Raw genomic sequence first — 71,681 nt, forward strand, 5'->3', positions numbered from 1 at the left:
CCCAAAAGGAACTAACTGTAAAGTATAGGTATGGGGTATAAATGTCCCACCGATCTGTAACTTGGGGCATGACACAGCTGCCATGTCAATAGGAAGAAATAACAATATTAGCCCAGATATTGGTAACATGGATTGTCATTGGGCCTATTAGGGGTAACAATACTAGTTATGAGTAGTCAAGCGCTATAATACAAAATAGCTAAATTTCCTACATGTGATATATTAAGCAAGATAGATTGGTTTCTTTATTGTAATGCTTGTTGCTTACACAGGTGTATGTTATACGGACTGAGTGTAGCAGATCAGTCTTACAGTATAGAAATGGCTCATACGTCCTCATAAATCCTCCCCATGAACATCAATAGTTGTAGTAGTACACTGTCTTATACGCTGGCGTATATACTGCCATGGAGTAATTACAACCTCATACGAGTACGTTTTTAAGGGTAACTATTTTTATGTCAATTGACATAAAATACAAAAACGGAAAACAAATTAGACAAGAACATTTGGCCTTCCTATACTTATGTATATGGAAGTGTATCTGGACAAATGGGGGTATTTATTTATTTATTTATTTATTCATTCATTTGACATCGTAGTTATTTAGTTATTTTTTACTTTATTTTCTTCCTTCACAGTTCAATGCATTTGACATCCGACTTCGCGAAATGAGCCTTCAATGCACCACATCTATGCCGCGTCACATGGGGCGCTAGTTCCTCGATTTATTTTCGCTACATTTGTACCCAGTTAGCTAGAGCAGCGGAAAGAAGCGTGCAGCTAGCTGGGAGACCCAGTACCGAGCTAAATTACTGTACATTCGTAGCAAGGAAGCTGGCTAGCAAATATTCTAACAACGGATGTCCTGCTCTGAATCTGAACTGCTAGAAAAGAGCGTTAGAACAAGAAATACATTGGCATTGTTAGCTAGCTAGGTAATCGCTGCGTTTGCGGTATCAAGCTGTCCTTTCAGAAGTACGGGAGACGTAGCAAAAGGATTACGATAGGATTTATTTCACGGGTTATTTTTGTGTATTTTGAAAGTCATTTTGAAAAACCATTTTTATTATAATGATCTAGTCTACACCTAACTACAGTTAGTTAGCTGAAACTCATTAAGAACGATTACGAACTATAGCTTGCTAGTAAGCAAGCGACAAAACAATCCTATCAGGCTATAGCTTGCTAGCGATGCACGTTATAGTGAGTTAGCATACATAGCTAGCCATACAGTATGTATTCACTTTAGGAGGGGTAACTTGCTACATGAAGAAAGGATTGAACCTACTCCTCGCTTGCCTTAGCTTGACTGATAAAGATTGAATAAACAAAACGGGGAAGAAATCTTGACTCACAGCGATCGGGGGTAGCTGAACAGCTACGAAACAAAAGAAGAAATTCATTTTTAGAAATAAGACCTAAACGGCACTCGTTCTAGTCTGGAAAGAAATACATTAAATGAGAAATTGACATGATGTTTCCACAATCCAGACACTCAGTAAGTGTATCTTTATTTGTAACCTGCTATCTTGTGTTTTTTTTTTTAGCTAGCTAGCATGTTTGTGGTAGTTTGTCCGTTTTTCTCATCGGAGTTTGTCTTTACGTCTTCTGTTTGTTTACATTCTTGGTTTTCGTCTGGTTGTGTAGCTTGCTAACATCAATGTATGGAAGACCAGAACCCGTTTTAAAATAGTCGCTATCTTGCTTGCCGGTTAGCTTTCATCATTAGCGTATATGTGCATCTTGCATATTGAATAACGATCAAGAGCTAGTTAAACGCGTTTATAATTATCGCTGGCGAATGATTGTAACCACGAATTGTGCACAATAATGCCTCTAGTATACGTGCGTAGCCAGCTAGCCAGGGCCACCTGAAACTGGTGATTCTAGTGATAGGTAGCTAGCTAACCCGCTGTAGGCTAGCTGTCCTTGTAGGTTTTGGCTAGCTTGGTGCTACTGCTAGCTGGAGACAGTCAAGTGAGTTGTTTTTAAGGTATCGTGCGAGGTAGAGCTATTCCTAAATACGCTGCGTAGCTACCTTTGCTAGCTAGCTGTCAAACTTTTCAATTGGTAGTTATATAGTTAGCTAGACCAGCCAGTTATTCGAGTAATCCAAGCGTTGATGTAGCTTGGACATTTTGGAGCATCGAAGAAACTGACTTCTGTAGCAATTCCACGAATAGCTAGCTAACAAAATGGCTGTATTTGAATTATGCTGACTAGATTGCTAGCCAGCTCAATCGTTGTCCCTGTTGATACTTTTAATGTGGCTAGTAACACAGCCAGAGCGCGCGTTTATGAAATATGGAAATTCGACATTAGTTTTTTATCAAAGATTGATAGCTGTATTAAAAACCTCAGATTAGGGTCGCCCTAACATTAACACTAGCTAACTGAATGCATAGCTATCTAGATAGGAACACACTGTCATCGCTGTGCGCTTTGCCTTTGTTATAAAATCATTTTTGTTAGCTAGGGAGCTAGCTAGCCAGCTAGTCCCCTGCGGTGTTCCCGCATCCGCATATTATCCATTTGTACCAGCCCAGTAATAAATTTGTCATTTCTTAATGGAAATAGTAGTCTAATATTTTAAAGTAGTAGGCCTACGGTTTAAGTGGTTTGTTCTCACATCTTTAACCGCGACTAGCTAACTAACTATCCCGTGTAGCCATCTGAACAAGCCTATGATTGCAATTAATGTTACCTCTTAGGTTGGAGAGTGTTTGGTGTGGACTGTAATTGAGATGCGAAATAAATGAGTTCGTTAGTTACGTGTCAACAAGAGCTGTTGCGCCGCAAATTCCGTGGGGAAATCAAATCTCTGCGTTTTACAACAGAACAATGGCATCGGGTAGATTTTAAATTATTAAATAATGTTCATGGGAACACTCTTCACATGGAAAGATAGCTATTGTTTTTTTTTCTTCTGGGCATGTGTAGAAAAGTAAAGGTAAGGAAATACAATTAAAACAGTGATGAAGTGTCCCAGTGCCTCACAGTTAGGATGAAAACGTGATTACACGACTCTGATTTTTGTTGCTACTAAGTGAAAATGTATAATTTGGCTCTGCTTTGCTGTGCTTTAGAAAGAATCAGGCTAATGTCCAGAAGCTATTACATAATATAGATTGTACTCTACTGAACATAGTAATATGTGTGATCTGTAGACCCAAGAGCGCTTGCATACCAATTATAAATTGTTAATTATTAGCACCCTATGTTTATTTTAAAAAATCCCTTGCACTGGCAACCCTACCCATTATTGTAATTACACGGCTGCAGATGTGACTGTCAGCCTGTGATCACAGCTGTTTAAATGTGCATTGTGTGTGTGTGTGTGTGTGGCACCTCCCTAAATAGTGCAGCACATATCTGTGCTTCACATCTAATTATCAAAGCTGAAATCTGATGGGGGTATTTCCCACTGTATACAAAGCAGGTAAGGACTTGGTCTGCCATTGGTCAAATTGTAGCATGGCAGCGGTGGCTTGGACATGAGATAACATGGAGTGTCAGCCAAGATCTTGGAACTCAGGATATAAGAACATCAGCACTTAATGTAGTCATACCAGTTTTAGGTAAATATATGATCCTCAGACTGTAGCGCACAAGGTAGATATTTTCTGATGTTATGCCAATTCGTCACATTTACTCATGCTGCTGAAAGTAAATGATAAAAAATCTGTGACTGATGGAATGACAGAAGTGGAAAAAGACAAACAGTGTACCCTCAGGTTTATGTCAGCATGCGCTATAACAAAGTAAAATGTGGTAACAAAGCAGAATTCTGATGTCTTTGGAATCAAGCCCATTATCTCTGTCTAAAATATGATTTCCATGTTAGAGGTTGTTTCTTTGTATGTATGCATGTAGGTGGAATTTTTAGTGATGGAAAGCATTTCAAGAGGTGGTGCAGGTGGGCAGTGCTATAATTGGCTTTTGCAGTGTTTGGAGAGTTTTTTTTTTTTTGTGGAAGTGGTTGCAGAATGACAGTGGTGTCCCTTGTTTGATTAGGTTGAATAGACAACTCAAATGGACAAGACGATGCACAGTACATCAGGTATTACACAACATAGTCCCCCATTTCCTCTGTGTTCCCTCTCCAGGACTGATGTGGCAATAGAGACAGTAATGATCAAACCACTCCACTGCATGTACTGTAACTGAGTAAGGGGCTTCAAATGGTGTTTAATTGAGTCTTGACACGTTTAGTTGAAGGCTTTATGGGGGCGTAGCTGTACTGTGCATGAAGATGGTTAGCTTTGTTTACAGTAAGGGATTGCTATGTCTTTAGGACTTACAAAGCTTGTTTGTCATTAATTGGAATTAAATGGATTTACAGCAGATGAAATGATTTGAATACACTGAAAATCAGATTTCCTCATCAAAGCCTTATCACTGTAAGGAGATGTTCTGTTGGAAGCCTATAGTACTAGTTTGCTAGACTGTCCGTGTGGGTAGTCATCTAACTTGTTGGTGTTTGTTATCTAGCTGCCCAACGCACAGTGCACATACTGTATTGCAGTGAAGGTGTGTCAGCAGAAATGCTGTCTGACTTTCCTTCATGGGATAGTGAATGAAATATGCATCTGTAAAAGCTCAGACCCTTCTTTTTTGTTGAATGCAAATCCCACTTGCTGTAGTTCGTAGCAATTAAATACCTTTGAAAATGTCCATATTTATTGGGAATTTATTATTGGGGAAGATAGCAGGCCGTCTGGTATTTACAGCTTGCATCAGTGGCCAGACTAGCTGGAGTTTTAGGCTAGTAACCTTTCTATTGGCAATTGATTTTCACTGGGAATGCTAGGTGAATTGACTTCCTATCCAAGTAGTGACTTCATTTACAAGGTGAGGTGCTTGGAGCCAGACTGCCATGGAGGTGTTAAAGACTACATGTGACCATCCCATTCTTAAATGGAATACCCATTAAAGTGTTAAAGTGTTAAAACTACTGTATAACAAGAATACTGTGACATATAAATGGCATTTAGATGGTTCTTTTATATTTTTTTCATTCAAATAGAAAAATTTTACATCACATTGTGTGTGCCAGTGGAATGGGGTTCTCTAGGTAAATCAGTTCCTTGTGAGCATTCATTACATTAACAAAATGAAGGCAAACGCAACCAATAAAGAAATTGCCTGCATATGCTCACACAGTAATTTATATTGTGTGTATAGTATTTTTTACTCATTTAATTAAACACAGAAATGAAAGGGTCACCATATCTGAAATTATTTTAATGGGTGTCAACTTGTCGACATAATCATGTTACTAATGACTCATCATCAAAGTAAGACATTTTTATGAGTCAGCTGTGCCTTTGGATGGAATTTCTGAAAAATCAAAATGGTGCAGAGTGGAAACTTGAATGACAAAGGCGATTTAGTCACTATATCGTCGCCTGGCAGCGCCGCAACCGCAACATTGTTATGGAACCTCTGTGTTTGCTCAGGATGTAGTCTGAACGTCTTCAGCTTGTTATTGACATGCAGCTTCAGCCCTTTGGCTTCACTTGCCTGAAAGTGGTGTGCAATCTCTGGGCTAGGATTGATTTTCCTGCCACTTCACACCTCATCACAAAGCACCGTAGGAGGAAGCCGCTCCTAATTGTGTGACAGATCCAACTGTTCCTACTTGTCTCGAAAGCCCCCTCAGCCCTGATACTGAGACGGTGGCCCTGCAGTATGCCTGTTCCTCCCTAACCCGCTGATTGCACCCACAGCTGTGGAGCTTCATGGTGGGTGCTGATGGGGTTGGAGTTGCCCACACGGTCTCTGCCGTGACGCTGTTTACTGCCTTTTTATCAAGGTGTGCCTCTGCAAAATCCTGCCTCACTGCACCCTAATCCAATTAAGTGCCCTTATGCTACTTGATTGGAGTAATAAGACCCGCACACAGGATTAAAAACGGGGATTATGGATTTAGCACAACGCTTTTTCGAGAGCCACAGTAGTTTGCTCACCCTGTAAGTGTAAGCAGCTCTTGTCCGGCTCCCTATCCCCCCCTTTCTGTACAGTCCCCCGTTAAACAGTGCTCTGAGGGGATGAGAGTAGTTAAGGGCAGTTGGAAAGATGTGGTAGTCAGAGATAGGCATGTTGAAGATTATGGACTCCGGATTGGAGGGCCTGGGGAAAAATAACATTTTAACAGGTTTCTTCAGCACCTTCAAGTTTTTTTCTTATCCCTTATGGGTAGGCCTATTTCTTAAACTGTTATGCTTAAATGCCATGGAAGTATTTTCCACCTTACTCTTTGTCTTTTTTTTCATGAGCATTTCAATCATGTTGGTAAGATTTTACATCCAGATTAGGTTGCTGCTTCTCAGAATCAAAGATGGAATGTATCCGTCCCAGGCCATGCAGTCAACCCCATGTTAATGCTGCACAGTTCATCCTGATATCTTTTGGATACATTTGCATACATTCAGTTGTGGATGATGGTTAGATAGTTGAAGTCTTCAACCGTTTATATAAAACATACTAAAGATTTTTTTCTTGGTCTCGATGTGATAAATGAGTAGGGATGAATCCCTTGATGTAAGAATTTACCAGTTGGTTAGCATGATGTGAGCCCATTTGCCAAGGTGATGAGCTTTCCTAACTCTGATTTGCGACCTGGGCATATGCGCACCACTCAAGTGCGGACTTGTTCTTCATTTGACTTCAGCCTCTCCTTGGCTGGCTCAGAATGTTTTGGCAGTAAGGTGTTGTCTGGGTCACAAGTCAGCCGCTTTAATTTATTCTCTTTGTCTTGATAACCACTGTTCCTCTGCCACATGCACACACAGACATAAACACACACAAAAAGGCCCACCCGATTATATCTCACAGGTCAGTTGGTGATCATTACTATAGAAGTAATCACCTATTGGAATGAGGTCCAAGCAGTATTTGACATGTTTTGCAACCCAAAACTAAACTGCATTCCTCAGACAGTGTGTTTTACCCATAATGTTTGACAATGCCATGACCAGACAAAATGACTGTTCTGTTTCAGTTTGTCTTTTATGTACTGTTCTGTATTCGTCTGTAAAATCTACTGTGTTATTGAAATTTTTGTGCATGAACGTGGGCATTTGTAATTCTTCGTTTTGTCCGTGAGCACATTTTAGAGCTGGGGCGGGGGGGGGAGAGCATAACCTCTATGGCTGTGTGCTTGATGTTTCCCTCTTTGGCACAAGGCCACACACACGGGGCCTGTCTCCCTCTTTTCGTTCCTTCCTCCTAGATCTAATGTAGGGGAGAGAGGGTTGGAGGGCAGGGGGTGTGGAGGCATTATTAAGCCCACTTGAATTAACAGCACAGCCCCCAGCCTTTTTTCAAAAGCCTCCAGCTGGGGAAAGGTTAATCCCTCCCGGTCCCTCGTCTCTCCCACTAAACAAACTCTCCCTCCCACCCCTCGCCCTCCCTTCCTTCCTCGCACACTTACATTGAGTAGTATTCCGGGCACTACTCCCATGGATGTCTCGTCTATCTTGAGATGCATGCACTGAGCACCCTCTTCTCTGTATGCAAATGTTTACTCATGGGCACGCGCACATGCACACACACACACACACACACACACACACACACACACACACACACACACACACACACACACACACACGCACACACACAAAATTACACACATCCAGCCGCTCCTCTGCTTTCTTTCAGTCCTACCGCCACACTTCATTGCAGTAATAATAAGGCACATGCTCACGATTCATTGTAATCATGAAATTGTCACGTGTACAGCTTTAGTAATAATGGTTCACACAGACACACTTTTCTGCTGCGGTTCTACAGACTTATGTGTGCACGCACACACACGCATATATATCCTTGGCCTCCTGGGTCTTATCCGCTTTTTGTTTCTGGGGAACAAATTGAATCCGGGGCTTGACACACACAGCACAGCAGATGTCTGTGTCATTAAGGGCAGAGCTGCTCATTTGCATCACAATCAGTCCACTCTGTAAACTCGCCGCTCCGCAGGGGGGCAGCTGTAGGAGGGGTCTGTGTACAGGTCACAGGTGATATTGATTTTTGTAGCGGGTCGCTCAAATTGATTTCTAACAGTGGGAGGCCAAGGATTGTGAGACACTCCCACCCTCCATGACAGATGCCGTTTCTCAGTGTCGTGTATGCGCACACAAACTCTCTCTCTCTCCAAAAATTCACAGATTACAACTGGTCTACACAGGGACACAGCTAACATCCACAGATTAATATGGGCGTACTATAAATCCAGGAAAACATGGAGAGAATTATTGGCAGTATTGTCCACGTAGATTTCGAAGGAGAAGATGTAGGGGGAGAGAAGGGTGGTATTAACCAGACCACAAGAGAATTGGACTTTGAGTCCTTACTAACTGCCACACTACCAAGGATGTGCATGACAGGGCTGTTGAGTCCTCACACTGTGCATGTATGTGGCATGAGATGAGGGACACTTCATGTGTCTAGGTTTTTTTTTTTTTTTTTTTTTAAATGATCATTTTCTGTAAATGAAAGCGTCTTTTAGCAGAGCAGTGAAAATGTTTCATTTTTGCCCTGGTCCAATAACAGGGCTGTTAACAGAAAGTGAAGAAAATACTAACTGTTCATTAGAAGATTCTTGCCTGCAATGTTTCAAATGAATGATGTTCCAGCTGCAAGGTTACTCTCGCAAATGGAGTAAGATGTTTTACTGTTTTTTTTTTTTTAAGGTAAAAAAAAAATCATTTCTGACTACAGTATGTGTACATTCTGAAGAGCTTCTCATTTTTTCATATCAGTTGCATTTAATCAGTTGATTAGTTGCATTTTTGCAGTTGTATTGTCACAATGCAATGGAGGGAGTATTTTTTTTCATCATGGCTAAGGGCCCTGTTTTTCAGTTTTAATGAACTGTGACAAAAGGAAAAAGCAATTTTGAATTATAAGATATGGAATGGAGAAATCAGCAGCAGTAAAATGACAGAAGTCACCTAGATTGATTGTATTAACAACACAGAGTTATGCAGGATAGGCCCAAATATTTAAATATGCAGACATATCAAAGTATAAAACCACTGAATATTGTTTTACGCGTACCCTCACATACAAGTAAAATAATGTAATGTTTGTTTTGTCCAGCTAAGTGTAGAAGGATGCTGGCAAATGTTTAATATAGTAGCAGCAGTGAAGTGTGGTGCAGGTGGCCAAAACCCCCTGGGAACAACACCCAGGATATCCACAATGAATCAGCGAGAGGCAACAGTGGTGTGCAAAAACTCTTCAGAGGTGAAAGGACCCAAGAGACTGAAGGGACAACTGAAACTCTGCACATTATTTAACAGAAGCTATCTGAACTTCTTTATGCTCTATGACAGATGTCATTTTTTGAGTTTGAGTAGTTGGGTTTAATTTTCAATTTATGAGTTTGTAAATTTTGTTCACTAGAAACTGGCCACATTTCCGTTATGGCAGGAAGTATTCAGCACCTGTTTCAGTTCAGATTTTTCCTTGCGGGCCACAAACCATTTTGGTGTTGCTGGTTATAAATAAACTGCTAAATTGGCTCAGGCATATGCTCTTTAAAGAACTGGATAAAATAACATTGGCACACAAAATTGATTCTCAAAACCAAAATTGTTTGTTCGAAGACAAATTAAAAAATGTCATTACACATGACAACTGAAAGTGAATGATGCTTTTCGAGCTGTTGCACATACAACATACAGCTATTTACATTATAGGACAGTAGCATAATTAGTGTGTTATTGGCAGATATTAGCCAATTGGTTAATTGCATGTGCTTCAGATAAACTTTCACTGATCAACATGTAGACCATGTTTCCTTATGGGGTGGCGCTATGAAAAAATGCATTGTATTGGCCTGGAATCATTTTGCATTCTCTTGTAAAACAGATCTAGTTTATTCCGTTTAGACCTGTCTAGAAAATTCCGCGCCTGATGGTCAATTCTGTGATTCTGGGATCACGGAACACAAGCTGGTCTTGGCAATGCAGATGGTAAAACAACACTGAAAATCCATTTGGAAGCATAATGTAACATTCTCATTAAATAGAAATGGTTTAGTGTGATTATCAGATAGTGGACTTCATTCTTGACTAAATTCACTTCATCTCCAGTGTGGTGTTTACTAAGATTGACATTTTAGCTGGATTTAACTGCAGCATTTATAGTAATATTAGTAATAGTATATAGTACATAAATATAGTGTATAGAATGTAGTACATATAGAAATATAGAATGACATTTTATGAAGACGGTGAATCTGTCCCTTTATGACAAACAGTTAAATTGAGAGCAAAATTGATTATATTGAATTTTTTCTTCATTCTTGTCTTGCAGTGAAGAATTTTGGCACCATTCAAAGAGATCCATGCTGCAGTATTGCAAGCAGTGCTCTGTGAATGTGCCTTTGTATTGTGTCTCTGTGCAGCAAACCCTTTGCTATGCGTGGGTGTAGTTTGTGTGCACTTCTCTTTGATTTGCTGTAATGCAATGTTTGAATGCATGTCTGTATGTACGCTTTGTCTTTGTATGTGGACCATTTGTGTGCAAATGTGTATGTGTGTGTATGAGTGGGTATGCGCAATTGTGTGTGTGTGTGTACATTTGAGTATATTTGTGTGTGTGTGTGTATGTGTATGTGTGTTTGCATACGTTTGTGTGTGCACCCATCTGTGTGTGTGTGTGTGTGTGTGCGCGTGCGCGCGCGCGTGTGTGTGTGTGTGTGTGTGTGTGTGTGTGTGTGTGTGTGTGTGTGTGTGTGTGTGTGTGTGTTTGTGTGGCCATGTGTATGTGTGTGCATATATGCTTGTGAGTGTGCAGGTGCGTGTGTGTGTGCACGCGTGTATGAATTTTTATGTATGTACGTGCGTGCATGTGTGTGAGAGCTGTGTGTGGGTGTGGGCAGCATCAGTATTCAGGAGCGCTGGTGTTTGCCGGGGAAACCGTGCCCCTGAGCAAAGCGCTGGGCTGGAACAAAGCGGCGCAGTGGGGGGGCGCTTGATTCGTAAGCCCCAGGGTTGGCCTCAGACCTGGCAGAATGCACTGCCGAGATCAGACAAGAGAATTGCTCCTCTGCCGTGCTGGGAACCAGCAGAAATCATCCTGAACCAGAAAACATCTCATTAGAGAAATCATTTAAAATCTGAATCCTGCACACTAAGACCTCCCCGCCGTGGTGAATTTCTTGATGATGAACGAACCTTTTTAAGGAAATTGAGGTTTTAAAACAGCCTCTCAGACAGCTAGCAGAATTCTGGCCACATACGTTTTACCTTCTGTGTTTGACTTGTTTAGTTATTTGTTTCAGGATCAGGAAGTAATCATCTCTCTCTTTTTGCCGCTTGTGAGTAATCACCTCAGTTTTAACAACACTCGATCAATCATTCTCACAATCACCTCAACTGAGCTGTTTTTAATCTCGGTCATGATTGTACGTCCCACCACCCCACCCCCTCGCCCCTCCCGGGTCTGATTAACTCTTTTTTTCCCCCCCTGCGCCTCTGTGCCCAGTGGTCTTTGCTCCCCCGTGGGCTAGTGTGTAACGGCCTGGTCTCTGGTGGCTCTGCTCAGTTGTGTGTGTGTGTGTGTGTGTGTGTGTGTGTGTGTGTTTGGCCAGCCCTGTGAGGGGAGGAGAAAAAACTCTGTTTGTGAGTGCACTTCACTAAGAGTGATCAAAGTGGAATAATCCCCTTTAAAGCGTCTTAACAAGGTCAAATCAGCTCTGTGCTGGAACTGGGATAACGCTGTGTTGCAATTGCGGGCCAGAGTCAGGGGTAAGCTGTGGTCGGTCCATGGAGATAATAATCAGAATCAACTTCCCGCCCCAAACTGGATTAGTATTATAAACCCCAGTCCAATGCTGAAGACACAAGCCCTCACAGTCCATGGCATTCCAATGCCTCCCAACTCATTTTACTCTTGTCTTCACTTACTTCTTTATAGACTTTTCACTGAAGCATTTTTTGATTGCAGGTCATTTGACTGGCATGCGCTTGATTTACTGTTGAGGATCTAGCCCTGGGTAATAATGCTTTCCAATTAGCTTTGGTATTGGTGTCTAGCACTGCCACTCATTGCATGGGGATCCCTGTACACAGACCTGTTGTCACACTGAAGGAATAATGGGTCTTGGGTAAGTGAGGTTAGCTTCCCTGATAATGCTGTAGCTGCTTGCTCCTCACAGATCACCTTAGCACTTAAAAAGCATTTATCTTTTCAGTTTCAAAACTGCAAACTAGCCTGAATCAAGTGGCCTAGCAAGTGCAGGTGCATTTTTCATTCATTCCTGTAGAAATGTGTGATGATAAACAATAACATCCCTTTGTCAGTGGAATTTGCATCAGAGACTCAGTGTTGTAATAGTGCCATGCAACGTGCTTGACAGATTGTTTTGCTCCTGAGGGGTATGCCCTCACTCTCGTGTACTGTGTGAAGCCCAGTTTTTTGTATGTGACTGAGGAGAGGCCAGGACTCCTATCCTGAACTGGCTGTTCAGAGCAATCCAGTGCTGGAAATCAAACCAAAACTACCATTTAAAGAACTTAACTTGTTTGGGGTTTTGTGGGAAGAAGCAAGTTTAGACTTAAGTTTCGGGATTAAGAGAACAGATAGTAGTCGCTTTATAGACACGCAGAATGAAAACTGAGAGAAGATATTCTTTCAGGTGTATTTAGTAGTGTCAGGACTGCATGTAATGCTAAAAAGATGTGAATAATGATTTGTGCATTGTGAGGTAACAGATGTATAGTTGTGTTAATGTAAATACATGCACTTTGTATTTTTTGCAGGCGGAGGCATAAGCAGTGTTTTTCTTTCATATCATTAAGATCACTGTTTTATTAAAGAAATAAAGGACAGAGAGGGATAGAAAACGGATTCTGAAATGGAATCCTGATACAGTACAGTAGCTCAATGGCTATTTTTTCAGTCAAATTCAATCCTTACCTTGTACAAAGTCTTTTCCAAAGGTGTGAATATAGAGCAACATTACAAAATGCAGGATTATAGGACACTACTGCTTCTTGGCAAGATTTAAGGGAGGGAGTGTTCTCTGATGATACCCTTTGGCCTCCATTGATGTATACAAGAAAGAGATTTGGTGTTCAATCCAACCTTTCTCAGATGAATCTCCTCCTCTTGCCTTCTGCCATCCCAGCTTTGCAGAAAAGCCTGCGTGTTTCTCTGTTTGTAATCCATATTTAAGATAAAGACATTATGGTTTCAAGAGGAATTGACTTGGACTGTAAATTATGATTATTTTTCCGGGGGGTGTAATTTACTGAAATGATGAATCCCATTTAGCCACTGAAGACTCTCTCAATCGGCCCACCAGCACACAAAGCTTTTTAATGCTTTAATTGCATCTCAAAGGAGTGGAGCCGAATTGAATTAGGGTTGTCCTACATTTTGGAAGAGGCTATGTCTGATGTGTGTGTGTGTGTTTGTGTGTGTGTTTGTGTGTGTGTGTGTGTGTTTGTGTGTGTGTTTGTGTGTGTGTTTGTGTGTGTGTTTGTGTGTGTGTTTGTGTGTGTGTGTGTGTGTTTGTGTGTGTGGTTGCCTGCATGTGCGCTTTGTGTGTGTGTATGCGCATGTTAGTGTGTGTGTGTCTTTGTGCATGTGTGGACATACGGTTGTTTGTGAGGCAGAGGAACGTGATGTGTATGTGTCTGTGTGTGCGCTTGTGTGTGCGCATGTGAGGCAGCATGTGAAGTGCGAGCTTGTGTGGGTGGGTGAGCACACGGCTGTGTGTTAGTACGTGTGTATGCATGCATGCGCCTGATGCATACCCATGCCTCAGAGCAGAGCTCTGTAAGTCTGACACCTCTGAGGCAGCTGATCTCCCTGCATGAGGAGGTGCTGACAGCAGCCTGCCCCTGCAGCACTCCTGACAGACACCTGCTTCTGAAGGCTGCACCGCTCTGACACTCAGACCGAGCTCACATTCGACCGCTTAGACTGTTTCAAAGACTTTCTTGCTGGGAACATCCTCTGAATCACATTTGCTGTGCTTAGGAAATTTCACATCGATCAAGGATGTAGAGAACATCTATAGAAAAAAAAAACATTCATTCCCCAGGGTGAAGGGCTCAACGTTATAACCAAAAAAAAAATGTATAAAGCAAACACCCTTTTGTCTTGACAGATGACAGTGTGTGTCGTGATATCATAGCGGTGCATTAGAAATGTGAGCACCTGCATCCCTCTGTTGGGGTATAAACATTTAGCAAGGTCCTTTTAGAGTTTGAGTTTGATCTCTGCATGGTCACAGCTCAGATAGGTGTTCTTACAGCGGCACACAAATGTAATGGTGACGTTATAATCCAGAGGAACACTGCAACATCAAGCCTACTGTTGGGTCAGGGAAGCACAGCAGGCCTTTTGCTGTCGACTGCTCGACCTGAGGCTATTGATATGTAAACCCTTTGGTATTTGAAATGTTTTCATATGTGGGCATTTGGCTGTATTGAATAGATGGAATAAAGGAAGAATGTTCAGAGCTGCTCTAGTATGTAGTATGGTGTGTGTAAATGGGCTGTAGTGTGGTGGATGGCAAACCTACTCAGGACAGTGAGCGTTTTCTTTTTATCACCTTCCTTCCTTTGTTTGTAGAGGTTTTGCTTCCTCCTGCAAGTGTAACCAGCATTTAATCTGTGCTTCATCAGGCTGATGTGAGATCTCATAAAACCTGGAGCCAGCAATTTATGCGTTTCGATTTTTGTATTCATGCTCTTTGCATTTTGCTGAATTTGGGGCCATCTCTGATGAAAGTCAGTTTATTGCATTGATTGAAATCAGTCCATTGTGCTCATGACACAGACAGGGCTTTGGCTGATGCTATAGTTCTATCACAGATACTGAGTGGGTCAAGGGGGTCCTAGTGAGTCCTTTTTTTTTTTTTGAAAAAGAGCAGTTGTGTGTTGTGTATTGTGCACTCTGCTTTTGTAGAGGACAGGTGTCTTTTGTTTGCTGGGCTTATCTGCTACAGCAACACACAGACTCTGCTATTGCATATTACTGAATCACATTCAATTTACATTGATAAATAGCCTAGTAGCCATTATAGTAATATTTACTATGCACCCATTAGCATGTAGGTAATAGAAACCAGTGTCTCCCCCTCTCATTTGCCTGCATTATAGCTCACTAATTGTTTTCTGTAACCCTACTCCCACACCAGCTCTCCCAGCCCTCAATGTTAGTGATATTGTTGCATTGAAAACTAACTGCAACCTAATGAGCTGATTTCACATATAAGTGATTTTAGTCATACAATCCTGTCATCTTGGATATTGCTGCATGCATTTGGTAATCACATTATTTACCACATGTGTGTTTCCATTGTATGTCAGTCACTGCTCAAGATGGCGCCGTACTGTGGCGGCTCGCTATGAGCTGCTCTCGCCTGTTGCTGATTTCGTCCCTCAGCTGGGGTACATGTATGCATATTATGCATATTACCTTTACATATATGTCAAGCCCTTGATATTTTTGTGGTTCACTCCAAACAAAGGGGAGACTGGCAGATATCAGAAGTGGGAATTCATTCTCAGCCGTGGATTCTCGCTAAAATATCAGCAATTTGATGAATTTTATCCATCAATTCTCTTGTGGGTGGAGTGTCGCCTCAGTCACCGGAAGGCTGTGGGCTTTTCCTCCAAATAAATGACACATGTTATCAGAGTCATTGGTTCGCATAGTCTGACTGTAGACAATAACACTACAGTATTTATGTCGTTGGCACATCTCACCCAGTTTGGCCAAGGCTCATACATATCTGGCAAATTTTACAAAAGCATGTACAGAATTTACCCTGTCATCACACGTGAGGCATTATAACCGGCTGGTACAGGGCTACTGGAGAGAAGTTTTCTTGGGAAATAATTTGTTTTCCTTTACCAGCAGTGAGCAGGTTTAAACAAGAGAGGAGATTTGTAGTGGCATGAAACCCTGTGAACTACCTTCCTGACATGAATTGTCCTGGTTTTATTTCCTGTATTCGTAAGCATTAAAAGATCAACATGCAAATCCATATATTTTATGTTTGTCTTATCTGGCTTATATGTTTATGTCTTTTAAATGCCTTATCTGATGTGTGTTGAACCTGTCATTGGTGTTTTACTTTGCTGTATTTAAATGTATTTCATATGTTTACTTTTGTACAGGCTTCGTCCCAGCAGCTGAAATTTACCACATCTGACTCCTGTGATCGAATCAAGGATGAGTTTCAGTTCCTCCAAGCACAATACCACAGGTAGATCATTGTCTGTGTTTCCTTTTCTGACTGTACATGAAAGCATTGAAATGCATATGTTTTCAGGCCATATCTTATTTTTACTAGTAGAACTTAAGATTTGTGTGAACTGCAGCAATTTAATTTGTTCTTTTCTCAGTGCTTTTCCACATGAACTCTCAACAGCCATCTTAAGTACCCTTAATAACATTATAGCCAAAGTTGGCTGTTTTTGACACCACACTACTGCCTCAATGACAGCCTTTAAAAATGATGTACATAGCTTTTTTCCCCAATAATTGTTTGTTTCTGTTTGTGTCTGTGAGCTACATTCTTTTTTTTTTTTTTTTTTTACAAAGAATGCTTAAAATGTGTTTCTGTCATATTATATATCCCTGAGTTCTCCATCTCAGTCATTCAAATAAGTAACTAGCTGTGGGGTATAAATGCAGCAGCTTACCTTCGATATGAACTCAGGACTCTTGCATCCAGAGGCCAGGAATCCATCCACTACTAGTTCCAACTGTAATGGGTTCTGTTTATAAAACATTTAGGCTATACTTCCATTTCCTACCTTTCTCCTGAGAAAAGGGAAAAGTGATATTATAAAAGAATATTTTCAGGATATTGATTTTGGAGGATTACACTGATCGTCTTAAGCATTATGTTTTCGTTTATTTCTGGTAAGTTTTTTTTTCTTTCATATTTAAATGAAAAAGAAAGAAATCAATTTCCATGAAGTGCTGATATGAGTATGAGAAACAGGACATGTGTACAATATGTGATACAAAAGAGACAATTACTGGTAATTTTGTGAGCAGTGTAACAACTCTAAAGTTCTGCCCACACAATCATTCTACCTGAGAATTATTATACTTTTTTGACCAGGAATAAATAAACCAAATATTAGTATTATCTTTGCATTCATCAATATTTCAGTGAAAAGCCATACACTTTATTTTTAGCTCTGCCTAGGCTTTGCGGTAATTTGCCCTTCCATTATTGCTGAAGTGGGAGTATTAAATATTCACCATGCAATTATGAGAGAGATAAGGGTCTTGTTCTGAGGCCCAGTGAGCTGTGGAAAGGTAGGATGTGTGGGGGAGTCCTCACAACCTTTTACTCTCATACTCCAGCCTGCAGTCTTAACCCACACTAATGCCCCAAGACTGATAGTTTGATAAAATCCCAATTACATGGCCTATGATGGTTCATCATCCCTTCATGCACATATTGGTTGTGTGCGTTGTGTTCCTTGCGTTGTTCATTTTTGAGCAGACTTTTTCCCTGGTGTGCTGTTTTTGAGAACTGTTGAAATTATTGGAATTGTCATACGACATCCATTCTAAAAGGCAAGCTTTTTATTGTACCATATGTGAGGACAGTTCTGTGCGTATACTGTGATGTTGATTGTCAGATGAATGTGAGGAAAGCTCCATTCGTTTTGCAAAGAGCCACATGGTGTGATTCCTCAAAATCAAATGCAGCGGCCTCTGAAACGGGAGTACCTTGATGTGGTATCATGCTAGCCGTCGTGGAGCTTTCATCATTAAATGTGTAATTGTGTGCAACCCGCAACACCACTCGCTTGGTACAGTAGCTATCAGAGATTCGAGCAGGCTGTGCTGTGACTTTCTCATGGAGGCTTCTGCAGTTTAACCCCCTTCACAGCGAGCGTGACTCTCCCCCAAATCAAACCACAGCTGCTGCATGTGTATTCAGAGCCTGCATACACTCGGTGTTAACATCAATTGATATTTGGGGAAATTCCAGAGACAAGGCTTTGCAAAATGCTGTATTCAGCTTTTTGAAGGAAATGTTCTGCAGGCAGTCTCATGGGCATAGTACCAACCTCTGTAACAGTCTCTCCTCTTGAAATGCATAAAGAGATAAGGGAATACATAAATCAAAATAAAGATGACAACAGGAACGATTTGAAGGCAGAAGGAGAGGCACTAAAACTCCATCAAAGTGTCATTTGAGAGCGTCGCTGCACCTCCAGGCAGCTTCTAACCAATCACAGGCCTGCAGCCCCAGGCTGGTCTCAGGTATTGTGGCAGAAGGGAGGATGGTTTCCATGGAAACTCCGATGCATGCTGCCAGTATTTTGGAGGTGAGAGAGTAATTAGGCAAAGCAAAAGTGGCAGGCATTGGTAAAGAGGGAGGGTACGAGTCTGTGTGTATTCACAGGCACACACCAACTCTATTGGGACATTTAGCTGATGCGTACTATGCTTCAGAATTTTAGTAGCTGCTGTGTGTGGGTTATTATTATATTAATAACTGTATTTGTGGGATACCACAATATTAGGAAATTATATCCAGGATGACCTAATTGGGTTTTTTTTTTGTCCAATCGGTCATGTGTGGGGCATTCTCACGACACCCTTACAAAAAGTTTGGTTTTATTGGTTTAAGATGATTACTCAATATGATCGAACCATATGTGTCTACAGTCTACAGGAAAGCTATTATGAAGCACAGATAGCTCACACCGGCAATAGATTTCTTATATCTACACTCAGAGGAGTGTGGTCCCATGTCTGATCTGGAAAAATGTGTTCATCCTCATATTTAGACTGCTGCTGGCACTCGAGTGATTTGATAATGGACACTTTTTTGTTGCTGTTGCTGTTTCTTATCTCAGATGACTGTGAATCTCCAAATTTGTTTAATAATGATCTGTGATTTATTCACTGGACGTATACACATGTGTTTTAGTATGAACATGTGTTGTTTTGCTTCATCCTGCTGTTTTGTTCAGAGCAGAATTTTTATAACATAAACACAGCACTTCTTAGAGTTCACATGGACAATTTGGTTGTGGTTCATGAGGCAAAAGATCTTCCAGATAATAAAAAATAAGTTAAAATATGTTTAATGGCCCTTGTGCTGACTAATAGCTGCCTGTTTGTCTTCTTGGCAGTTTGAAGCTGGAGTGCGACAAGCTGGCCAGTGAGAAATCAGAAATGCAGCGTCACTACATCATGGTGAGTGTGAGAATTTTGCCTGGGAAGGACACTACAGAGCAAGCCTACTCATTTAGGAGCCAGGTGCAATATGCTAAAGACTGCAGACCCAGATGTCCTTAGATGGGGTGATGTACACCAGCACTTTATTTTTTTTCCTGTCTCTCTCTCCCTTGAGCAGTTTATTTATGTGCTAGTGCTCTCAGTGTTACTGTCCCTCTACCTTTCCTGATCCCCTCCCACCTCAGCGGCTCTTCTTTTCCTGTATCCTCGTGTCATTTGTCTCCCCCTCTCTACCTCCCCGCAAATCTCATTGTCGCTAGCCAGGCCCGTGTTGCTGTCTGATATTCCGTCTCTAATTGATCCGTCCACTGGCTTAATCTCATCTAATCTGTGCAGTATCACACTAGCATCCATCAACGTGCCACTCTGCCGACCCAGGCTCCCTCCTCTAATTGCCTATCGGGTTCCACACTTTGCCAGCTAAAAACGCGGGGCGCCCATTTCCCCAGCGCTGTAATTGCTTTAGGGAGGTGCAGTTTGGCCGCCCCGCTCCCCCCCGCTCCCCCCGCCACCACCACGCTGCGGCTGCGATTGTCTGTTTATTTCAGAGCCGCAGCACTCGTGGCCTCCCTCCTTGCAGGTCACCCTCAGAGACGCCGAAGGACAAGGCTAATACTGACCCGCTGTCACCCCCATTTGCACTGAACACACACAGCCGCAAATACCACTGCTTTTAGGGGCTGCGACAGGACTAGTGGGGCTGGTGGCAGTAAGAGCAATCAAAGGTGCTACGTGCTTATAGCAGAGAGTGTGCTTATGTTAAATGGGCAAACCTAGGCCTCACAGGTCCCCATCCACCTTTGTCCTTGAATTTGACTAACAGGTAAATGCAAGCATTCCATTTTTGTTTAGAAAATACAACATTCAGTGATCACTTGTATGAAAGAAATTAAACTGTCCTTGTATTCAAAGTAAATGTTGATTGAGCCGAGGCTACGGTTCTAATACGCGCATTCGTTTAGAATATTTGAATTGTAAAAAATGTCAGTAAACATTGTTTAAACATCGAATCTCACCTCTTCCCTCTTCTGCACTTCCACAGTACTATGAAATGTCCTACGGGCTGAACATTGAAATGCACAAACAGGTGAGTCATTTCACAGCACATTTGAAAGATGCCGTTCTACCACAATTAATGAAAGGTTGTGGAAAAGACTATGGTGCATTTGCTTTGATTTGAAGATCAGGAATCGCTTGTTCATGCTGAGCTGTAGTGTCTAGCTGCAGAGATGTAGAGTGGAGCAGAGCAGGTGACAGGGGCCTGGAAACCCAAGGCAGTCCTAGTCACTTAAACGGTGACTAGAGCATTCCCAGAGGAGGGTGACAGGACCCGGGGTGGGGGGGGGGTTGTCTTGATGCAGTCCTGTCAGCCTCGTGTCCCTTATCAGCAGAGAAGGCAGGATGGGCCCCACCAGAGTCCGCCTGGTCCAGAACCCCCCTCTGGGGCTCTGTAAAACCTGGCTGAGGGCTGAGAGAGCGGAGATGCCCTCCCTGCCTGCGGTACCACAAACGCTAAACTTCATGTATGAAACCAAGTCACGCACAGCTGCGCCCAGCCTCGTGTACAATTTATCATCACCCCCTCCTTTATTTGACATTTCTGAAATATTTAAAAATACAGAGGTTGGAAGAAGAGGGGGTGGGGGTGGGGGGTTGTGCAGATGAGCCCAGTACAGGGGGGTGGGGGGTGTGGGTGTGGGGGGTTGGGGGGGGATCTTGGAAATTGACGGTGATGTGTGGCATTGAATGTAGCAGGGAATTAATGTGGTTATTTTGTGTTCCCCCATGGCTCAGCTGCAGCTCTCAATCTCTGCCTCTCTCTTCCCTCCCAAGCTTTCTTGTCTTCCTCCTTTAACAGTGGAGACCTCTAATTTAGCCCTGCATTGTGCTGGGGAGATGGTGAAACAGGCTTATTGTTGTTTTCTACGTTCGAGCCTCTTTTCCCTCCCAACTGCAGCCGGCCTTTCTCCTGTATAGATGAATTGTGCCCCGCTCTCATAATGCCTGCTCCGTCTTTTCTTTCTTTTTTTCACTCATGACAGTTTCCTCGTCACATTCAGTGCGCATGTGTGTATCTGTCTGTCTGTCTGTCTGTGCCTGTTTGCGTGGGGGTGAAGACAGCGTTACACAATGCACTCTGCTCGTAAGAATCGCTTCCGTCCTGGGTGATTTGATTGGAGTTGATTCTTAAGAGCAGAGCCATAACTCATCAACTTTACCAAGAGCATTTTGTTTTTCTCTTAATTAATTGAGAAATGTAAAATGTTCTTCATAACTGGAACAAAATGTATTTTAAATGTTCTGTGTTTTTATACAGTCCTTAGGTACATAAATGTAACTACTCGTGTTAATGATTTAAATGTCGTGTACAAATTACTGGTGCCCAGTCAATGTCCTTCACTAAGTTAAAACATAAAATCATAGTTTGAGTCACAATGCAAAAATGAGATAAAATTAGATGAGTGAAAACAGTTCTCCAAATGCCACATGGGAGATTTTCAGAGATGGAGGAATGATTAAAGGAAGGAAGAAGAGTAACGTGCAGGAGGAAGCAGAACCATACTGGCTAAGAAAGAAGCGGAGTTATTTCTGCTGCTGTTTGCGTGCCGGATTTAGTATGTAGGAATTCGGCTAATGACGTGAGAGCGTGATACAGAGTGCCTGTGCACATGGGTGAGTCATGTAGGCCCGTGGTCCTCGCACTGCCAGACTAAGGGGTTTAACTGAGGTTAATGGGTGGTGTCTTTTCCTGTTGCCCTGCAGGCGGAGATTGTGAAGAGATTAAACGGGATCTGTGCCCAGGTGCTCCCTTACCTGTCACAAGAGGTATGAATGCAGATCAGCCCCCGGGCTCCCGTCCCGCCTGCCGCACCCACCTCGCTGCATGCTCCTCTGGTTCATTTGGTCTTGGCATGTTCGAGCAGAATGAGGGTTAATCACTGCAGGAAGTCATGTTCCCACTTTTAGCGCTTGTCTAGCTAGCTTCATGGTAATATGGTAGATGCATAATCAATGAGCAGAACTTTGTGAATGAATGTAGAGGGCCGGGAATTGATTTCTCTGTTCTCTCTCCTGCTCTCTGTGTCTCTGTCTCACTTTCTCTCTCTCAGCATCAGCAGCAGGTCTTGGGAGCCATAGAGAGGGCCAAGCAGGTCACCCCCCCAGAGATGAACTCCATCATCCGGGTAAGCTGCTTGTTCACTGCAGGCGTGTGTGTATGTGTGTGTGTGTGTGTGTGTGTGTGTGTGTGCGCGCGCCTATGTTTGTGTATACAGCAAGTGTGCTGTGTTTGGTGGTTTGTGCTGCTCCCATGAGTTGAGCTTTGTGTGAGTGTGAGGGAATGTGTGCGTGTGTGAATGTGTGCATGTGTGTGTGTGTGTGTGTGTGTGTGTGTGTGTGTGTGTGTGTGTGTGTGTTTGAATGTGTGTGTGTGCTTGTGCGTGTGTGTGCATGTGCGTGTGTGTGAATGTGTGCGTGTGCGTGTTTATGTGTGTGTGTGTGTGTGTGTGTGTGCATGTGTGTGCGTGTGTTTCTGTGTTTGTGTGTGTGTGTGTGTGTGTGTGTGTGTGTGCTTGTGTTTCTGTGTGTGTGTGTGTGTGTGTGTGTGTGTGTGTGTGTGTGTGTGTGTGTGTGCACGTGTGTGTGTGTGCATGTTTGTGTATGCGGTGAGCACGCTGTGCTCGGTGTAAAGTGGAGTGCCGGTCCCGCGGGTTGAGCTGTGGCTGTGTGTTGTCCGCAGCAGCAGCTCCAGGCTCATCAGCTGTCCCAGCTCCAGGGGCTGGCACTGCCCATGACCCCGCTGCCCCTGGGCCTCACCCAGCCCACCCTGCCGGCCGTCACCTCCAGCTCCGGACTCTTCTCCCTCTCCAGCATCCTGGCCTCGCAGGCTCAGCTGGCCAAGGAGGAGAAGGCGGCCCGCGAGGGAGCCGACAACCACCGCGATGAAGACGGGGACAAGTCTGACTAGCCCTCGGCCGTCGAGCCGCCAGCCCCTTTCTCCTCCTATTTAGATTGCTCTCTGTCTCTTCTGCTCCTTCATTATCCCTTGGCTTGTTCCATGTTCTCATTTAGTGAGGCTCAATGTTTTTTAATAGAATTTTTTCTTTTATATTCTGTTTTTTTTTTCCCCTGCCACTAACGTGGCTTAAATTTGTTCCTCTTTCTTTTTAACTTTGTTGCAGACCCCACCCCCTCAAACCGCATCATCGTAGACTGAATCCGGCTAATTTTGCCTCATTGTCTTTATTTTAATGGCTTTCCTTCTAGTTTCCTTCTGTCCAGCCCTGTGCCCACCATGCAGAAAGTGTAACCTCCTCTTTCAGAAGGAGTCCCAGTCGGAGTCCTGAGCAGATGAGTCACAGACATTATCTCTCACGAGGCAGTGGCAGAATACATTGCAGCTCCCCGCCCTCTGTTGTATCTATCTACTTTCCTGATTTCCGTTGTTGTAAAATGAGCATATTAGATTGTGTTGCTTTATCGTAGGCAAAGATGAGTGCTTAAACAAACGTTAGACAGACCTGCTCGCTAAGTGAAAGTGATGCATGAAACTGACCTAAATCACTTCTCACATGTGCGGTACCCTGGTACCCGCGCAGCCAGCTGATTCAAGGAGGGATTTGTTCAGAGTGTGACGCTGAGCTCTTATGTAGTAGACTCTTTAGTGCTGCTCGTAGTGGGTGACAGTAGAAAAAGGAGTTCTATTGATACACAGGCAAAATACTTTAAATATATATAATCTAAAATTATTTTAAGATAAGAAGCACCTTTTTCAAAACTATTTCTTTCCCTCTTGATGTGCTGTCATTCCACTCTTGTGTGGTGAGCTGACAGGGTAATGCTCCTAAGACAAACTGACACAGATCCCAGCTGTTTTACAATATTGCTGTGTTACCCTAGACAAATCACATTCATACAGGACCTTTGTGCAAAACAAGAGTACCCATTAGTGGAACCTATGAGTCAAGAATTTAGTGAGACTAGGCAAGCCAGAGCCGCTCAGAACGCATTGCATAAAAAAGCTCCCACCTTAATAGGGCTTTGTTTGTATGAGGGGAGGATGGGAGAGGACAGTTTGCTTCTGAAACAATAGAGGGCAGTAAGCACTTGGGAAACCAGTTTGATTTCCATATTGATGAGAAGTCCTCTTCCCTTTTCAGGAAAATTGATGACATTCCTTTCCCAGCTATTGTTGCTCAATACATTAAGTCAGTTGAAAGTTTTTATTCTCCCAGAATTAGATGTTGATGACATGTCTTCAGTGACCAGTTGTTTTAACCATAGAAATAAGTACAAGTGTCATAAAATGTATCATTATTAAGAGTTCGCTGTTCATTTAATTGCTTCATTTGCTTTGATGTAGTTTTTCAGAATTTACTGAAGTACGTCTGACAGTATGGTAGCCATTGTCTTCCATATCTCTTTTTTTCCAGTTTCCAATCGTTCATAGCTATTGGCGTTTGACAGATAAAGGTTATACAGTTGGTCATTTGGTTATGTTTTGAGAAGGTTGACTTGTCCATGAAGTGGTACCTGTGTAACCTTTCCCTGGATGTGTGTTGTATCCTACAGAGGGATTGCTGTGTATAATGTGAGTGTAGAACTGGAGGCTGACATGGATCAAGTGTGTATTGCTGGAATTATTGCAGAGGATGAGGATTTTGGATTTGTTGTATTCTCCAAACCCTTGGCTATTTAACATTTAACAATCAGATGGGGAAATGGAATGGAGTGGAGATGAGGAAAAAGTAATGGAGTATTTTTGTTGATTTTTTTAAAAATTATGCACAAATTAAAAAACAAAATTGCCACGTAATGACAAAAAATGCCCAGATTTGATTGACATTCTTTTTGAATGCAGCATCCTCAGCCCTGAGATTGTGCGTGGGGTTACACTCTATGCACATAGAAATGGTCTGGCACTGCAAAGCTGTTGATTACAGCGGTCAAGGTCATGATAAAGTGTGCAGAGAGTGTTTCTGAGTTGGCTGCTCAGACAGCCCACATGTCACTATAGGCAGCTGAAAGGCCACCTCTGTATCACCTGAATTGCAGCACATGTGAATTTCACCAGAACTGATTCATCCTCAAAGGTGATGTAGTGTTTTTTTTTTTTTTTTACCTTTGCACTCCAGATCTGATGTGCTCAATGCATTTGGTCTTAAAGCATTACCCATAAAGAATTATAAAGAAATCAAGAAATAAATTACATATTGAGATTAAGACAAATGAATGGTATGTATGTGTTTTTGTGAAGGGTCGATTTATGTACACAATTTATGTATATTAATATACATAGAATAAAAAGAACCTTGTGTGTATATGGCTGCATCTCGTGTCTGTCTTGGATGACTTTGGTGTATTGTACTACAGCACTGATGTGCCACCTGAAGAATGACAGCACTGGGGAACACTCCTCCTAGACCCCCCTGTCCTCAACCCCAACCCCAAGCATTGCCTGCCCATCTTCCTCCACAATGGTGTGATGCTTTGTAACCTGTTTGAGCTTTGTAAAGGTCATTTTTTAATTCTTATTTTGTGTTGTATGTAAAACCTTAAGTGTGTGCTTTGGCAAGAAATGTTTTGTGTTATGGAAATCAATACTATAGCTTCATTTAAAAAGGGGGGAGTTTAAAAAAATAAACATTTACTATAAATGAAAGACGTTCAGCAGTAAGGAGTATTTATGGTGCCTTACAAATAAAAAAAAAACAATGGAGGTCATATTGTGTTTGCGTGTTTATGTTTATGATATGTCTGAAGTTTTGTTGAAATGTCCTGGCAGCTGAATTGACTGGAAGATATATTTCTTGTGTTAGTCTGCAGTGGTATTGAAAAACACTGCTTGTCTTATAACCTCCGGTCCGGTTTGTGCATTTTCGCTTCATGCAGCTAATGTGCCGCCATTAGTTTCTCAGATTGTAACTGACTATTTTAGCATTAATGAAGTGAAAATTAGGGCTGTGGTCATTAATAGATTAATCAGTAAAGAATTAACAACGGGATTCGCTTTGTATTTTCTTTTACACAAGTTCAGCATTAAAAATGAACGTTTCATTGTTCACATAATTATTGAAAGCATAGATATAAAAATGGCCCTTAAAACTGTCTCAAGAAGAAGCTGCCATCAGACAAGACTGTGGGCTGTGTGGTTAGTCTTGTGGCTATGGTAACTTTCCATGGTAGTATTCCAGTAGTGTTGGAGGAGCAGTGACAGTAATGAGGCTTTTACTGTTTACTGCACAGTATTACACATGTGCTGTACAGAGTCATGGATGTAAAAGTGTTCATTTTGGGTTAAAGGTTGATTTAGCCAATTGATTGGCAATCAGCTAAGCAAATCAAACAAGCACAAATCTACAAAAAATGACCTGAAGATCCTCCAAAAACAGAAAAAAGCTAGTGATACAAACACATGCATTAATTTTAAGTGGCTCAGGTTTTTGCTGGGAAATTCAGCATCGTACCTGTTGATGAGTCTATTGTCCAAGGGTTTGAAAAGATCGAGACTGATGGCAAGTCTGAGGCTCATCTCTTCCATTAGATAAATGAATGATCAATTGGAGGGGTCAGAAATCACAGGAACGAGGCCACCCAAGCACTGCTGTACCCCTGGTCTCGTTTTCCAGTGTTATTGTAGCCTGGAGATTACTATAAAACGGGGACTGAAGAAAAAAAGGTATGCCAGAAAAGGAGCAGAGAGAGAAGCACACTGTGTGACCAGAAATGAGTAAGATGAGGTAAGCTCATAAATTCAGTGCTGGATTCAACAAACTCTAATGTTGTAAATTAAATTAACCTGAACTGACAAGGTATAGAGGCACTGAGCATTTTTATTGCTAAATGTCTGGTGTACCACATATATTGAAACCTTGATCTGCTGTGACATCATAGACAATGATAACATAGTTCCTGCAAATTTTTAAAATGAAAATGCATGTCAAAGTTATGGTATGTAAAGGTATTTATGTAATACAATGTATCTGTAGTTTATACTGTGTCCACAGGGGGGAAGTGTTGATTTAAAAACAACTTGCCTAGTAATTTCTCTATTGCCAACAGTATCGTTTTGATGGATAATATGTGCATTGCAAATCAGCCAGGGCACCAGATATTATTTGAGTGTGAGGATTTTGTGTGATGATCTTTCCCCTTCCGTAGCCTGGCATTTGAGATGCCAGGACGTGTTTCACGCGGGGTGCTTCGTCATATGTCTCAGGGTTCTGCTGTCTCACAGGATCTCTCCAAGCACACACACACACACACACACACACACATACACACAGGCATGGCACCTCTTGTTGTTCATGCACTGTCTTGAATGACAGCGTGTCCTTGCCTGAAAATGTGTCTTCTGCGCCTGTGCTGGTGAACCCGCAGAGCTCCGAGGCCCACTTCCTGCCCCCCCCCCCCCGTCTTGAACTCCCACTGGCTTTTCTTGGATCCCAGCCCAGCACTTAAGTAAATAAGAAAGTGCCCTATTTTTTGTGTTGGGATATTGGCTTTTCTGTGTGGAGAAGATGTGGTGGAGCGTTTCTTTTTCAGTAATATAGCAGATTGAATGTTTATGCTTCAGAAGCCCCGTAAATGATCTTGGATAAAGATGTCAACCACATGACACCGCAGCCACCGTAAAGAAGCTTGGGGGGGGGGGCACATGCACACATACATACTACAGAGCTACTACAGAGAGGACGCATTCTGCTTTGGGCACATTCTTTGTCCAGCCTGTCTTAGTTTGATTCTTGTGCCGTACTACATGAAATCCAAGCAAGAGAGTAAGAGGAAGAGCATGCTCCTCTTGATTAAGCATGATTGACTCCTTCAGAACCATTGCTGCCCCCCCTCTACCACCACCACCACCACTTTCTCTCTCTTTCTGGCTCCCTGTCATGGCTTGATTATAGAGACGTTCTCTCTGGCAGAGGCGATACATGCTGTGCTGTTTTATTCATGTGTCCCAGGGAGCGTGGGCTGTCAATCTCTGTCTCCCCCCCAAAACCCCCCACCCCCCGGACAACATGCGTACGCACGCACACACACACACTCTATCTCTGCCTATGCCAGTCTGTCTCTTTCTTTCCATTCTGTTTCCCTCTGTCAGTCTCACTTTCTTTTGTTTCATCAATTGCTTTAGCCTTGTGGCAGTCTTCCTTCTCTTCCACAGAGGCCTACCTCCTTATCTTAGTGTTCATCCCCTTCCCTCTCCTTCTTGCTCGCTCTACACTCACGTCCACACACTTCACTTGTTTTTTTACCCATCTGTCTTTGCCTTGGTCTCTTTCTTTCTCTCCTTTCTCTCTCTTCCTCGTCACACCTTGAACTGAAGTCAAATTTAGGTTGGTCCTATTGATATGGATTGGCCTGATACAGATGCTCAGCTTGCACACATGAACTGTGGGGACAGCCCCCTGCATCTGTTTTTCTAATTTCTTTTTTTTTTACTGCCCCTCTCTCTGTTTCACATCAGCACGTAAGGATATCTGAGAGAGGACAGCTTTGCACATCATTGAAATGCTTTGGGATTTTGTAGTAGCTTTTCCAGTAATTGCATTTGTCGGAAACTTGTGAGGAAAACTATAATGCAGATGTGTATGACTTCTCTTCCTCCTCTTTCATCGTCACTGATTCAGTCTCTCCCTTTCTCTGTCTCAGTCGTGTCCTCTTCACTTCTCTGGAAAGATAGCATAGTCCACCTGCAGCAGCGGGACAGAGAAGAGAAATTAGCCCCTGTGTGCCTGTGCCCGTGTGCCCATCCTGGCTGTACGGTAAGGTCCCCTGTGTGGTGGGCTGTTACCCAGCTGTCCGTGGGGCTGCCTGCCTGTCACTTCCACTTCCCCGCTACACCCACAGCCCTGGCATTCTACCTTGCTCCTCCCTTTCACCTAATCTCTGTCTCCCCTTTCCAGCTTAGCTGAATCTTCCCTGATTACAGCCAACCGACTTACATCTGAAAGAGCACGTCTCCCTGTAACATTTGAGGTGTCTAAAGCCCTCCCCAGTTCTCCAGCTGTCAAAGCCAGTCCCTCTCATGCGGGTTCCAGAGAGTTTTGGTCAGTGGTGTGGTGGAGTGGTCAGGGAGGGATATGGAGCGTTGAAATCCCACAGGGCTCAGTCTGACTGCTCCTGCTGTTGTTTCTGGAAAGCACTTTCATCCTGATCCTAATAATTAATTCATCTGGCCGCTACCACTACCCAACAGGGGCTTTGAAGTATGAAAACATCCCTGGCTACGAGTCCAACAGTGCCAACTTGTATCTGACAATACCCTTACAAATTCACTAATATCAATGACAGCTGAGTGAGTAGTTATAAGATGCTGTGTAATAAATCTAAAGCACATGAGTAAAAACAGTGTTAAACAGTGTCAGTGGGTTAGTAAACGGAGTGATGCTCCTTTCTTTTCTGCTCTCCTCAGCAGAGCACTGCATCTTATCTGTGCCTCCCCTGCCACACGGCTGTGGTTGCAGTGAGAGTGACGTGTGGTCAACATGTGGTCTGTCTGCACTGTCACTGCGGTTCTTGTTTTTCTCCCCCACCCTCTCCCCCACCCCACCCTCTCTCACTGTCTGTCTCTCAGGGCTGGGAAAGTGACACTTTGTTGCCTGGTGACTGACTTTTTCCTGGTGAAAAAAAAAAACATAGTTGTTCTGGCAGTACTCTGAGTGAAAACCGCCACACATTCTCAAGTGCAGCGAGGCATCTGCGACCACAGTTTCCACTGTTCCAAACTGAAGCCTTGTTCCTTGTGTTCCCATGATCAGCACCAGGATGTGCGAATGTGCCTGTTTGTTGTCCAGACCGAGGCTGGTTGAGATGACCGGGCCTTCTATTTGCATATTCTCAAACCCAGTCAATCAGGCATTTGTGATTGAATTACAGTTATGAAATTCAGCGTCATGTTGGTTGCTCTGGTAATAGCTTTACTGTGGGCAGCACAACCTGTGCATTGAGTAAATAGTGTGAATGGACCTTTGTTGGGAGAGCATTAGACGCAGTGCCTCCTATATCTGCAAAGACACGAAAAAGGTGGGCAGAAACCAGACTGTAAGAGCAGTAGCAGCAGGCACAGCCTTTGCTGTATTCTATAATAGGCTTTCAATATCACCACTGCATGTGTGGAAGCCATGCTGGCATCAGCAAGAGATTTGTGGGCAGAGGGCAGGGATACGTGCCTGCACTGAGACAGTCAGATGGGGTCATATCCAGGGTAAAAGAGAAAGGAGTGCTGGTATGTAAGGATGGCAGAGCGAGGCACTGACAGGCTAAAGGAAGAAGGACTCACAGACAGGCTAGAGGAGGGAGGAGTCACAGACGGAGGGAGAAGAATTGGAGCGAGAGGGATGTCTGGCATATGGTGATGAGGCTAAGTGGTCTGCGTCTGATGGCTGCTGCCAGGATTGTGGTGCACAGCCACTGTGGTTGTTTTCATCGGGAGACCTGTGGCCCTCCCGTAGATCCACCCTAAGGACTGAGGCAGGACAGAGAAACCCACTCTCTGTCACTGCGGCTTTCCTCTACCAATGAAGGAGGGAGCAAACAGGGGGCATTCATATTTCATATGAGACTCTTGTTTAATGTAAAGATCAGGCAATCTGTTTGTCCTCACTAGATTTGTGTTCTGTGGCCATTCTTAGTCCCCAAGTCAATTCACTTGTCCAAAGCTGTGGAGTCATTCATGCGATAATATGCCAGGTGTGCTCCGTATAAAGCAAGCCAGCTGACCTTTGCGATTAGTGTGAGATCAGATATTTCACAAAACTACAAAACCCAACAGCGCTTTGTGGGTTTTGTATTTTTAATCTCCCCATGGTGTCCCAGCTCTCCACCAGATGGTGTAATTTGGCCAGATAGTTGTGTTTTTTTCCCTGTCTCTGTCACCCCCCGCTTATGTCATTGTTTTAATCAGACTCTGTCTTACTTTAAGATTTACTTTCTCTCATGCATTCCTCCATCTTCCTCGTCTGTCTTACATGCAATGTGTAATGTATCTAGGCCTATTTCACAATACTATATATATGATATATGTATATATCATATATCGAGGCAGATAAAAATTATTATCGATGACTGTGAGAATGCGTGTCTGCATGCATGTGCCTACACATACATGTGTGTGTGTCAGTCTCAGCTCAGGGAAGGGTTAATCTTGTCAGTAACGTGCTGGATTCCCAGATGGAAGTCTTTTAGCTGCTGAACTTAATTGGCATGACATGGCCCAGGCACTGTGCCAATCAGCCAGGCCATTCCACAGCTGTGAGCAGAGGGAGACGGAAAGAGGGAAAGACAGTAACTGCTTCACCCATCCTTCCTTTCATCCAACTACCAATGTATGCAACCACCTTTCTTTATATTGACAGAAAGCATTCATACAAATGTATGGTTCTGAGGACCAAATTAAATATAGAAGTAAAATATTTCCAACCCATCTCACCGCAATGTTCTTTACCACTTCGCATTACAGTCAGAGGTTAAATCCTGTTAGACGCCAAATGAACAGAGGTGGGGTCTGGATGATGGTTATTAACTGCGGTACGTATGTGATTGAACAACTCTTTCGCTGAGAAAGGAGAGAGAAAGGTGCCTGCGACTCCAGCTTCACGCTGGCTACTCAACCACCCAACTACAGAGCTTCAGGACTGTGGAACACGGAGCACATTTATATGTCCTTTGTATTGTCCTTTCCAGCTCCGTTTCTTCTGTTTACTGGATACACTGGTCAGACGACAGAAGCGAGGTCATTTTAGTGGTGTGTGTGGCCCAGCTGGTGTGGTACTGACTGGCACACACATACTCGTGCACCCACACGCCGCCTCATTCTTGCGCTGCGCTCACTCCCATGCACCCATAGCCCAGCTGTTTTGGGCTGTCTAAACAACAGCGCTCCCCCAGGATTCTCTAAACATGCTATCATGCATTTTTCAAATGTTCCCATCCACCGTCTGCCCTTCAGCCAGAGGCGCACACACACACACACACACGCACACACACGCACACACACATACATACAAACACAAGCATACAAAAAAATGCGCATGCCCACACACACACACACACACACACACACAAACAGCAGGTGCTGAACGGCATCTGGCCACAAATTTAGTTGCCAGTACATTGTAAACTTATATAATGCAGCACACTCGGAGACTTGGGTGTAACAGCAAACAAGAACAGAGAAGAACAGGACTAGGGGGAGAGAGAAGAAGAGAGCAAGACAGAGCAAAAGGGGACTGTGAGGTTTAAACCCACTTAATACTTAATGCATGCGTTAATGTATTAAACAATACAAAAAATGGCAATTTTGCACCAGGAAGCATAACATACAGTTCATTCAAAACCACTGTTTAAATCTAAATGTTGTGTTACTACACATCATGTTGCATTCATTTGCCTAAAATTCCATTAGATCACTTTTTCCAGTATTACTACAAAATTAAGGTTTTCCTTTCAGGATACAAAGCCTTCATACCATGAGTGCACTGATCTATCAGTGCTCCACAGAGCTGGTTAGTGTAGCCAATGGTGATAGTAAATACCATATTTTGTTAATACCGCAGTGCTACCAATATATGCCCAATGTCTTTGTTCGCTGCAACTTCCCTGAATCACAATTAGCCACATAACTCTACTTATCAAAACAATCCGATCAGAACCTATACCTCACGGGAACAACAGCAGCGTTCCATGTGGCATGTGATCTCCATATGGACTTCCATGGACAGATACAGAGAGATGCATGCTCTCACACGTACATATGCAACAGTAACATGCGCACGAAGAGCTCACACAAGCGTGCACACACTCAAACGCAAGCAGCTATCTGTAGCACAGAGTGTACATGCTGCCAACGTTACGTGAGAGTGAGAGAGACACACAGATGGACAAATAAACGGAAACACAGACAGACGCGAAGACACTGAGAGTTAAATCGCATTCCATCCTGTTTCGTTTGGGGTGCTTTTCCCGTCACACGATGACAGCATCCCCCTTATATACAAACACACAGTGCACACGGCTGTGCACCCCCAACCTTCCAACCCCACAGGAAGTAAGTGGGATAAGTGTAATTAGGGATCCGCGGTGCAGTGAAGCTTTACAGAGAGTGATTTACAAAGAGACAGGAACTGAAAATTACTCGCAAACAAAAGCCTGTGTTGCTATCTTGAAGAGGACCACTCCAGATCACTTTTTGGTCACAACTCAGTCAAGTAAAATCGTATTGCAAGAATTTGGCATAAAGTCATATGTTTAAAACTCTCACGTTTGGAATAAAATAACATCTCTTATTAGCCTGATGTTCCCACAATACCTCTTTATCTGAGCTGTTTACACTGGTTCAGATATACCCTGTATATCTATACCCAGATAAGGCGCCCTTATTGCATGATGAGATGCTTGCAGACAAACCTACACAGGTAGGCGCAACGACAAGTGAGGGAAATTAAATAAGAGGAAAATAACAGCCCAGAAATGTGTCTGAAGGAAACAGGGTGAGGTGCCAGCGATCGCTGGCCACTCTGTCAGTGGGATAAGCCCAATCTATCAAAGCGATCGATACACACTGACAATGTGACTGTGTGTGTGGGCAGTTTGGTAACGCCGTCACAGACAGGCTCAGAGCTGACAGCAATGTCACACACTGGAGTGTTGTACAGAGACCAGGGCTAAGTCTCTGCTGGGGAAAAAAGTAGTGACCTTAGATCTGTGTTTGAGACAGTATGGCAGTGCTGGGGAACACAGAGAAGGCTTATCAAACGTGGCACAAGGAAATTCTTCCTACCTGTGGTGGCGGGCATTTCAGAGATGCATATAGCTCATGTGCTGCTCTGCTGTCTTCCTGACTGTACAGTGTTTTGTCTGGCTATTGCTTGATATAATATAGATTTTTGAAAAAATAACTGTCGGCGTTTAACATAGAAAAGAGGAACGATTGATTTTTTTTTTTACTTTAATACTTCAAAGGCAAAAATACAAACTAGCTACATGTGAAAGGCAATGTAGTTTCTTGTTTCGTATATATTGCTGCAAAAGATAAAGTAGAAATTAACAGCTGAATTTACCGAGCATTTATGTAGCGTGACTGACGGCGGGAGACGAAGAGGAGGGGGGGTGTATAGAATAATTGGAACTTCACTGCCCACAATCCCCACAGACATCACACTCCCTCTCCATCGCCTGCAGCCAGTTATTGGCCACCGAAGCAACGATTGGTCGGTTTGGGTTTCTGATGTCAAGACCCAACGTGGGACACGGTAGCACTTATTGGCTGTAACTCGCACGTCCATCTGACCAATCGGAAAGTGGTTGGAGACTTTTCAGCAGCTGCAAGCTTTTAAGGTGGAGCGGGAAGATGTAGTACTAGCTTAGGCTGTTGAAAGGGTAGTTGGTTATATTACAAAACATTTTTTTTTTTCTTACAAGGTGTCATTTTTTTTCTTTATTTTTTTTCTTGTTGATAATCAGAAGAGAATCATAGGTTGAATGATGTATATTATCAAGCTGACGAATTAACACATACATTTGTAAATCTAGTACGCACCTACTTGGATCCCTAGCTACATTTTCTGCATATTGTGGTTTCGGTTAGCCTTTTACACGCGGTAACTAGCCAACTTGGTGGAGTTTCATTTCTTTCCTCCGCTGACATTATGTTGGTTCAAATATCTGAGAAAGCTAACTGAATTGCACAGATTATTGTGAAGTACTGCTGTAATGAACATATGCTACGTTTTAAGTTATGTGTAAGTTAAACTGTATAAAATCCTCCTGTATACCATCGACTTTGGAAGTGTGGGTCTAGGACTGTGCGTGTGAGAGCAGTTCAGGGGATGGCAGGTGACAGGACATTTTGTACCAGGGATACAACGTTAGAATAGCGTTAACTTCTGTAGTTTCCTCACTTTCATCAAAAAGGTTTGTATCTGTCCCCCGATTAATGGCTGTAGGAGGCTGGGAGTCAGGTGCCATGTGACAGTACGGTTGTGGCCACACTAGCCTAGAGTTTGATGAATGATGGTTAACGATGAAAAAAATTCTGTCGATGCCTTAATAGACATAATTATTGTCACTGCAATATAGTCATATAAATATGTCGAACTACAAAGCATTTGACGCACATTCAGCTCACAAGTAGGCCTACAAAATATGCCCTACAATGTCTAGTAAGCACCATAATCAACCGTTTCTGAACATTACTATACAGTCCCCAATGAATAGTCTTCTGTCAAAGTAAAAGTTCTGATTAAATTGAATTGTCAGAAAGTTTAATATTCCAATGCTCGGGACAGATCACAAGTAAGGTATTGGCTGAAAATCTTTATATTTATTTAAAATACATTGTTGTTTAATTCCCTTGCAGATACTCTTATCCAGGTCATTTGCAGAGCTGGATACTCAAGTGAAGCCATTCAAGTACCTTACTGAAGGGTGTAGCAGCAATGACCACCCAGGATTTGAACTTGAACACCCTCTGATTATAATTCCAATCCTCCATCTCTCACTAAACCCCACTTCCACCCCTTACTCAGATGGGTTGGGAGAAATTCTGGAACTCTGCCATTCTATCAACAGTAAGGAGCTCATTCCACTGCTGAGGATCCCGATTTGAAAATGAGTGGGTCCTTATGATGAGGAAGGTGAAGTGAGGGACAGACTAGGGGATACTGAGAAGCAAGAGTCTTGATATGTTCAGGAGCAGTATGATTGACAGTGTGATATTCCAGGACAAGAGTTTACAAACGGATATGGGCATTGATCTGCAGCCAGGAGAGAGGTGAGGTGAGGGCAGATGTGGGAGTAGGAGGGGAGAGGAAACCACTGGATGACATGAGGGAGCTGTTTGTGCGGTAGCCTGTGCTGGAGAGTTCAGTGGCCTGAACTAGTAGCTTGGCAGATTAGGTGGTGCAGCAGACAGACAGACAGGGCTGCAGCAGTTAGACAGAATAGGCTGCAGAAGTCAGGCAGACAAGGTTGCAATAGTCAGACAGGGCTGGTTTATAGTAGGTACAGTCAAGCTACTGTAGCTCTTGTAGTATTATGTCCCATGTAAGTACTATATCTTCCATCTACATACTCTTTGGACCAATTCCATCCTTTCTATTCCCTTCTTTTGTCATACCTCACAGTGTCGGACTGAAGAAAACCCCTCCTGTGCCCTTTCATTTATCACTCATTTAGATGCTCTGAGTATTTCTGGAGCGTATACCTCAACTGCAGCAGAAAAATGCCATGCGTTCACATAGAATAAGATCCTGGGAAAAGCAAAACACAATGCGGACTGAGTGGGTCGTGCACTCTTGTTGGATTACCCCCCACTTACCAGTCTTGGTCCACAGGAGGGAGAGAGAGCAAGGGAAAATAAGAAACACCATAGAGACCTAAAAGCCTGTTTCACGGTCCTGTGCTCGTTATCATGATTAGCTGCTGAGAAGGAGTTGTGTGAATAATTACCTGCCTAATCCTTGCAATTAGATAACAATGATTAGTATGGTCCATGACCTGTGGGGACGGGAGAGAGGAAGAGCCTCTAGGAGAGGTATGAAACGAAGGGAGGGAAGTAACAGGCAGTAGAGAGGTAATGAGAGGCACAGCGATACAGCAGTGGAAAGGTCGAGGGAATGGAAGAAGGGAGAGATGAAGGAGGAGAATGGGTAGGCATTGGAGGCGTGAGATGAGAATTTGTGAGGCTGTGACAGACTACCAGGGGTTAGGGTGTGTGGCTTTGGCAGGTATGTGGAGGTACACAGCATCCAACCTTGCCTCAAAGAATCCCAGAGCCTTTTCAAAAAAGATGTAATGAATAATGAAGGATACAATCATTTGTAAAAGTTACAAGATGATGTTTGTGCCTGAAACTGCTGCGGTCTCAGGGGGAGTACTGCACTCAGTTCTAAGGTGTCTAAAAGAACGATTCACATTTTTTGGAAGGGATATAATGTTTGCGAGGCAATTCAAGCTCCATAGTGGTGAAGGGGAAGCAACAAACCTCAGAAGAGTGTGCCCCATTGTTGCTGGGGATGAGGGAGGAGGAGTAATCCAAGTACTTTGTGGTGTTGAATACATGACTGTGCAGGCAGGTTGCTGCGCTGACTGCTGAGCGATGGGTGAGGGGGTGTTGAATCTTGAGGGATTCGTTCCTGGCAGATCAAGTGCAACAGTGTAGCTGTCCTAAGTAAACATTAATCATGGGCAGGCAAACATTAGGAGCCCAGCGCTCTGGCTGTCACCGGAGGGAAGCGGAAGTAAGCGCAGAAATGAGAATCAGACTCCAGTTGTGAAGCGTTCTGAGGCGTTTCAGGTTTGACACGGTAGGGACAGCTGACTCTAGTGGTGGGTGCAGGCTGTTTCAGCCACTCAGTGCGTGTATGTTTCTGCGTCGTATGAATTTTAAAACCACTTTCCAACAGCAGATTCCCCGTCCCTTGGATATTTTAAGGAAAATCACATCTTCTGTGTGGTAACCGATCCAGAAATGTGCTTTGATCCTCTACTTGAGCAAAATAAATGAGAACAGCTTCCAAGTATTTCTCAGCAAACTGAGATGCGTTAGTGGGTTTGAGTGCTCCACTCCTGTGTGCTTTTAAGTGTATGTACATTTCACTGATGTGCTTGTTCTGCGTCCCCTCCACCTGATCACAGTTAACAGAGGTGTGCGTCTCTCCCTCTGCTCATCTCTGATGCTCCACCTTAAGTGCAGCTTTAGCAGGCTGCCGTGTTTGTGTTGAAGCCAACAGGCACAATATATTACAGTCTAGGGCTTGCTGCTGAAAAGCCTGCTGGATCTTCTAGTGACCTGCTGTTCTTTCCTGCTTTCCTGCGTTTTTTTCGGATTCAGATTAAAAACGCAGCTCTTTCTCTGGTTCTTCTTTTTCTTCATTTTCTTTTCCGACATAAAATACAAACCTCGAGCTTCACCTTTTTTTCCTCTCTCTCTCTCTCTCTCTCTCATGTGAAGGAAGAGGTGGAGGTAGAGGGAGGGGTATTGTCGGCAAATTTGGATGAAGGAGTGTGTTTATGTTTGTATCTTCCTGGGGGGGGGTGTTGGTGAAGGGACAGAGGAGGGGGGGGCGCTGAGACCTAATTCTCCAGCACACTTTGGTGCCATGTCAATGCACGGGGATTCCGACTGACAAGCAGCTGGTAGGGAAAAAGAGTGAGACTTTGGTTTCCTGAAAAGAAGCGGAGGACAGGGAGTAAAAGTCTGAGGAAGACGCTCTACCTCATTGTTCCCTCGCTGGATGCACTGATGAACTGAATTCTCCCAGCTGTGCCTCAGCGGGACCCTGCCTCGGAGAGATCCACGGGTGAACGGGAGTCCGGGCTCCAGCAAGGGGGAGGATTTTGGACTCCCTCCCTGGTGGAGGGTAGGGGTGTGGGGGGCCAGGGGGGTGACCTGGCCATCAAGCGGACCACGGGCATCTCCTCTCCTGGGACCATGTACCCACAGGGACGGCACCCGGTGAGCAGACTTTCATTATGACCAGCTCCTGGAGAGAAACACAGGGATTCATATGAGCGGAGATTGAGGTCAGACAGTGACAAAAATGAAGTTAGTCATGTCGTTTGTAAAAGATGCCACCTTCAACCCCCTCCCACCTCACTCCCCAGCATCTTCCTTCCCCTGTTAGCTTCACCCCGGTGTTCTTGAAAGCCAATTAAAAGACTAGTTGGGTGGAACAGTTCTCTACATTAGTCTTGTGTTTATTTAGGGAAAGAGAGGGGGCAAAGAGTAGTTTATTCTGCCTATGGCTATTAAGTCCTGAAGTCCCTAGTCTAGCATAATTGAAAGGAGTAACGGGTGGATGGCTTTTGTGTGTGTGTGTGTGAATGAGAGAGAGAGAAATGCAGCGTGTCTGTATGTGTGTGTGTGTATGTGTGGGGGGGTCTTTTTTTCGCTAAGTAGATTTGTTGTCGGTTTCCTTTTGAATCTGGTGCAAGTGGGTCATTTGCCTCTCTGAGTTATTTCATTGCTGCTTGCCATTGCCATCACTGGGAATTGAAGAAGACATTTTATAGAGAGTTTTTCTCAGCCTATGCTAGAAAACAAGCAGTGGAGAGGAAGCACCTTCTGCACAAATGAAGAGGAAGCGATACCAAGACTGAAGTAATTGGGAAAAAATGTAATATTTTGCACTTGTAATACAGAACATTTATTTCATTCTTTATAGAAAAATTTGATTCAAAATATATCAATTGGGAATATTTCTTTACAAGAGCTGCACTGGACAATTTTTGAAGTTGATGGTGTCTGTGAAAAAGGAAAGGCAGACAAAGTTACATTATCGGATAAGTGGGACAGCTGGATTCAGGCTAGAGAGACGCAGGGAACTCCAGCTGATCAATAAAAGCTGCTGCCAGAAGAACTTTATTTGTGGGGCCTGCTGTAACATGATCTGTACCAGAGAATGGTGTGAAGGAGAACAGTATCGTGCCGTGAGTGCGCATGTGTTTGTGCATGTGGGTGTGTGTTTGTGTGAATGTGTGACTGTTTGTGTTGTTGTGTACGTGTAATTACGTGGGTGCGTGCTTGAGCATTAGACCCCTGTGCAGAGGGCATTCTGGAGGGTGCGTCTCTGCAATACAACAGTGTTCTCGGGTGATTCCGCCTCCAGAGTTAAAAAACAATAACAAGATAGTATGTCTGTTGTTTGCCTTTAGTTGTGATGGCTCTGTTCTTGATTATATGAAAAAAAAAGATTTGTATGTAGCATTAATCCCCGGACAGCTGCAGGACTTTATTGAATTGACACCCGCATGTTGCGCATGTGTGTATTTTTGATGAGACTTTGACTCTGAGCCAGATCTGGTCCTAAATCTGGACTCTGACAGCCAGCACCCACACCATCAGCACCAGGATAACAGCTTTACAGGATTTACTTACCTCATTTCGGATGGCAAAGTATGTAAACCCAAAGTACAAACTGTCTCTTTGTAACAGAGCTCAGAATGTTTCTGAAACAGCTCTGTCTGTTTTGTTCAATGGTGCCCTCATAAAAGGGTTAAGGTTGTTTGCATGGCAAACAGCTGCAGGACTAGTAATTGGTTCCACTGGATTTTTGTGGTTAGTGTTATCTGAAGCGGGGACTCTGCCAAAAACAATAACAATGTAAAAAGGTTGTGATCGCATTAGCCGCCACGCCTGCAGTTTCCCTGAGTCACCAAACTTCCAACGGGTGCTAAATGCCCACAGAGACGAACCTGAGGCTGGATGCTACATTCAGTCATGTCTCGCAAACAGAAGGTGGTCCGCGAAACACTGACTCTGCCATTAGAAATGTCAGTCTCACCCTTTGACTGTTTGCCGGAGGCCATTTTGCTCAGTGGAAACTCAATGGATTTTTAATTCACTGTTGATGAGAGTGGGAAGCCTCCAGCTGAAGTCACAGCCGCAGATTGTTTGCAGTGGCATGATTTTATTGTGTGTTTAACAGGGAAAAAAAGTGCAGACTCCAAAAATGTACAACACTGTATGTGCGGAACAATTGTGCTGTTCTGGGAGTTGTTCGCTTGTAGAGTCCAAAGATACTTTCTCACTGCATCAGAAGTGAGGTGGAGGGAGCGGAATCTAAAGAGCAGAAGAAAAGGGAAATTATCGATTGAGAGAGAGGAAGGGAAAACCGCAGGGTTGCAAAGGTCTTTGATGAAGGGAAAACTTGAGGGGAAGAGACAGACAGCCTGAAAGAGTGAGTGAAACATTGTGAATTTATAATTATGGAAGGGCTAAATGATAGCTCTGATGTGCCTCTAAAAAGAAGAGTGCTGATCAAGATTTCTCCTGTGTATTTGAAGACAGTGTTGGCTGGAGAGGGTATTCCATCCTGCTGCCTGTTGAGGTGTATTGTGTAAGCACAGTATGTATTGTGGCTTGTTGTTGTGTCTGCATCCAGGCTCTGTGAGAAGAGTAAGGTTTGTGCAGTGGGCCCCCTGCTGTGTGTTGTGATAGAATGTGTCTGGAAAGTGTTTATCTGGCAGCCGAGCTGGCCCTGATCTGATAGGAAAGGACTGAGGCAGGAAGAGTCTGACCACAGGGACCTACTGTAGAGAGGACGGGCTTTCTCTTTCTGTCTTTCTTCCTGTCTGTCTGTCTGTCTGGGGTGCCTTTCTGTGACTGGCTTACAGTGAGAGGCTGCACTAGGACAATAATTCCGCTCACCATAACAGGGGTATTGTCTGTGTGCATATATGTGTGTGTGTTTGTGAAAGTCAGAGAGTCAGAGAGAAAGAGAGAGAGAGAAAGAAAGAAGGGAAGAGAGAGTGTGCATGTTATTCTGTGATTACCGTCCCCTCCTCTATTATCAATGGCTCTATATGGCTGTGGATTCAGAATAGTGCTCTGTGTGGCTGGTTTTAATTTGACAGATCACATATCGACAGTAGCTTTCCACAAGCCCCAGGATGAATTATTTCTACTTCACGTCTACCCTGGCAAACTTTGCATGAAGCCCCCCTCCCCTTCAGCCTGAAGTGTTCTGTACAATAGGAGATGCCTGGGTGTGCAGCGGGACTGCTATTCTGGGACAGAAAGGGTACAGCTCTGGTTTGACAGTCATGTAATGGCAACCTTTCTGGCTCTGGCCTCCACACATGTGCTGTTAAATGAAGGGCGGGAGTGGGACTGAGTGGGCGTGTGTGTGTGCATTTGTTCTGGTTTATGCTTGTTTTGCGTGTTTCCCTGCGTGTTCATCTGCGTTTTGGTATGTCTGGACCTTGAATAAACACAGCAAATTGAAAGGAACAAAAAAAAAATCCAGCTGCAACTCTGCAGCTGCGCTGAACATCAGGCTGTCTTTCAGTCAATACCTGCATTTACATTTCAGGCAACAAACACAATTAAATCCTTTATATAAAAAAAGAAAAAAAAAAAACAGACTTCCTCATGTTTTTAAACCCAGGTTCCATTTTTCTTCCTCCAGAGGACTTTCCAGTGAGGGGAAAAAAAGCAACTAATTATTTAAAGATTTCATTGTGGGTTGGATTTAGTCCATCTGGTTTTACTGCCAATCCCCGATTTTTAACCTAGTATTTGATAGCAGCGTTTTAGCTTTTAGCCTTCACTGTAATGGAAGCCTGCCATTGTGAACTGGTTTTATTATTTGTGACTGGTGGAGTGGGCAGTGCTGGGGTCTGAACTGCGACAGAGTTTTTTTTGGTGCCCAGAGCTAGCCCTGTGTCGTGACTACGCCCAGGCCATGTAGATTGGTGACAACGTTAACACTGGGTGCAGTAGCACACAGCCTGCATCGTAGCCGCATTGAGCCGGTGTAGACTGGTGACGACTGTAATGTGCAGTGTAGTAACACGCAGCATACTGTGCAGTAGTGCCTCTCTGCACCTGTGCTAAAGCAGCAGCGCTGACAATGGGGACCATCTGCAGCCACATCCGTCTCATTCAGTATTCCACCGCCATCTACCTCGGCAGTGTGAATAACACCCGTACGCTCCTCGTGGCTGTTGTCTCCTACGGCGCATGGGGGGAAAACATCTCAGAGCTGCGGCGTTCGTAATACTCCGGGTGAATGAAAATACAGAACATATATACTGCTGTTGCGAATAAAATCGTTTAATATGTCAGCAGAATAAAATGATACTGATAAAATATGGGATGCAGATGTTGTGTGTTCCTGTTCCATAACTCGCTATGGGAGGAAGGGAATTGCAGACCAGTTAAGGGGCTATGAAGTAAATGAGTTATTTGGGGTTTGGAGTGGATTGCTTTTGCTCCTCTTCTGCCTCCCCAAAGTTATCCATCATCACTCAAACCCAGCCCGTGATGTCATCAGCTAGGAGAGCCGCTGCCCACAATCTAGTCAGGCTCTGCGTTTGCATGAACGCTCTCTTCAGTCGCTCAGCGCCATGAGAATGTGAGGGGTGGGTCAGCGCAGTGACGGGGTGGCCCTCCAGTGGCTGCTGCACCTCGGGCTCGTCCAGCCCTCAGCGCCCCAAAAGCACACCTCTCGTGCGGCATGCCGTTTCCTGTCAGAAAAAAAGGGGAGCATTCGGTGTCTGACCCGGATTGCTCCGAGGGTGTGTGCGACGAGGACCTGAGGGGGAGAGAGGGGCGGACTCCGGACTGCAGCAGCGGGCGTGAGGGGTTTGGGGGAGTGTGCACGCTGGCCTGCCCGTCTGCAGCACACACACACAGCCTCTCCTGGGATCACACTGACACTTCTCTCCCTCCCACACGCCACACTCCTCGTCTATTCATGCGCTTTTCTAAATATTTCACCAGCAAATTATTATTTCATGCGGCTCTGATGTCTCTGTGCCCAGCTCGTCTGATACCGCGCAGAAAAATTGTGCCACAGACAGCTTGAAGCGCTCACATATCTCCGGCTACCTTCAGATGCCTCCCAGAGCTATCTGGCTGCAGGAACAGTGGTCGGAATGCTCTGCCATTGATCGGCAGCATGATGGGGGCTGACAAATTAGTGTTTTGTTTTTTTTTTTTTTTTGAACTGCGTCATTGTGGGACTTTTTCAGTCTTTCTCAGGCTCCCCCTGTCAATAATCCCTTTTAAATCTCCACTCGCCTGCTTCAGCTTGTCTAAATTGTGATTGACTGCAACCCCGCGTGGCTCCCTGTCTGTGTCCCCTGAGATTAGCCAGATCTGTTTTGAGTTTTGGGATACCCCACGCTGTCTGACACCCAATTTCAATGCAGACGTTCTAGCCCGAGTTCCCTGCTGCATTTGGCCCGTAGCTGCATTTCCCGCAGAGCCTGATGTTACATCTGTTGTCTACAAGGACTGAGGTCGTGAAGGATTCATAGACGCCTTTCAATTATAAATTGATTAGGATGTGGAAAAAGCCCTGGTATTTAGACTCCTTATTTGAATAATGTCTTCAATTAAGTAATTGAATCCTGAGGCTGAATGGACACCGCTGCAGCTTTCAGTCACAGGAGGTGTGCATCGGTGGTCCAGAAAAAGGGTCTTTAGAGGGTCATAAATCATACATCTAGACTGACTCTCAGCTCTGAACAATACGGAACATGAAAGCATGCAGTAATTCAATGCAGTCCTGAAACCATAGCTGTTGTAGCCAGGAGACCCCGCCACTGTGTTTGAAGCTGAGGGGGTTAGAGAAGGGGTGTTTCTGTCGGGCCAGTGTGGTGGGAATCAAGGTCAGTGGGGCTACAGTGGCAGACGCCCTCCCCCCTCAATGTTCTGAGCCAGTCCAGGCAGCAGTGAGCCTGCAGCTTAATTACTCGAAAGCCTGCGGAGTGTCTGACCTCCACCGTTAGCCTAATTGAAATTTAATTGAATTTTGCTTGTCTAGACTAATTAAGCTCCTACTGAAACCGCCAATCCTTTAACCACAGTGTGCTTAACCACTGGACGTTCACCCGACATTTAAAGGGCAGGAGAGGGAAATGGAGTGGGGGATGGAGGGGAAACAGGTGGGGGGGGGGGGGGGAGTGGGCAAAAACAAGGGTCTGATGAACCATTTTCCATAGACGCTGTGAAAGGCAGGGATGTTATATAGAGGGAAGCAGAGGGTTAGTTCCAGAGAGAATGGTGCAGACAGATTGATGGGAAAAATAAGGGAAGGATGAAAATTTAAGAATTAAGCAACAAGCGAACTCCTCCCTACAGGGGCGAGGCTGGAGGAGATGCGTGGAGGGGCAGTGGAAATTTGGATGCTAAGGCAGTGTGTATCTCAATTCATGTCATGAACTGCATTCCTAAAACCCCGAGCCAGCTGTACCCCCTGTCTACAGCTACTCCAAAAGTTAGAAAGCTAAAGGAGTGGTCATGAACCACCACAGGCTATTGTGGCAGTCTGCCAAGCAGTGTATGGATATGGTGTTTAACTTCTCTCTTTAACCCAAACCAGAAAACAGAAACACACAATCAGCATTTGTTTCTGTGTGCCTCTGTGCATATACAAACCACTTTGTTTGTTTGTTTTTTAAAAATCAATCTCGCGCGCAGCAATTCTTTAAAAAAAGAGGAAGCCAGCCATACACAAGCCAATTCAAAAATGTGCAAGAGCTCCTTGCCGCTAAAGGACCCAATCCTGTGTTTCTAGAGAGGTGAAGCACATTGTGCTTTGGTTCCAGTGTTACATTTTGTGAGAAGTGATTGATTTTGTGTTCGCTCATTACGTGCTTTTTACAATACAATAATAATCAACATTAATCAACATAGTGTCCCAACATAGAAGAAAATAATAATCCCACTAGCAGTGAGGTTAATGTTTCTTGATTAACTGTCATTACAAATGCCCAAATGATTGTGGAACACGAAGGAGACCAGCAGGCACAATGTTGACGAGAGAGAGGAGGATTGGCAGAGTAGTAACATTATATGGGGTGTCTGCAAGGGTAACTCCCCGTTTCTCTTCTCTCTGCCTCCATTTACAGGTCCCTCTGCAGCCTGGCCAATCCTTCAAATTCACAGTCCTGGAAACCCTGGATCGCATTAAGGAGGAGTTCCAGTTCCTCCAGGCCCAGTACCACAGGTAGGCCTATCACAACCCTGGTAGCTCTAATGATAATTCTTTGATTCTTACAGTGTTATCGGGTGGGAGAGACTTCTTGAGAACAGTTACAGTTACAGTGGCCTTATATGGCCTTAAAAAGCAATCTTACCCCACCCTAAATGAAAAGTCACTTTCTAGAGATGATTGTTGATATAGCCACAATAAGAGGACCCATCATTGTGGTAAGTTTAGTTTTTTGTCAGTATAAATTATATAAATGCTGCAGTTATATTATTGGAGTAAAAGGCTTTATTTTTATTATTTTTATTTAAAGCATAGTTTTTAGATGCTGTTTTTAGCCGTTGATAAATGGCCAGAGAAAGATATATTTCCATGCAGGAGCGTCTGCGGCCTTGTGTCATCTAAATCCGAAACTGATCATTTAATTTGTACATTCCTTGTTCTGACCTGTTAATGGCAGTGGATCTAGTACAGCTGACTGTCATTGTGCTCAGCTCTTGCAGTATTTATCTGCTCTTCTTGACTCAGCTGCATGCATCCCTTCATGTCGATATGCCTCCACCTTTCGCTCTTTTCTTTTGGTGGAAACACCTTGAGCTGAATACTTGAGCACATGAGCAGACATGTGTATAATCTCATGGAGAAAACATCTACTGTATATAAGTACTAAGAAACATAACAAATTATTTCTGTACAGGAGGGTACACAGTCTGTCAGCATTTAAAAATCCATGGAATGTTTTGCTACCTGTTAATATGACTCTTGCAAAAGTCAGGCTTGTTTTGAGCCTGCCGATGAAGCGTGTGTGTACTGTTATGAATGGGTGCTCTGCTGTGTGTTCTTGCAGTTTGAAGCTGGAGTGTGAGAAGCTTGCCAGTGAGAAAACAGAGATGCAGAGGCACTACATCATGGTGAGTTCACAGTACATTACCAATTTTTTCAAATGGAAAACTTCAGGAACACTTTGGTTTTGCCCACTTATGTAGACTTATTATAGCGTTTGTGTCCACTCCATGCAGGGAGTCATGAAAAAAATCAAATTAGTTCCATATCTTGTAGGACTTGAGCCATTTCAAGTTTATATGGCAAAAGGCTATTTGGTTTGCCAAGTCATTCTGAAAATGATACAAACCATCTGTGGAGTGACACAAGTTTCATAAACCTGAATCAGAGAAGATGAGCAGTGCATTTAATATTATGATGAACAATAAAACACAGAGACCAGTTAGAAGTTCCCAACTCCTGTTGAAGACATGCTGTATAATTTTACCTTCAGCATTCTGATTCTGATATGTCAAAGTGTGGGAAATCGGACTGAATTTGAATTGATTTTAATTTTGGTTCCGAAAGATTTGTTGGTAATCAATTTTCAGGACTGTACACAAATGTGGTCCCATCTTTGGGTAGGAACTTGCAAAGGCTCTTCTCGGTCCTCGGAAAATGAGATCGAGGCAATTTGTGACATTTGATCAACCTTCAGATACATCGTACATATCTGTCGTGTCATATTTGTCAAGGACAAATAGAGTCAATAGAGAGAGACCTCCTCCAGGGTAGCCATGGAAAGAGGGCAGTGCTAAAGGTGCTCTGAGACGTACTCTTGAATAGGACCAGAGTCTAAGTTGTCATCTGAAAGACAGTCCAAGACTCAATTCAGTTTAGCGCTCCCGGTCTGTTTCTGTGTCTGGCTGCCTTTGTGCTGTGTGCTCCCTGCAGCAGGAGGAGCGATCTGCAGTTAGGGAGAGAGAGCGGGGGGGGGGAGAGAGAGAGAGAGAGGGAGGGAGAGAGGGAGAGAGAGAGAGAGAGAGAGAGAGAGAGAGACAGAGAGAGAGAGAGAGAGAGAGAGAGAGAGGGAGAGAGAGGGAGGGAGGAAGCAGCAAGTGAGAGAGAGAGAGGAAGCAGAGAGGGAGACAGGGGGAGAGGGCACAAGCACAGACACGTAAATAATGTGAAGTAACAACGAGTCACTGCTTCCCAGAGAGAAGATAACCCAGAAGGCTATATTTAGGTAGTTAGACCTGTCATGTACACTAAGACTTGTTTCGACAGGCATCCCGTTTATTTTTTATGCATATATGATTTATTTTTTTATTATATTTCTGAAGATGCAGCACTGGATGTTCTTTTCTGTGAATGATTTATCATTGAGCTGTTGATGTGTAGGGAACAGACTGCAGGATTAATTGGCAGAGACGAGTTGGAATGCTGGGTAGATAAAAACCAAGACATAAAAACAGAAGGAGAGGAAGTCCATATGGGCCGCTTTGTTCATTTGGTTTCTTCTTAGGCAATGAGCGTCTTTCATCTATGAGACGAATATTGCGATCTTCTTTACAATCACCTACTGCTCCCTGCGGTATGTGCTTGATACATACCGTATGTACATATGTGTTTGCATGTATTCCGGGAGAACACAAAGCTTTAAATGATTTATTTCCCAGGACAGCCATGGCTATATGGTTCTATATATACTTACAATTATACTTTCATACTGTTCTAAAATAAAATGATAATTTTATATAATTTCATATGATTATAAAATTTGTACATATTCCATACTTCTTGAATTCTTGGGTTCACATATGATAACTAAAAATAGCAGTGGATGGCCAGCACATTATTAAATAGCTAATTAAGAAAATTATGGAAGAGCCTCTCTCAGGCAGCTAGTAGAGTGTTCCCATTTGCCTTTATTTTGTACTGTTTTGGTTATGATGTTATAATTAAATGTCATCCAACTATCATCATCCAGGCCTCCAAATTAAACAATGTTAACTTTCAACACTGCCTCTAATAAAATGTTAAAATAATGATAAAACATTCGTTGTTATTAGAATTTAGAATTCTGTCCCATGGAGACCTGGCAACATCACACCAGTCCTAGTTCATGTTTACTTGCTTGCATTCATATTTTTTCTTATTGCTAGTGAACGCAATTTAGCATGTGGTAAGGATGTAGCATGTGGTTATGATAACATATAGCATTCATATGCATATACCATATGTATAATAACATATATAATATGCTTAGATATAGCATGGTCATCAGTCAATCAGATTATGTTTTTTGTCAAGGCTGTGGTGTAGGTGGTGACAGAGGTGGAAATCTCCACACTCTACTCTCCAGAACTTCCCATGAAGGTTCCATGATGTTCAGATGTGACTATTCTGTGGAGGCCATTTACAGTGTTTAACTTCATCTTGGTGTTCATGAAACCAATTTTGAATGTTTAGCAGTGCTTTTGGGAGTGTTCTCGTCTTGGAATATGGGGACATCTTGAGGAAACACTGTTTGGACCAGAGGGTGCGCCTGGTTGCCTAAAATGGCTTTGCATTCCTTGGTCATAATTCTACTATGCAGAGTAATAATCACATGCAATGACTCCCATGAGATGGCTGCCCCATAATAGATCCACCTCCGTATTTAACAGTTGGGAACAGGCTATGTGAGTTACCATTTTTAGGAAAAAGAGCAAAGGGCTACTCATCAGACCATATTACTTTGTTCCACTGCTCAGAAGTTCAGGTTTTGTGCTCATTACACGGGGTTATGCATTGTTGTGCATTGGCCTTGGTTACAAGCAGTTTCAGAATGGCTGCACTACCATAAATATCAGCTTTGTGGAGCTGACAACCTACAGTTTTTATCAAGACTGGTTCATGGTGATGTAAATTCTGTGGTCATTTTTGACATTGTTGTTTTGTGGTTTTGAACAACTATCCTGTTAAGTATCCCTAGATCCCTTTTGTGACCACTGTTTCCTGGGACAGGTTTTCATTCTTTAGTGTATTCTGTCATGATTTATTTTCACTGTTCCCCCTCACACATTACATAATTTTGCCGTTCTGTGATAGTAATTCTGTGACTTATCCACATGCAATTTGAGCTATTTTACCTCTTTCAAATTCTGTTAGATCTCCCATATTGATTTAGTAAGTTACATATTCAAGTGTAAATTTAAAAATGTATTTTATAGCAGAAACATAATGATAATTAGAATTGACATTAATATGAAACACATTTAGACTCCTTGTGCACATGTGTACATACACATACATGTGTACATACATATTGGGATTAATAGTGCTATTACAGAGTACATAGAGCAGGTGTTTGGGAGTAAACCGCATAACAAATGAAGATGTATGATATGCTGTGTGAAGACAAGCTCGGCAGGTGATGGTATAATGACTGTCCCCGCAGTCACTCACCTGCTGTACCCCTTATGTGTGGGCCTGTGGGCAGAAAGAGGGGACAGAGGATTAATGCACTACTCTCAGCCTCTTACTCTTCTTCCTGTTCATCTGTCTGATTCACCCTGACACACTCTTGTCTCTTCAGGAACATTACAGTCCCAGACTGCCCAGCTCCCATTGGAGGTGCGGTGGGGGATGGGTGTTTAAGAGGGAGCAGGAGAGGGCAGGGGTATGGGTTGGGGGGCATGAACAGAGCATGTTAAAACAATTTATCCTCCTTAAATTAAACTTTTCGGGGGGGGGGGGGGGGGATATCAATAAAAAACATGAGACAAACGTACCAAGGGATTGTGAGTGTTGTCACAGTCTTAAACCTGTCATGTGAGAGTGAACTGTCTGAAGATGTACAGGAATATTCATAAGGATTTTCTAGGGCAATGAGTCTTTCAGCCTGTAATTGTGGGTATAATAAAATACTACTTTTGTACTTTAGGTGTTGACAAGCAGCTCATTGAGCTTTGCATTACATTGTATCATTTGTTTAATTAATGATATGTGTATTTTAATTAGTATAATATTATGTATACCAGTATGTGCAGAAACGCCTGTTAAAGTAAGACAAAAAATTCACATGCATGCATGCACACACACGCACGCTCACACAAACACATACACTTACACTCCCTTATAAAGTAAACGAGCATTCATACTCATCTACATAAATTAATGGATCTTGTGCTCAATAATTGAGCATTACTGACTGAGTGCACTTACAGTAATATTGGTACAGAATGAAAAAATGCATTGCAATATGTTGCAAATCAAAAGAGGGCAGTCATGCATAAATGCCCTTTTATAACCATGAAGGCAACCTTTGGTAAGATGCTTAAAAATGATTGTAGACTGCTACCAGAAAACTATATATATTTATGGCAAATCTGTGATATCTGTGGAATCTGATAGGTGTTCATGAGATATACTGTACATACAATATAGAAACAATAACAAAATAATGTGGTCAAAATAATGATATATTGACAATTTGACATTGGATACTAGATTATTCAGTAATATGAGGGTTGCCAAGTGAATTTAGTTTTAACACCAAAATATTATAGCATGCTAAAACAACCCTCATTCAGTACGTCCAGCCCTCATTCAGTACATCCCGGATGATACTTAAAAAGAATTTTCTAACTGTGGCCTTCACACAAGTAGATCAGGGTTTATGTGCCAATGACAAACCCCACAGAGACAGAAATAAAAAAAAATATCCTGGAGACACTTTATTTAACTACATTACCTTGGATTTATCTGTGGAATGCACTATTCATTTGTGAAGTTTAATTCAGTTTTTAAAGACAATGATCTGGCTAGATTGCCTAACACCTACTCAAAACTATGAATCTAATAGAGCTTGAATAAATATACAAACACAGTGGAGCGGGAGGTAGCAGCCATACCACAGTGAGCAAGGGCATGGTGGTGCCAAGGAATTTCCAAGCAGGAAGGTCACAAGCATCAGTTGTCCGATGATAGACAGCTACCCACCCTACCCGGCTGCTCCTGGCAGGAGGTGCCACGGCAACAGGGAGACGCCGGTTACCAGTAACTTGGACCAGCAGAAGAAGGACACTAGTCGCACTCCAGACTGTTGGGAGTACGGGCCCTCTGCACAGCCCACACGCGGGCCCCCAGCCCATCAGTACCGCAGTCACTGCCACAGGGTCCATTCCAGAGCCCCATCAGCGACACCAGCCAGACAGCTCACTCTGCCTCCGCCGCGCTGAGCCCCGCGACATCCGCCACATGTCGAGTACAATCTGCTCCGGACTTACAGAGCAAGACGCACAGCACACAGAAGGGGGATTATAGGCAGTGCACACACATGAGAAGGATTATATAATGGCCCATGCAGCATCACAGGCACAGAGGTGAAATTAAGCCATGGAAATCCAGACCTTTACAATTCACCGTCAGCCGCAGTACACAGGAACACAAGTCAGTCACGCAGTTGTTTTGAGTGTAGATGCCTGCTGAATCAAAAATGAGCCTAAAAATGTTTTTTGTAATGAATTGCAAACATTTAAATTTCTGCACTGAACAGAGTATCCTCACACAAGTAGTTGCATACGTTTATCTAACACAAGCAATTAAATGGGCTGCTCACTGCTCTACATCTCACCCCATGATTAGACTGGAGCTCAGTCATGAAATCCCTTGTGTTCTGATCTTTTCCAGCAGGGGGGGGGGGGGGGGGGGGGGGATTCTTAGGTGACTGTGTGTTAGACAAAGGGGAATTTGGTGTGTTGAGTGAGGAGGCTGCAGCTTGAGCCCAACTCTGTTCAACATTTACATTAATGAAATAGCCATAGTGTTGGCACAGTCTGAAGTCTGCCTTTGCAAAACACTGAAATTCTTGCTTTAAACAGATCACCTGGTTCTGTTGTTACCCAGTAAATGAGCTACACCAGAACCTGATGTTCCTGTGACAGATCTGGACCGTCGCAGTTGACTGATTTGTTTATTTTTATTAAGTTTTCTGGAAAGGGTAGAGATTTTAGGAAATAAGACACCTTTACTCAGAATAGCCAACAAAGAACACACCAAAAATTGCACATTCCAAGAATTAAATATCAGCTCAACCAGGAGCAAATTCTCTGCGAATACACTGAAAAAGAAAGCATGCAGTACATTTTATGCCGTTTAGAGACAACTTCAGATAGATTATTAGCCAGGCTCCTGCTCATAATATTCAAATTACTTCTTAAACTAACTGAAAAATATGGTAGTGGACTATGGGTACCATTCATATAGCGAGATCTCGGAAATGGGACCGTCACAAAGAACAAAGGCCAACACACATTACTAATCAACATCACAAAAACACCATTAATCTTTGTAAACACACAAAAATAGCCTACCTCTCTCTTCCCTTTCCCCCCCTCCACCTCCTTTTCACTGTGACTTTGGAATCTCTAATTAGCTATGCCCCGCTTGACCCGCTGTTACAGCTCCCACATCCATTCAGGAGCTGCTGAGAAAGGCACGTACTCTCCTACAGTACACTCGCCCGTGAGCTGCTGCTTAGCGGAGGAGTGGCGTATCTTTCACTGATGATAACCTGTAACTCAGCTGCACCAGGCGAGTCCCTATGAGGTGCTAATACAGCGGTGACCTGAGAGAGCCAAGACAATTTAAGTCCACCCTACCTGGCTGACGGAAGCCAGTTCTGTCAAGCTCCTGTGACCTACCCCTGTCATAGTCAGCTAATGCGATAGCCCAGACCTGAACCTGTGAAACTGGGTGTTCTCATAGTGAGTGCCTTTTTGTTGACTGAGCCAGCTGGGATCCCTGCCGACCTCACTCTTATGACAACAATGCATTAGAAATGAAACCAAATTATGAAACAACACAAATAAAACAACATGATTTATTGAGAAGTGCAAAGCAAACAATGAGATTTCTGGTTTAAAAAAAACAACTATGAACAGTGACAGGCTACCTGACCATGTTAAGACTTTCAAATGGAGAATGATAATGACCACATACTGCCCTGGTAAGCATACCCATGGCATAGAGATCGCCTGTCACAGACAGACACGGCTGCCCAGAGAAGACAGGCTGTGCTCACACTGCATCGTACGAGAGAGTGAGACAGCTGTACTTTCTAACCAACTATGAGAGACACAGGGAAATCAGAGGAACTTTCTTTTTGCCAGGTTGAAAATATATGCTCAATTTTTCCAACCTTATCTGGAATTTAACAAAATGAGTATTCTCCAGGGAAAGGGGAGGAACTGCACATTTCTACAATACATATTCAGCTGTAATAGCTGGGGTGAAACCAGTTTTAATAAGTTAGTTAATATTGTTAATATTAATAGTTTAATATTATCATTATTGTTTAATCGTTGTTATTTTTGGTGGGTTTTTTATTCCTCCCAGTTTTAATCATGATAAACTAATCACGGTGCTTTGTCATTTCAGATAGGTTTGTCTAATCATGTAGTACACTATTGATTTTTATTGATTTTTAAAATTCTGGTGAAAAGTGTGGCACAAGTAGAGAGAGAGAAAAAGCCAGCGAGAGAGAGATGAACCAAATGTGTTCCCCATCGCTCAATGTACTGCTCATCTACCTGCTGGGTTTCTGTCACCATGAGTGATTCTCTCTCTCTCTCTCTCTCCAGCTATGTATGTAGGTTATTAAATAATTAATTTAGAACATGTACACAGATTACTGTAACTACAATCCATCTAGGCTGAGAATGAATAAAATGCAATTTTTTAATACGATAATCTAATGGCTCTATCTGTCATTGATTGATTCTTTTTTTCAATGGAAGTTTTCCTGTTTTTTTTTTCCCCCCAGTACTACGAGATGTCTTATGGACTGAACATTGAAATGCACAAGCAGGTAAGAGACTCCCTGCTGTTGATGCCTGTATGTGTTTAGAATAAAGTTGAACCACACTCATTGTCTTACGCCAGGTTTTGCACTGGAGTGAAAGGGAGCCTCGTGTTCCTGCAGCAGAGGGCCGTCCTCCATCCCAGCGTTCACCCACAGGAGCAGCTGGCTCAGTCCCCCGCTGTGGGAGACGGATGCAGCGTCACGCCTGTTTGCCGATTCTGTGCTAATTTGCAGTGATTGACACGTGCTGCTTTGTCAACAGCGCATCGGTAGTGCTGTATTATCCGCCTGACGGACACCAAGGTGACTTACAAGCTTTCTGACACGTCGAAGCCGGCCGTGGTGCTGAGGCCGGCGAGCGTTGTGCGGAAGTCCACGTGGCTTCGCGGCCAGGGCGGCCGCACGCTGCGGGAAGCCGCATCAGAACCCAGACTCGTGCCCTGTAGAGAAAGTGGGCCAGCAGCCAGGCGGAGCAGTGCAGCGCAGCGGGCTGTCAGCTCCAGTCACAGGAGAGGAGATGTCTGCAGGGTCTACACGCTCAGCTCCAACAGCTGGGGTGTGAGACAGCAGAGAAATGATAAATGAAGTTTGAGGTCTAGTGAGGTATAATTAATTATGAATAGATTTAACAGTAACTGCTCTTATTTCCTTTATAGTTTTAAAAGCGATGTGCCATTACCTGCTTTATCATGGTCAAAGCATCATATTTTTCATTATGAATTGAGTCATAGTGCAAATATGATTGATCCTGAAGAGCTCTTTCATGCATGGGCCAGGGTCTCACTATCAAAGTTCCTGTGGTCTTGAAGGGAGGACAGCCGTCAGTGTTACAGATATACTCTTTCTCTGATTTGACTCTAAAATTATTATCATATGCTTGATGCTACAGAAGATAACCGAATTTAATCACATCTGAGATTGGGGATGCAGAGTGTTAAGTGTATTTATTGTTCTTGCGGTATCTCTCAGTAGACCAAAGAAAATGATACAGCTGGCAGTCCTTTCTACTCCATAATTTTCACTATGAGTCACGTGATGCAGCTGCTGTGTGTATCCTAGCCTGCCTAGAATGCTACGTGTGCTGTGCACATGCGTATGTATGCGTTTGTGTGCATGTGTGTGTGTGCGTGTGTGTGTGCGTGTGTGTGTGTGTGTGTGTGTGCGTGTGTGTGTGCGTGTGTGTGTGTGTGTGTGTGTGTGCGTGTGTGTGTGTGTGTGTGTGTGTGTGTGTGTGTGTGCATGTGTGCGTGTGTGTGTGTTTGTTTTCTCCAGTGTAATGGGGTGCTCGGCTGTGACCCACTGTCCACTTATTCTCGTTTATCTGTTTATGTGTTTTCATGGCTCAGTTTGGGTAGGAATTGTGGCCTGAATCCCAAAGATCATCTCTATGGTCGTGAGCCAGAGGGGGCTTTGATTTAATGCCTTCTTTTTCGACAAACTGATTTCGCCCTTAATAGGATTCAGTCTCTCCCCTCCTTCTCACCACCTCCTCCCCGTTTGTAATCCTGGTTTGATCTCAGTGGTTTTAGCTCCTTTTTTTCACCGTTTATTTAAAGAGCTGGATTAGGATGTGGGTGGTTATGTGGGTCAATTGGAGGAGGCAGTGGGGAGGTCGCATGTGGGTGGGTGTGTGTGAGTGTCTTTGTGTTCGTGCACGAGGATGTGTGTATTTGTTGTCTCTGTGCGAGTGTGTGTGCGTGTGCGTGTGTGCATGCATGTGTAGCAGAGCTCATTTGTGAATAATGAGCCTGCAGGAGTGAGGTAACCCTTGTGGAATGGGTAAGAGTGATTAAATCCCGGGGAGCTAGTCTTTTAGCATAATGGGTTTGTCACTCGATCGGAAGGGTTCTGTATTGCTGCAGATGTCATGCGGATCGTGTGTGTGTGTATGTGTGTGTTGCATGCTTCAGTGCCTCTCTGATGCAAATAAATAATCTGTGTACTTGAACAGTGCAGGGGTATGGCTGCAGTGCTGATGTGCTGCATGACAGAAGTTGTTATTGCTTTGTGGGGGCCATGAGTTTAGCGCTGCAACACAGTCTGTTAGGACAATCTGGTCTGCTGCCAGTATGTGAATATGCATTTCAGAGTAATGGGTAAGCGCATTATTCTGCTGTGGAGACTAAAGGAGATATTGTTAAAAATAACCTATCATAACTCTGGAGCAGAATTTTGGCTGCAGGACGGAACTTTCACAGATGTGCCGTAAAGGGGCTTTATTTGTCTGCATGATTGTGTTGATCTGTGTGTGTGTGTCTCTACAGTGTGTGTGTGTCTGTGTGCGTAACTGTGTGTCTGTCGTGGTACATTTTAATGTTTCCTAGCTCATTTAATCTCTGTATACAGCTGTCTAATGTTTACTGGAAGAGGTTGTTTTGGATGTGTGTGTTTGTGCAGACTGGTTGTAAATGTGTAGATGTATGAGCAGGTGTAGGTGACATGTCCTGTTCCTCAGCATGTCCTAACACATGTGTGAGAGTCTGTGTCCTTGTGTGTCTGTGTGCATGTGTTTGTTTTTGTCTGTGCTTTTCTTCTCTTCTCTCCCTCTATTTCTCTTCCTCCTCTTTCTAAATGGAGAGGCCATCAATCAGAAGGGGGGGGGGAGGGAGGCGGGGAGGCAGGCTGGGCACAACTCCAGGGAAGAGAAGTTGGCACACTGCCCAGAGAGAGGGAGAGAGAGAGATGGCGCGAAAGAGGGTGAGAGAATGAAAGCGAGTGCAATAGAGGAGGGGGGAAGAAATCAGCTCTTTTATTGAATACCTCTGAGCCTGAGACCACAATCACTGAGTGATTAGTGCGTCAACGGTTACAAATATTTGCCTTAAAATGTTTGCGGAGAAAAGGAGCTGTTCCATTAGGCTGGCAGCGGGAAGGTGATAAGCATTTGTGAGCATTCTGGGGCACTCTGTTGCTAGCAGGGAGGAGAGGGGTGAGGGAGAGGCGAGCACAGGGCTGGCTCTGTATCTAAACCTGCCCTTCTCTGTTAATAGCCAGGAGCAGGGCAGCTGTCTGCTAAAACCCTACAACACTGTTCGCCTCGGCCTCTCCTCTCCACCATTTTATCTCAGATTTGAGGGCTTCATTGACCGCATGTGCTTTTCCTTATAATTCACCACGTCAAGTGAACAGTTGTATACTTATTATGTATTATGATAACCTGAATGACAATGAACGAATACGAAAATGTAAAATATTTTAAGCAAATGTGTTATATGTTCTGTCATGGAATAAATTTCTCTCTGACAAATTTGTTTCTGGCAGAATGGTGACTCATTGTCACTCAGTGCTGTGGTGGTTTCTGATTTATTGGGCTGCTAGTAGAGCTATCTACCCATACGCTTTTGCTCATTCAGTTTCCTTCATTTTATAATAGTGATCCCTTCATGTTTCTATATATCTCTCTCTGTCCTTTCTCATATTTGCCATATGTCTAAGCATCCATGCGCTCCTGGATTTGCTGTACCTTTCATTGCAGCATATCATGTGAACTTGAGATGCTTTCTAAATTTTAAGATGCTTTTAATGTTTATAATTACACGATACCAGCCGAATTCATATGTATTATTATGTATTATATATAAAATAAACACACACATAGATGAAATTCTCCATGCAGGGTATCTTTTGGAAGGTTTTCTCATTCAGTGCAGTTTTGCCGAGTGAGCAATCCCCACACCTCACTTCCATATGGTGTGATAGACTGGTGGCACAGTGAAAGATTTTCAACCAGATGGTAATTGGTATATTTATTTTTTTAAATCCTATTTTAATGGCACTGATTGTCAGCTAACGATAATTATAATTCAAGGTAGGCTCTGATGCTGTGTTACCAAATATAAATTGGTGTCTATTATTCTTGCATCTAGACTTTTTGGAAACTCATTTCTTTTTTAAAATTTTAGTTCTGGGGTCCACTTCTTACAGTATAACCACAGCAGTGCCAGACTGCAACAGTTCATGTTCGTTGGGTCATGTATCAGAACCTTGTCATTTGCTTCATTCAGGAATCTCACTTGCATCTTGTGTAGAATGCAGACTGTTTCATAAGCATCACTAAAATTGAATCCTTAGCTCACAATCGATTCCAGTGTGAAGATTTCTGTATGTTTTGTTTGTATCTAAGTGCACCGGTTTAATTATACAGTCCCCTACACTTAGCCCCCAAAACACTTTGAAGATTTCTTAATATAGTCCCTGGTACCAAACACATGCTTCTTTGAAATAAATGACGCATGCAGAAATCTTTCTATTTTGTTTGGTGGGAATGTTTTTTCATTACCCTGTATAGTGGAAGGTGTAACATGGCCAGTAGTGCAGTGAGCTGGAAGAAAGACAATTTACCCTTACTCAGGATATTGTGCTTGTTAAGGAACGGTAAAACTGTAGTGCCTCAGTAACTATCAAGGTTAAATATATGCTGGAGTTTATGTAGTGGGGATTTAAGCCTCGGATATAGAGTAGCACCCTGGACTTAATACAAGGTTGAATAATTAAAGTACAGCTTTCTTCCCCTGCCTCTCCCTCATTCTGTTCTCACTCTTTTTTTTTGTGAGGCTACCTCTTCATTAGTCAGCCAGCTTTAGACTAGTCTCAGCTAACTCTCTCTTGAAAACAGCTGCTCATTTTAAAATCCTTTCACCCTTGGCATTCTGTTTCTCTGGTGTTCACTTAAACTCGGTAAAAAAATAATCTGCAGTAAATTAGCAAAATATGTAGCCATTACCTGTTTTTCTTAAGATCCAAATGAGCCCTGTGGAGAATGAGGACCCCTCTGATCTTCAGTGCTGTGCTCCTCCACAGGTAACGTAGGAGCGGGAGATTAAGGGTACATGTTAGTGAAGGAGAGGGGTGTTAGAGACAGAGAATGTGCAGTGGGTTTATATATTAGAAGCCATTTCTGTAGACGTAAAATGAAAGAGAGAATGGTAAAGGAAGTGCATTCTGGGACAAAGGAAGAGGAGAGAAATCAAGTGCGAGGGACAGATAGAAGGAGATGTGAAATCGGATGCCTAATGACTTAGTTGGGTTTAAAAACCCTTCCCAGTACTGCCTGTGTATTATTTTACTCATGTCTGGTACTTTGCAGTTTATGGATCTGTATTAGCCGATTTTATGAGAACCAGTGTGAGCTCAGCCAGACACTGTCCCAACAGCGAGCTGTTGTGAGGAATATTTGGTCATGTAGTTTTGGGGTACCTCGAGATCTCCTGCTCGCAACACCTTCTTCTAGTTGTGGGATACCACTGTGTTGAACGAGTGTTGTGTAATTGCGCCGTTGTGTTGGAGGGCTGTTTTGTGATTGCTCAGCTGCTTTGAAGGAGTGTCGTTTGCTTGCGCAGTTGGGTGTAAGTAGAGTTGTGTGATTGCGCGGTTGTTCTGAAGTAGTGTGTGGCTTGATTGCGCAGTTGTGATGTGGCTGGGTGATTATTCAGGCGCATGTGTCATTTTGTCTCTTGCAGGCGGAGATTGTGAAGCGGCTCAGTGCTATCTGCGCTCAGATCATCCCCTTCCTCTCTCAGGAGGTAGGTCACTGTGGCTGACAGCAGCCTCCACCGGAGGCCACAACACCTACTGCTTTCATCTTCTCCACTGCAGCTACGGAGGACATTTTAATTCTAGAAAAAGGGGTGGCTAGGTAAAGCGCAGCAACTTATCATCAAGACTTTGCTGAGACCAAAAGAAGGTGTGAGTGATCCAATTATACAAATACCTCATTCAATGAGGTCATTGTGAGCTCAACTTGAAAAACAAAATAGGCCTTCTAAGATTAGTTTTGTCCTCCCTTGATAATCATAAGTGCTATAAAGAAATTTCAGGTGCAGAGAATGAATTTCAATGTACTTCTCTGCTTGGGGCCTTTCAGTGTTAAAACCCTTGATGGCAGCTTTGTTTGCCAAGTTCCCAAGTCCCAAGTACAGAATGTGCAGTGTATAAAGTAAAGCTTATTGTATGTTACCATGTTTGTAGTAGTAAAAGTAATGATTCAATCAAGGAATTCAATGTTGGTCCTGTCTGGGTAATTTGAATGAATGTGTGCTGTGCCTTGGCTTGACTGTGTGTGTGTTTGTGTGTTTGTACGTGTGTGTATATATATGCGCGTATGTGTGTGTGTGTGTGTGCGTGTGCGTGTGTGTGTGCATGTGTGTGCATGTTTGCATATGTTTATGTTTGCATGTATGTGTGTATGTGTTTAGGTTGTGCCAACTGTGTGTCTTGTCTATTCAGCACCAGCAGCAGGTGGTACAAGCAGTGGAGAGAGCCAAGCAGGTGACCATGGCTGAGCTCAATGCCATCATTGGGGTGAGTCATGTTTGGCCTCTTGACCACAGTGAGGGTACAGCTCCCCACAGTAAGTGTGGAGTGGCCCTACATACAGCCAAAATACACTTCCAACTCCACACCACAGGATGGTGCATTGATGCTATTTCAGACTTTAACAAGCATTATGAATCTGAGGGCAGCATAGACAGTTGGAAGGTATAAACACATTATTTGCATTGCATTAAGATACGCAGAAGTCCATTTCTGTATGACATCACAGCACAGTCAGTGCTTCAATTTGATACCCATTCACACATGTCATTTTGTTTTGACACACATCTGCAGAAAACAAGCTGAAATTGGATACAGACAAAAATAGCCTATTTCTATCTGGCTACACCTCTCTCTCCCCTCTTTCTCTGCCTTTCTTTCTCTCTTTTTCTCTTTCTTTCCCTCTTTCTCCATCTCCCTGTGATACAGCAGCAGCAGCTCCAGCACCTGTCCCACCACACCCCTGGAATTCCCCTCACCCCCCATCCCTCTGGGCTTTCCTTGGGGGCTGGCTCAGGCCTGCTGGCTCTCACTGGGGCCTTAGGGGTCTCTGCACACCTGGCTACCAAGGACGAGCGCAATCACCTGGACCCAGAACACCTGAGAGGTGAGGGTGTGTGGGGTGTTTTTTACCTGACATGTGGTTACTGTGGCGGAAAAGAGTTGCTCTTCATTAAAGCCATTTTTAACTGTTTTTCTGGATATTGTTCAATGACCTCCTCAGTTGCAGATGTCACTGTATGTTGTTTTACTCTTGTTCTGTTTGAGATAAAAGCACATCATCCAAAGAGAGAAGTGCAAAGTGAGAAGTAGAAGAGAGGGAGAAGGAGTGAGTGAGTGAGTGAGTGAGTGAGTGAGTGAGTGAGTGAGTGAGTGTGCGAGTGAGTGAGTGAGTAAGTGAGTGAGGTGTCAAGAGTTCTCTGTGTCTAAATGGAGAGGGAGAGAGGGATAAAGAGCAGAACCAGCAGATTAAAAACACGAGACACACTGGTTGTATTTTTAAATCACTCAGATAGGATTTTTCAGGTTGACCTTGGTTTGTTGTATGACTGTTGTTATTATTATCTATATTGACGTCACCCCCCTCTCTGTTTTATCCCAGAGGGAGCGCCTAGCAGGGTGAGTATCAAATGTGTGTGTTTGTGTGTGAGTGTGTGTGTGTGTGAGTGTGTGTGTGTGTGTGTGTGTGTGTGTCACTGCCAAAATGAAGGAAAGAAAGTGGTTTTGAAAGCAATGAGGTGTCTCATTGGAGAGATGATGAGATGGAAAGGTGGCAGGATTTAACCAGGGCCGTAGCATGTTTGCTTTATTAGCACTTAGACGACCTGACACAGTTGCTAATTGCACTGAAGAGTTGCCGTGGGTATTTGGTCATTTCGCGAGCAGTGATATTGCTCTTGTTGATATGGTTGTGAGGTGTCCTTGGACTGCGCTGGGCTGTGCTGGACCTCTTTAACAGACACAGATGCAGAGCAGCTGCACTCACTCACTGTCACTCTGACAACTGGGCCCTGTGAGAAGGGGGGGGGGGGGCAATAAGAGAAAGAGAGAGAGAGAGAGAGAGAGAGAGATAGGAAGGAAATAGGCAGACAGAGGGGGAGGGAGAGTATCATCTTTATTTTATTAAAACAGGACTGAAGGCCTCAGCAGTAGCCCTTTCCTTTTCTCCTCTACGCAACACATTATTCCACCAAACCAAGCAATAAATGTCTGTGTCTCCTTTAAAACGGCATGTCTTTTTTTTTTACTTTCCTTAAGTTGAGGGCAAAAAAAAAAATGAGAGAAAGAGATGCTTATCTTGCCTGATATGTCAAACTGTGCCAGTAGTGCATTTTTGAATTCGTAATTGAGGAAGAAAGAGAAAGAGGGAGTGTGAGAGGAAGAGAAGGAGGGAGGGAGAGAATACAGAGTGTGTGTGTTGAGAAAACTGTAGCCCTTTGTGTTTTTTTTCTCCTCCTTACATCTTGCTTCCTGTCAGCAGCTCATGAAGTCACTCCTGGTTCATCTTGTGTGATTGTATAGGTACGATGAGAAAGAGTGCCTCCAGAATTTGGCCGCTTAATGCGTACACTGTATTAGAACATATATTTGTGTTGACATGTGAGGTAAAACTTGTGCAAACGGGCATAAAATGGTTTTGCCATGCTGTAATTAAGGAGCCATTTTTGAGAAGAAATCTTCAGGATAATTATAGTAGTCAATGTGGGACCACTTTCTTTGAATTTTGGCCTAGTTTTTACATCATGAATAATGCTTTGTAGCAGAGCTAAATGAAAGGAGCGTGTGTGCTTGTGTGTGTGTGTGTGCGTGTGTGTGTGTGTGTGTGTGTGCGTGTGTGTGTGTGTGTGTGTGTGTGTGTGTCTGGAAGGTCTTGATATGTGTGTCCCTGTTCTGCAGAGTAAGTCGGTGTCCTCGACAGACAGCCAGCCTGCAGAGGAGCGGCAGGGTCCCTCAGGGGGCTACTCGTCACAGGGTGGGGTTGATGCCAAGAGGAGGCGTTGCGATGAGAAGGACGCACTTCCCTCGCACTATGTACGTTGTGTGGACTGAAAGGAGGGTGTTGGATGTTATCACAGTGATTCTGTCATGTCAAAGCTTTGATTTTAATGTGGCTGAAATGGCCAATATTGTATCCTTGTCTCTGTCAGTCAAACGAATTGTCCGTAAACACCTGAGTCCATCTTTTTTTGCACACTGTGATGAGTTCTTGTCCTAGATTTTCTTTTTTATCTTTTTGGTGGAGAACGATATCTCCATAACTGGATAACTTGTTCAGATAAAGCCCACCTTCACTCTGCTTGAGTGTGACACATAAGTCCACTTGTCTTGGCTTTAAATCAAGTGCTTTTATGTGGATCTGTGACAGACTGATATGTTCACTGATGCTGATATGAGCAGGCTTAATAAAATTAGGGGATGATGTCACTGGATGGTGATGTCAATGGGAATACCAGGGCATGATCACATCAAAGAGCCGTTGCCATGGTAACTAAGTGCCATCGTTGTCACCCCCTTTTCTCTGAGAGGGAGGAATTCAAGGATTGAGAAATGTAAAGCTCTCTGCACATCAAGCCGGCAACTCCCGATGGAACTCTGGGCAAAACCTGACCAGTGAATGCGAAAGGGTAGCTGAGAGTGAATGGAACATGAAAGGACTGGTATTGCCCAGATTCTACGTGTACAATCCTGGAGACTCATCAGACATCCCTGAGCCAATCAGATATGTGAGGGACATGTAAGGCACAAATGATGTTTTAAATATTCAAGGGGTGGTGGGGGGGGGGTCTCAGTAACAGGAAGTAAATAGATAAATAGATAATAAGATAAATAGATAAATACATTTTTTAAATAATTTTTTAAAATAAAAAAAGACAAATATTTTGACAGATGATGAGGAAGAGGACATGGTAGGCCAGAGTGAAACAACTTGCAAAACAAAATGCAAGAAAGTTATCCAAACAGAATCAAAAAGTCCGTTGTGGACCTGACTAAAACCATCATGGGAAACCCCAGTGTTATGCAACATCATTCAAAAAAAGTAATTCCAGCAGAACAGTGTGAAAGATTACCTTTACTAAAAAAACATTCTACTCTTCCAGAGTGTTTGTTTAGTTCCCCTCACCCACATTCAGCTGTAGGACCTGTAGGGAACTTTGTAGGTTTATGTAATGTCTCCATCCTGCATGATACTGAAATGCTGATTTGTCTATATTCCATGAGTTGTGAGTGGTCAGCTTGATGCACAGAGGCCTTACAGTGGCCACAGATTGTTTGAAGGTAGGGGGAGGAAGCACTGGGAGGCTGTGGAAAAAAGCAATGTGTGTGACGGACTCTACTTTCTGACAGATGCACGCAGCAGCCGAAAGTCCTTTTCGGCTGTCCAGCCACGCTGACCATTTGTGGCTCTGTTTTGTAGGACAGTGATGGGGACAAGAGTGAGGACAACCTTGTGGTAGATGTCTCTAATGAGGTAGGTCACCTTTCTAGTGACAGCCTGGCTACATGGTCCCATAGTCATCTCTACTGTGATTCCCAATTAAACTGCCCAAAGCCCAAACAACTGTCTCAAGATATGCAGCATAATTTTTATTTATCCTTCAACTACGGACTGACAGTAGCCCGAGCAACTGAACAGCATGTGATACCTGAATAGCGCAGCATAATTGATAGTTGTGCCACATGTACCTTTTTTACAGAAATTTTCCCATTTCATTGTCACGTGATACAATATGTAAATAAGTAAATATCTGGGTTCCCAAATGGCTCAATCAGCTAAATCACATGTTCAAAATGTAGGATGGCTGAAGATTATGCCCAGTCCTCTCATAAGCTGACTGGGAGCCCATTGGTGGCATTACCTGTTACCACAATAGGGTTGGGTATGTTGAGGGGGTTCCCTGGTCTCTCTGCTGCAGTGCCTTCCTTCAGCTCGTGAGGTGCCTGCAAGGTCTATTGGTGACATCACTGGAGATATTCCCTTCCTCCAAACAGTGCTTTCCCCACTGTGGTGTGCTGTGGGACTTGCAGTGTGAAAAACAGCCGTAGGCTGTGTCTGTGTGTATCAGCGCTCTTGTGAGCACAGGGAGGGTGTGCGAAAAAAAAAATAAGCCGAGTGCACACCTAACAATTCTAATCCGATGAATAAAGGGGAAAAGCATAAAGAAAACCATACAAAGGATATGAATGATACAATGTGATATGAATGTGATGTGAATTTGATACAGTATGTATGATAAAATGTCTGGTGTTAATTTTAGCATTAAATCATGAGCAGCAGATTGGTACAAATTAATCAATTAAGTGTCAAAAGATTCTCGTAAAGCATGTAATAGGCGATGCATAAGCATGTATGCTTTAAAACATGTTTGGATCCCTTTTCAATGTTCCGTATATAGTGTACTGAAAGCCAGTTTATTTAAGGCTGATATAATGGGATTCTCTGAACACAATGGCACAGATACTGATCCTTTTAAGAATTTTAATCCATCTTAATCAGTTACATTTGACAAACTGCATTGAACTGTATGAAAGGTGCCATATAGATGCAATCTATTATTATTATCTTGATTAGCAGGCACACTTTGAGGTTTGCTTTCTAAAAGCTTTGTAAATCATAATGTGAATCACCTCTGTGAACTGTCAATTCAAGATTACATTAATGGTGGAATCAGTGTTTTGTTGGGATGATTATTCTGCTATTCCCAAAAGGATCTATGGGTAAATACTGGGACAGTCTTGAGGATGATGTTTCAGCACCTCTTTCCTTTCCATCAAACAAGGAGCCCACCTCCCCAGCTGGCAGCCCTCCCACTTCTCCTCACGGCAATGGACTCGATCGGGCCCCCACCCTCAGGAAGGAGTTACCTGGGACTCCCAGTCCCCCAAATGCCTCCACGTCACCTCCACCACACAGCCCTGCACCAGGAAAACCCAAGGACCCAGCACAGGTAGGAGCATATCTTTATGCCACAGCTGTGACAAATCAGTCATCTTGATCATTCACGATCAGTCAAAACACAAGCATACTGTAAGTTCTCTTAGTGTTCTAGATCTGAAGTAAAAATGAACATCTCATTGTGTCATGCCCAGGTAGAGAAGTCTCAATCTCCCTCTTCAAAATCGGGCACCCCTTCTCCCTCTCGCCGTGAGGCCCTTACCCCAGGGCCTCCTGGTCCCAGCACCTCCTGCCTGCGCCTTGTCAGCAAACCTGCCTCTTCTGCTGACCCCCTGGGTAATAATTCAACACTACCTTACAAGTCAGTCATTTTCTTTCTTAAGTAAAACAGCATCAACTACCAAAAGTACATTTTCTTAACAGCAGTAATGATGTATAATGTTTGTGAGTGGTGCCTTTGTACTTAGTTTTCTCTTACATTTTACGCCTGTTAGTATCTTAATCAATTTCCATGATTTCCACCCTCATTCTTCTCGTATCTCATCACCCTCTTCCATTTTTCTCTCTGTTTATCTGTCAATCCCATTGTTTCTTTCCATACCGCAGATATATTTTATTGACATGACTAAATAGATGGCTTTCCATAAGAGAGCAGATTTGTAGGAGAATTACTCACTGGTCCTGTCTCCTCCTCTCACTCTCCCCCAGCTCTGCGTAGCCCTCTGTCTGTGCCACCTGGCTCATACCCGGCTCATTTTGGGGTGGTGTCCCACGCAGGCTTGAATGGCGAGCTGGCCAGCCCTGGAGGCTTCGGGGGGGCGCTCACCCTCTCCCCACAAATCAGCGCTGCTGCCAGTGCATACACGCGCAGCCCAATGGTGAACAAGCCCTTCTGTTATCTCCTACCTTATCCGTTTATCTCCTTCTACATGCTCGTCTCTGCAGTCACTGTTTTTGGAAGATCGTTTTGGATGATGCTTTCTCACTGCGCACTGACTCTATTCAACCTGCATTGTGGTGTTGACATTGCATGTTATTAATTTGGCTACTTATGGTTACTGCCTTAAATCTTACGAAAGAAAAAGTAAGTAATTGACTTCATTTTCCCCACAGGTGGCCTATGAGTCCCGCTCCCATCTTAGGCCCCCAGGGCTGTCCTCTTCACTGCCTGGAGCCACAGGCGGAAAGCCGTGAGTGTCTATGTTTTCCACACAGTCTGTGAAAGAGATGTTGACTCCCTTATGCAGTACACTGTCTTCCTCTTCCTGTGTTGAATGACACGACAGGCCTGCCATCTCTAAAGACTGTATTGATCATTCACTGGAACTAGTGCTTCCTGCATGTGCAGTGTAAGGTAATCTCCTGTTAAGTACACTCTACAGAATTCCAGTATATATGGTATACGGTACACTAATGTTGGTGTTAATGTTCAGAGACTTTACTCCAGTCATGGTCATGTCATATCGCAGTAATCAGAGGAACAGCATATCCAAGAAACAACTTGATCTTTCATGCAATTTGAACTTGTAAGGAAAGCCCAGAATGGCAAAGTGGAGGTCATTTGTAAATTGTTGTTGATGCTCATGATAGTAATCATCAAATTGTTGACAATTAATAGATATAATTTCATTCTGAAGGATAAAAAAACTGTTAGTTTAGCTAGTCATGCTATTTTGTGTGATACAGTTAGACTATTAGTTTTGAAATGGTTCAGTTTAATTATTCTACAGATAAAATTAATGTTTTTTCTAGTCAGAAACTTGTATTTATGATTACTCCAATATGACTCAGATGCAACATGTTTCAACCTGCCGAGACTTTACTCCAGTGTAAGTGTTAATGCTGCCCTCTGTCCCCCTCTGCAGGGCCTACTCCTTTCATGTGAGTGCAGACGGGCAGATGCAGCCAGTGCCCTTCCCTCCCGATGCCCTGCTGGGCCCGGGCATCCCGCGCCACGCCCGGCAGATCCACACTCTGAGCCACGGAGAAGTGGTGTGCGCCGTCACCATCAGCACCTCCACGCGCCACGTCTATACCGGCGGCAAGGGCTGTGTCAAGGTGTGGGACATCAGCCAGCCTGGCAGCAAGAGCCCCATGGCCCAGCTGGACTGCCTGGTGAGGGTTCACACTGACACAGCACTGACACTGCTGCTATACTGTAGTGCAGTGACGAGCACTGAGACCGCTGCAGTACTGTAGTACATTCAGACCAGCGCTGAGATTCACACTGTGATACGCTGACACTAACTGAAGTGTTAGTTCAGTTTTGCAAGTCTGTTGCTGCCACCTGTTTTTCTGTGAATGCTACACTGTTTTTTAGCACTATTTTTATTGACAGAGTTAACCCATCTACTCATGCATATTACAGGTGTTGTTATTACAACAGACAGGTCTTACTGTCACTGTCCTGTTGCCATGCCTCTGCTCACAAGTGCCACTGACCTTGTGCTTCTGTATCATCAAATCAGAACAGAGATAACTACATCCGTTCATGTAAGCTCCTCCCTGATGGACGTACCCTGATAGTCGGAGGAGAAGCCAGCACTCTGTCCATATGGGACCTGGCCACACCCACTCCACGCATCAAAGCAGAGCTGACATCCTCCGCTCCCGCCTGCTACGCCCTCGCCATCAGCCCAGACAACAAGGTCTGCTTCTCCTGCTGCAGCGACGGCAACATCGTGGTCTGGGACCTTCACAACCAGACCTTGGTCAGGTAGGTACAGAAGAGAGAGAAGGGGACAGGAGGAAGAAGATACTGCAAGATAGGCACTTGTTGTGAAACTTCCTGAAAGTGTTTTTTTTCTTTTTAGGAAGTTAAATGACAAACCAATTAGTTTTCATGCAGAGTGTTTTCCTGTCAGGCTTGCAGTCTTGCATGATTTTGAGCTTTTATTCTAGCACAAAAGTGATTTCCTGTCTCCAGAGCGAGCAAGTAAGACACAAGTGTTGCCCTCGTTGATTCTCAGATCCCTATCAATTTTCAAGCCACATAGTCATAGGTCCTGAGTCAAAGGAGCCTCATAGTTGGAGGAGTTTCTGGATCAGTTTTTTCTGACTTAAAGTCTACACCAGTTATGGCCAATTATGCATGGAGATTGGTGAAATTTGATACATATGTCATATTTGGTGTTCCTCTTAACCTTATCAGTTTTAAAGAAACAAGGTCTGTGGTCATGGTTACTGAGGCTGCACATGGATAATTTTTTTCTGATGCTGAATTTGGCTAATTGGGACTTTGATCAAGCCTTACACAAATGGTGTCCTGACCTCTGCAAAACGCCTGTCAATTGCATGGACATAATGTCAAGGTCACAAACAGTTGTTTTGCCATCTACAGTCTGTCCATGGATTTTAATGAAGCACAAATTTTCTTCTCACTGCACTCCAAAAATTTGTTGATCCACATATGAAATGGAGAAACATTTGAAAGGTGGCAACGTCTCGTGATAAATATTTCATTTCTTAATTGCTTTTGTGTTTCCTGTGGAATTTTCCCTCTAAGATCTATGCCTTTCCATAATGAATTCTCACAACCTGTTTACGCAATAGATGAGCACATACGTTTTTTTGTCTGGTTGTGACATTGTGGTTCACACTGCAGTGTTGGTAATGAAGAAAAGGTTCTTCAAAATGAAAAAAACTAAAAGCACGGTTTTGCAATATGTAACAATACGCACCAAAGTAATGCAGTTTGGTGAGACATCCTGTGTAGATTTCCCACATGACCCGCTAAATGAACAAAAACATTGGACAAAAAGCATTTCATGAGCTCTCTCCATGTTATGAGTCATAGCATGAATCTGAAGTCACTGTGTAGTCAGGGTGTGTAAGTGCATATAAGTGTCTTACTGCAGTTCAGCTCGGAGCTAATGTGGCCCCTGGCTTCCACAGGCAATTCCAGGGCCACACGGACGGGGCCAGCTGCATCGACATCTCCAACGACGGCACCAAGCTGTGGACAGGAGGGCTGGACAACACGGTTCGCTGCTGGGACCTGAGGGAGGGGCGGCAGCTGCAGCAGCATGACTTCACCTCCCAGGTACAGGGGGACAGCAGCACCATGCTGAGAGTTTATACAGGGACATAGTGGGACACCACTGGAGAGAATGACGGAATGGGAGCGAGAATAGACTTAATTTGTGAGAATTACAATAATGTGATTGTACAGTCAGGTATGCGATGTAGAATATATTATGTGTCGTGGTGTTTAACACTGAACCTTTTGCAGCGTGTGAGTTTCTGTCATTCACTGAGTCTGAGTGAGTTAACTCGCAGTTCTCTCAGATCCAGTTTATTCAGACGTGTAATGCCCCCCTTTCTCTCTGTGCAGATCTTCTCTCTGGGGTACTGTCCCACAGGAGAGTGGCTTGCAGTGGGAATGGAGAGCAGCAATGTGGAAGTGCTGCATGTCTCCAAACCTGACAAGTACCAGCTGCACCTCCATGAGAGCTGTGTGCTCTCACTCAAGTTCGCTTACTGCGGTAAGATCTTACAGCTCTGGATACTTAAGCCTATGAGATTATGTTGTATGCAAATATGTATCACTTCCTTGTTCTTTGGTTGATAAACAGCACAGCTTGTTCAGACACCACATCAGGGCAGTTAAGAATATAATAAGAGATAATACTTTTCAATACAAAGGATGCATATAATATGATAAGAGATCAGTGCAAAGGATGCGTATGACTGTGTGATGCAGGTTAAATGGAACCTACACACATATAGAAAATAATATTGGTGTACATATAGCTATGAAGTATATTAATCTGAATTCCGTTCAATTGAGAAGATAATCACTTCAGGTCTTAGTGTGCTCAGTAAATTAACTCTAGAAAAGAGGATCCCTCACACAAAGGTGTAACAATGGTATACAATGGTATACCTTATCTCACACTAACTTTGGTTTAGCTGTCAAGGCTGAAATTAGTTAAAGGAAACACATAAGAAAATAATACAAATGAAGTCTGACATAACAATAGTGTGCAACTAGCAAGGAAAGGCTAATATCTTAACCCAGATTTCCACCTGAGCTCAGATGTAAGGAACATACAAAAAGTCTCCTTGATTCCAGTTCAGACATGTTATATTGTGCGTGCATATGAATATGCCTAAATGAAAATGTTAATTAGTAATCCAGGTTTAGTAATGTTTGTGCATACATGTGTCTGGTTTCAGGCAAGTGGTTTGTGAGTACAGGGAAGGACAATCTGCTGAACGCATGGAGGACGCCCTATGGAGCTAGCATATTCCAGGTGAGAGACGCCCTGAGGTGAGGCAACACTGCATTGTACAGTGCTACATATGCCTGCAGACCAGTCCAGGGCTTTCCCCGTCCACAACACAGATTCTGCATTGGGGGCTGGTGATAAACGTTTGTTGCTCAGTATTTGCCTTTTCAGCAGCTATTTTCCTTGAACATGTTTTTTAATTCTTTCACATGATTAGCAATCATACCAGTTTAAATAAAGATCATCCATCAGCTCATGAGTCTGTTTTTGCCTAATTGCACCTAATGTGTCTGCATTACCTCTGTAACTCTTATGCAGCGCACGTGAAAGTTTTAATTATGAAATAATCGGGAGCTGAAGAACAATCTCCAGTTTCTTTATTAAAATCAAAATGATTTATAGGAAGTCAATCTTGTTCTCATAATTAAAGT

The 71,681-nt window shown here is 43.4% G+C and overlaps 2 protein-coding genes across 4 annotated transcripts in view; both read left to right on the plus strand.

Annotated features, from left to right (window-relative positions):
* Window positions 1–767: 767 nt before the first annotated feature.
* tle5 (TLE family member 5, transcriptional modulator) lies at window positions 768–25,971 on the plus strand. 2 transcript variants are annotated; one of them, XM_036522225.1, is made up of 7 exons: window positions 768–1,501; window positions 16,158–16,246; window positions 19,152–19,215; window positions 20,300–20,344; window positions 22,021–22,083; window positions 22,368–22,442; window positions 22,997–25,971. In XM_036522225.1, exons 1-7 carry the CDS (start codon window positions 1,475–1,477, stop codon window positions 23,222–23,224), a joined length of 591 nt encoding a protein of 196 aa, XP_036378118.1. In that variant the 5' UTR covers window positions 768–1,474; the 3' UTR covers window positions 23,225–25,971. The 2 variants fall into 2 exon arrangements, with proteins under 2 accessions (XP_036378118.1, XP_036378119.1); XM_036522226.1 differs by having other exon boundaries at window positions 23,000–25,971.
* A 12,047-nt stretch (window positions 25,972–38,018) lies between these two features.
* Window positions 38,019–71,681, plus strand: part of tle2b (TLE family member 2, transcriptional corepressor b) — a 37,122-nt gene continuing 3,459 nt past the window's right edge. Inside the window, exons 1-19 of one of the 2 annotated variants that reach the window (XM_036520743.1) lie at window positions 38,019–38,716; window positions 45,622–45,719; window positions 46,549–46,612; window positions 54,274–54,318; window positions 59,772–59,834; window positions 60,538–60,612; window positions 61,054–61,231; window positions 61,727–61,743; window positions 63,022–63,156; window positions 64,541–64,594; window positions 65,904–66,071; window positions 66,214–66,355; window positions 66,728–66,897; window positions 67,133–67,209; window positions 67,885–68,134; window positions 68,488–68,735; window positions 69,914–70,061; window positions 70,353–70,503; window positions 71,198–71,274. In XM_036520743.1, coding sequence (XP_036376636.1) covers window positions 38,693–38,716; window positions 45,622–45,719; window positions 46,549–46,612; window positions 54,274–54,318; window positions 59,772–59,834; window positions 60,538–60,612; window positions 61,054–61,231; window positions 61,727–61,743; window positions 63,022–63,156; window positions 64,541–64,594; window positions 65,904–66,071; window positions 66,214–66,355; window positions 66,728–66,897; window positions 67,133–67,209; window positions 67,885–68,134; window positions 68,488–68,735; window positions 69,914–70,061; window positions 70,353–70,503; window positions 71,198–71,274 — 2,184 coding nt within the window. In that variant the 5' untranslated portion in view covers window positions 38,019–38,692. The remainder of the gene's footprint in view (window positions 38,717–45,621; window positions 45,720–46,548; window positions 46,613–54,273; window positions 54,319–59,771; window positions 59,835–60,537; window positions 60,613–61,053; window positions 61,232–61,726; window positions 61,744–63,021; window positions 63,157–64,540; window positions 64,595–65,903; window positions 66,072–66,213; window positions 66,356–66,727; window positions 66,898–67,132; window positions 67,210–67,884; window positions 68,135–68,487; window positions 68,736–69,913; window positions 70,062–70,352; window positions 70,504–71,197; window positions 71,275–71,681) is intronic. The other variant, XM_036520744.1, reaches the window with a different exon arrangement.

This window comes from Megalops cyprinoides, chromosome 2, assembly GCF_013368585.1.
Source record: "Megalops cyprinoides isolate fMegCyp1 chromosome 2, fMegCyp1.pri, whole genome shotgun sequence".
Taxonomy (NCBI): domain Eukaryota; kingdom Metazoa; phylum Chordata; class Actinopteri; order Elopiformes; family Megalopidae; genus Megalops; species Megalops cyprinoides.

Coding starts and splice junctions, on each gene's coding strand:
- tle5 (XM_036522225.1), top strand. CDS start 1,475: ATGATGTTTCCACAATCCAGACACTCA. Junction 22,084..22,367: donor TCCCTTACCTGTCACAAGAG/GTATGAATGCAG, acceptor TCTCTCTCTCAG/CATCAGCAGCAGGTCTTGGG. Junction 22,443..22,996: donor AGATGAACTCCATCATCCGG/GTAAGCTGCTTG, acceptor TGTTGTCCGCAG/CAGCAGCTCCAGGCTCATCA.